The sequence below is a fragment of the Ostrea edulis genome, chromosome 3 (genome assembly GCF_947568905.1).
Source record: "Ostrea edulis chromosome 3, xbOstEdul1.1, whole genome shotgun sequence".
NCBI lineage: Eukaryota > Metazoa > Mollusca > Bivalvia > Ostreida > Ostreidae > Ostrea > Ostrea edulis.
In genome coordinates this window covers 87,593,598-87,665,686 of record NC_079166.1, presented here as the reverse complement: position 1 = coordinate 87,665,686, position 72,089 = coordinate 87,593,598, and the positions used below count along the sequence as shown (strand labels likewise).

Genomic DNA, 72,089 nt, shown 5'->3' with positions numbered 1-72,089 from the left:
CATATCTACACCTATACTAAATGTACTGTATATAAACACTGTACTACATATCTACACCTATATTAAATGTACTGTGTATAAACACTGTACTACATATCTACACCTATACTAAATGTACTGTATATAAACACTGTACTACATATCTACACCTATACTAAATGTACTGTGTATAAACACTGTACTACATATCTACACCTATACTAAATGTACTGTATATAAACACTGTACTACATATCTACATCTATACTAAATGTACTGTATATAAACACTACTACATATCTATACCTATACTAAATGTACTGTATATAAACACTGTACTACATATCTACACCTATACTAAATGTACTGTGTATAAACACTGTACTACATATCTACACCTATACTAAATGTACTGTATATAAACACTGTACTACATATCTACACCTATACTAAATGTACTGTGTATAAACACTGTACTACATATCTACACCTATACTAAATGTACTGTATATAAACACTACTACACATCTACACCTATATTAAATGTACTGTATATAAACACTGTACTACACATCTACACCTATACTAAATGTACTGTATATAAACACTGTACTACATATCTACACCTATACTAAATGTACTGTATATAAACACTACTACATATCTACACCTATACTAAATGTACTGTATATAAACACTGTACTACATATCTACACCTATATTAAATGTACTGTATATAAACACTGTACTACATATCTACACCTATACTAAATGTACTGTGTATAAACACTGTACTACATATCTACACCTATACAAAATGTACTGTGTATAAACACTGTACTACATATCTACACCTATACTAAATGTACTGTATATAAACACTGTACTACATATCTACACCTATACTAAATGTACTGTATATAAACACTACTACACATCTACACCTATATTAAATGTACTGTGTATAAACACTGTACTACATATCTACACCTATACTAAATGTACTGTGTATAAACACTGTACTACATATCTACACCTATACTAAATGTACTGTATATAAACACTGTACTACACATCTACACCTATATTAAATGTACTGTATATAAACACTACTACACATCTACACCTATATTAAATGTACTGTATATAAACACTGTACTACACATCTACACCTATACTAAATGTACTGTATATAAACACTGTACTACATATCTACACCTATACTAAATGTACTGTATATAAACACTACTACATATCTACACCTATACTAAATGTACTGTATATAAACACTGTACTACATATCTTCACCTATATTAAATGTACTGTATATAAACACTGTACTACATATCTACACCTATACTAAATGTACTGTGTATAAACACTGTACTACATATCTACACCTATACTAAATGTACTGTGTATAAACACTGTACTACATATCTACACCTATACTAAATGTACTGTATATAAACACTGTACTACATATCTACACCTATACTAAATGTACTGTATATAAACATTACTACATATCTACACCTATACTAAATGTACTGTGTATAAACACTGTACTACATATCTACACCTATACTAAATGTACTGTATATAAACACTACTACATATCTACACCTATACTAAATGTACTGTATATAAACACTACTACATATCTACACCTATACTAAATGTACTGTATATAAACACTACATATCTACACCTATACTAAATGTACTGTATATAAACACTACATATCTACACCTATACTAAATGTACTGTATATAAACACTACATATCTACACCTATACTAAATGTACTGTATATAAACACTACATATCTACACCTATACTAAATGTACTGTATATAAACACTACATATCTACACCTATACTAAATGTACTGTATATAAACACTACTACATATCTACACCTATACTAAATGTACTGTATATAAACACTACATATCTACACCTATACTAAATGTACTGTGTATAAACACTGTACTACATATCTACACCTATACTAAATGTACTGTATATAAACACTGTACTACATATCTACACCTATACTAAATGTACTGTATATAAACACTACTACATATCTACACCTATACTAAATGTACTGTATATAATCACTACATATCTACACCTATACTAAATGTACTGTGTATAAACACTGTACTACATATCTACATCTATACTAAATGTACTGTATATAAACACTACTACATATCTACACCTATACTAAATGTACTGTATATAAACACTGTACTACATATCTACACCTATACTAAATGTACTGTATATAAACACTACTACATATCTACACCTATACTAAATGTACTGTGTATAAACACTGTATTACATATCTACACCTATACTAAATGTACTGTATATAAACACTGTACTACATATCTACACCTATTCTAAATGTACGGTATATAAACACTACTACATATCTACACCTATACTAAATGTACTGTATATAAACACTACATATCTACACCTATACTAAATGTACTGTATATAAACACTGTACTACATATCTACACCTATACTAAATGTACTGTATATAAACACTATACTACATATCTACACCTATACTAAATGTACTGTATATAAACACTGTACTACATATCTACACCTATACTAAATGTACTGTATATAAACACTACTACATATCTACACCTATACTAAATATACTGTATATAAACACTACTACATATCTACACCTATACTAAATGTACTGTGTATAAACACTGTACTACATATCTACACCTATACTAAATGTACTGTATATAAACACTACTACATATCTACACCTATACTAAATGTACTGTGTATAAACACTGTACTACATATCTACACCTATACTAAATGTACTGTATATAAACACTACTACATATCTACACCTATACTAAATGTACTGTGTATAAACACTGTACTACATATCTACACCTATACTAAATGTACTGTATATAAACACTACTACATATCTACACCTATACTAAATGTACTGTATATAAACACTACTACATATCTACACCTATACTAAATGTACTGTGTATAAACACTGTACTACATATCTACACCTATACTAAATGTACTGTATATAAACACTACTACATATCTACACCTATACTAAATGTACTGTATATAAACACTACTACATATCTACACCTATACTAAATGTACTGTATATAAACACTGTACTACATATCTACACCTATACTAAATGTACTGTATATAAACACTACTACATATCTACACCTATATTAAATGTACTGTGTATAAACACTGTACTACATATCTACACCTATACTAAATGTACTGTATATAAACACTACTACATATCTACACCTATACTAAATGTACTGTATATAAACACTGTACTACATATCTACATCTATACTAAATGTACTGTATATAAACACTGTACTACATATCTACACCTATACTAAATGTACTGTGTATAAACACTGTACTACATATTTACACCTATACTAAATGTACTGTCTATAAACACTGTACTACATATCTACACCTATACTAAATGTACTGTATATAAACACTGTACTACATATCTACATCTATACTAAATGTACTGTATATAAACACTACTACATATCTACACCTATACTAAATGTACTGTATATAAACACTGTACTACATATCTACACCTATACTAAATGTACTGTATATAAACACTACTACATATCTACATCTATACTAAATGTACTGTGTATAAACACTGTACTACATATCTACACCTATACTAAATGTACTGTATATAAACACTGTACTACATATCTACACCTATACTAAATGTACTGTGTATAAACACTGTACTACATATCTACATCTATACTAAATGTACTGTATATAAACACTACTACATATCTACATCTATACTAAATGTACTGTATATAAACACTACTACATATCTACACCTATACTAAATGTACTGTGTATAAACACTGTACTACATATCTACACCTATACTAAATGTACTGTATATAAACATTGTACTACATAACTACACCTATACTAAATGTACTGTATATAAACACTACATATCTACACCTATACTAAATGTACTGTATATAAACACTGTACTACATATCTACACCTATATTAAATGTACTGTGTATAAACACTGTACTACATATCTACACCTATACTAAATGTACTGTATATAAACACTGTACTACATATCTACACCTATACTAAATGTACTGTGTATAAACACTGTACTACATATCTACACCTATACTAAATGTACTGTATATAAACACTGTACTACATATCTACATCTATACTAAATGTACTGTATATAAACACTACTACATATCTATACCTATACTAAATGTACTGTATATAAACACTGTACTACATATCTACACCTATACTAAATGTACTGTGTATAAACACTGTACTACATATCTACACCTATACTAAATGTACTGTATATAAACACTGTACTACATATCTACACCTATACTAAATGTACTGTATATAAACACTACTAGATATCTACGCCTATACTAAATGTACTGTATATAAACACTGTACTACATATCTACACCTATACTAAATGTACTGTATATAAACACTGTACTACATATCTACACCTATACTAAATGTACTGTATATAAACACTACTACATATCTACACCTATACTAAATGTACTGTATATAAACACTGTACTACATATCTACACCTATACTAAATGTACTGTATATAAACACTACTAGATATCTACGCCTATACTAAATGTACTGTATATAAACACTGTACTACATATCTACACCTATACTAAATGTACTGTATATAAACACTGTACTACATATCTACACCTATACTAAATGTACTGTATATAAACACTACTACATATCTACACCTATACTAAATGTACTGTATATAAACACTGTACTACACATCTACACCTATACTAAATGTACTGTATATAAACACTGTACTGCATATCTACACCTATACTAAATGTACTGTCTATAAACACTGTACTACATATCTACACCTATACTAAATGTACTGTATATAAACACTGTACTACATATCTACACCTATACTAAATGTACTGTATATAAACACTGTACTACATATCTACACCTATACTAAATGTACTGTATATAAACACTGTACTACATATCTACACCTATACTAAATGTACTGTATATAAACACTACTACACATCTACACCTATATTAAATGTACTGTATATAAACACTGTACTACATATCTACACCTATACTAAATGTACTGTATATAAACACTGTACTACATATCTACACCTATACTAAATGTACTGTATATAAAAACTGTACTACATATCTACACCTATACTAAATGTACTGTATATAAACACTACTACACATCTACACCTATATTAAATGTACTGTATATAAACACTGTACTACACATCTACACCTATACTAAATGTACTGTATATAAACACTGTACTACATATCTACACCTATACTAAATGTACTGTATATAAACACTACTACATATCTACACCTATACTAAATGTACTGTATATAAACACTGTACTACATATCTACACCTATATTAAATGTACTGTATATAAACACTGTACTACATATCTACACCTATACTAAATGTACTGTGTATAAACACTGTACTACATATCTACACCTATACTAAATGTACTGTGTATAAACACTGTACTACATATCTACACCTATACTAAATGTACTGTATATAAACACTGTACTACATATCTACACCTATACTAAATGTACTGTATATAAACACTACTACACATCTACACCTATATTAAATGTACTGTGTATAAACACTGTACTACATATCTACACCTATACTAAATGTACTGTGTATAAACACTGTACTACATATCTACACCTATACTAAATGTACTGTATATAAACACTGTACTACACATCTACACCTATATTAAATGTACTGTATATAAACACTACTACACATCTACACCTATATTAAATGTACTGTATATAAACACTGTACTACACATCTACACCTATACTAAATGTACTGTATATAAACACTGTACTACATATCTACACCTATACTAAATGTACTGTATATAAACACTACTACATATCTACACCTATACTAAATGTACTGTATATAAACACTGTACTACATATCTTCACCTATATTAAATGTACTGTATATAAACACTGTACTACATATCTACACCTATACTAAATGTACTGTGTATAAACACTGTACTACATATCTACACCTATACTAAATGTACTGTGTATAAACACTGTACTACATATCTACACCTATACTAAATGTACTGTATATAAACACTGTACTACATATCTACACCTATACTAAATGTACTGTATATAAACATTACTACATATCTACACCTATACTAAATGTACTGTGTATAAACACTGTACTACATATCTACACCTATACTAAATGTACTGTATATAAACACTACTACATATCTACACCTATACTAAATGTACTGTATATAAACACTACTACATATCTACACCTATACTAAATGTACTGTATATAAACACTACATATCTACACCTATACTAAATGTACTGTATATAAACACTACATATCTACACCTATACTAAATGTACTGTATATAAACACTACATATCTACACCTATACTAAATGTACTGTATATAAACACTACATATCTACACCTATACTAAATGTACTGTATATAAACACTACTACATATCTACACCTATACTAAATGTACTGTATATAAACACTACATATCTACACCTATACTAAATGTACTGTGTATAAACACTTTACTACATATCTACACCTATACTAAATGTACTGTATATAAACACTGTACTACATATCTACACCTATACTAAATGTACTGTATATAAACACTACTACATATCTACACCTATACTAAATGTACTGTATATAATCACTACATATCTACACCTATACTAAATGTACTGTGTATAAACACTGTACTACATATCTACATCTATACTAAATGTACTGTATATAAACACTACTACATATCTACACCTATACTAAATGTACTGTATATAAACACTGTACTACATATCTACACCTATACTAAATGTACTGTATATAAACACTACTACATATCTACACCTATACTAAATGTACTGTATATAAACACTGTACTACATATCTACACCTATACTAAATGTACTGTATATAAACACTACTACATATCTACACCTATACTAAATGTACTGTATATAAACACTGTACTACATATCTACACCTATACTAAATGTACTGTATATAAACACTATACTACATATCTACACCTGTACTAAATGTACTGTATATAAACACTGTACTACATATCTACACCTGTACTAAATGTACTGTATATAAACACTACTACATATCTACACCTATACTAAATGTACTGTATATAAACACTACTACATATCTACACCTATACTAAATGTACTGTATATAAACACTGTACTACATATCTACACCTATACTAAATGTACTGTATATAAACACTGTACTACATATCTACACCTGTACTAAATGTACTGTATATAAACACTATACTACATATCTACACCTATACTAAATGTACTGTCTATAAACACTGTACTACATATCTACACCTATACTAAATGTACTGTATATAAACACTGTACTACATATCTACACCTATACTAAATGTACTGTATATAAACACTACTACATATCTACACCTATACTAAATGTACTGTGTATAAACACTGTACTACATATCTACACCTATATTAAATGTACTGTATATAAACACTGTACTACATATCTACATCTATACTAAATGTACTGTATATAAACACTACTACATATCTACACCTATACTAAATGTACTGTGTATAAACACTGTACTACATATCTACACCTATACTAAATGTACTGTATATAAACACTGTACTACATATCTACACCTATACTAAATGTACTGTATATAAACATTACTACATATCTACACCTATACTAAATGTACTGTATATAAACACTATACTACATATCTACACCTATACTAAATGTACTGTATATAAACACTGTACTACATATCTACACCTATACTAAATGTACTGTATATAAACACTACTACATATCTACACCTATACTAAATGTACTGTATATAAACACTATACTACATATCTACACCTATACTAAATGTACTGTATATAAACACTGTACTACATATCTACACCTGTACTAAATGTACTGTATATAAACACTGTACTACATATCTACACCTATACTAAATGTACTGTATATAAACACTGTACTACACATCTACACCTATACTAAATGTACTGTATATAAACATTACTACATATCTACACCTATACTAAATGTACTGTATATAAACACTGTACTACATATCTACATCTATACTAAATGTACTGTATATAAACACTGTACTACATATCTACATCTATACTAAATGTACTGTCTATAAACACTGTACTACATATCTACACCTATACTAAATGTACTGTATATAAACACTACATATCTACACCTATACTAAATGTACTGTATATAAACACTACTACATATCTACACCTGTACTAAATGTACTGTATATAAACACTGTACTACATATCTACACCTATACTAAATGTACTGTATATAAACACTGTACTACATATCTACACCTATACTAAATGTACTGTATATAAACACTGTACTACATATCTACACCTATACTAAATGTACTGTGTATAAACACTGTACTACATATCTACACCTATACTAAATGTACTGTATATAAACACTGTACTACACATCTACACCTATACTAAATGTACTGTATATAAACATTACTACATATCTACACCTATACTAAATGTACTGTGTATAAACACTGTACTACATATCTACACCTATACTAAATGTACTGTATATAAACACTATACTACATATCTACACCTATACTAAATGTACTGTATATAAACACTATACTACATATCTACACCTATACTAAATGTACTGTATATAAACACTGTACTACATATCTACACCTATACTAAATGTACTGTATATAAACACTACATATCTACACCTATACTAAATGTACTGTATATAAACACTGTACTACATATCTACACCTATACTAAATGTACTGTATATAAACACTACTACATATCTACACCTATACTAAATGTACTGTATATAAACACTACTACATATCTACACCTATACTAAATGTACTGTATATAAACACTGTACTACATATCTACACCTATACTAAATGTACTGTATATAAACACTACTACATATCTACACCTATACTAAATGTACTGTATATAAACACTGTACTACATATCTACACCTATACTAAATGTACTGTATATAAACACTACTACATATCTACACCTATACTAAATGTACTGTATATAAACACTGTACTACATATCTACACCTATACTAAATGTACTGTGTATAAACACTGTACTACATATCTACACCTATACTAAATGTACTGTATATAAACACTGTACTACATATCTACACCTATACTAAATGTACTGTGTATAAACACTGTACTACATATCTACACCTATATTAAATGTACTGTATATAAACACTGTACTACATATCTACATCTATACTAAATGTACTGTATATAAACACTACTACATATCTACACCTATACTAAATGTACTGTGTATAAACACTGTACTACATATCTACACCTATACTAAATGTACTGTATATAAACACTGTACTACATATCTACACCTATACTAAATGTACTGTATATAAACATTACTACATATCTACACCTATACTAAATGTACTGTATATAAACACTATACTACATATCTACACCTATACTAAATGTACTGTATATAAACACTGTACTACATATCTACACCTATACTAAATGTACTGTATATAAACACTACTACATATCTACACCTATACTAAATGTACTGTATATAAACACTATACTACATATCTACACCTATACTAAATGTACTGTATATAAACACTGTACTACATATCTACACCTGTACTAAATGTACTGTATATAAACACTGTACTACATATCTACACCTATACTAAATGTACTGTATATAAACACTGTACTACACATCTACACCTATACTAAATGTACTGTATATAAACATTACTACATATCTACACCTATACTAAATGTACTGTATATAAACACTGTACTACATATCTACATCTATACTAAATGTACTGTATATAAACACTGTACTACATATCTACATCTATACTAAATGTACTGTCTATAAACACTGTACTACATATCTACACCTATACTAAATGTACTGTATATAAACACTACATATCTACACCTATACTAAATGTACTGTATATAAACACTACTACATATCTACACCTGTACTAAATGTACTGTATATAAACACTGTACTACATATCTACACCTATACTAAATGTACTGTATATAAACACTGTACTACATATCTACACCTATACTAAATGTACTGTATATAAACACTACATATCTACACCTATACTAAATGTACTGTGTATAAACACTGTACTACATATCTACACCTATACTAAATGTACTGTATATAAACACTGTACTACACATCTACACCTATACTAAATGTACTGTATATAAACATTACTACATATCTACACCTATACTAAATGTACTGTGTATAAACACTGTACTACATATCTACACCTATACTAAATGTACTGTATATAAACACTATACTACATATCTACACCTATACTAAATGTACTGTATATAAACACTATACTACATATCTACACCTATACTAAATGTACTGTATATAAACACTGTACTACATATCTACACCTATACTAAATGTACTGTATATAAACACTACATATCTACACCTATACTAAATGTACTGTATATAAACACTGTACTACATATCTACACCTATACTAAATGTACTGTATATAAACACTACTACATATCTACACCTATACTAAATGTACTGTATATAAACACTACTACATATCTACACCTATACTAAATGTACTGTATATAAACACTGTACTACATATCTACACCTATACTAAATGTACTGTATATAAACACTACTACATATCTACACCTATACTAAATGTACTGTATATAAACACTGTACTACATATCTACACCTATACTAAATGTACTGTATATAAACACTACTACATATCTACACCTATACTAAATGTACTGTATATAAACACTGTACTACATATCTACACCTATACTAAATGTACTGTGTATAAACACTGTACTACATATCTACACCTATACTAAATGTACTGTATATAAACACTGTACTACATATCTACACCTATACTAAATGTACTGTCTATAAACACTGTACTACATATCTACACCTATACTAAATGTACTGTATATAAACACTGTACTACATATCTACACCTATACTAAATGTACTGTATATAAACACTACTACATATCTACACCTATACTAAATGTACTGTGTATAAACACTGTACTACATATCTACACCTATACTAAATGTACTGTATATAAACACTGTACTACATATCTACACCTATTCTAAATGTACGGTATATAAACACTACTACATATCTACACCTATACTAAATGTACTGTATATAAACACTACATATCTACACCTATACTAAATGTACTGTATATAAACACTGTACTACATATCTACACCTATACTAAATGTACTGTATATAAACACTATACTACATATCTACACCTATACTAAATGTACTGTATATAAACACTGTACTACATATCTACACCTATACTAAATGTACTGTATATAAACACTACTAGATATCTACGCCTATACTAAATGTACTGTATATAAACACTGTACTACATATCTACATCTATACTAAATGTACTGTGTATAAACATTGTACTACATAACTACACCTATACTAAATGTACTGTATATAAACACTGTACTACGTAACTACACCTATACTAAATGTACTGTGTATAAACACTGTACTACATATCTACACCTATACTAAATGTACTGTATATAAACACTGTACTACATATCTACACCTATACTAAATGTACTGTATATAAACACTACTACATATCTACACCTATACTAAATGTACTGTATATAAACACTACTACATATCTACACCTATACTAAATGTACTGTATATAAACACTGTACTACATATCTACACCTATACTAAATGTACTGTATATAAACACTACTACATATCTACACCTATACTAAATGTAATGTATATAAACACTGTACTACATATCTACACCTATACTAAATGTACTGTATATAAACACTGTACTACATATCTACACCTATACTAAATGTACTGTATATAAACACTACTACATATCTACACCTATACTAAATGTACTGTATATAAACACTGTACTACGTAACTACACCTATACTAAATGTACTGTATATAAACACTGTACTACATATCTACACCTATACTAAATGTACTGTGTATAAACACTGTACTACATATCTACATCTATACTAAATGTACTGTATATAAACACTACTACATATCTACACCTATACTAAATGTACTGTATATAAACACTGTACTACATATCTACACCTATACTAAATGTACTGTATATAAACACTACTACATATCTACACCTATACTAAATGTACTGTATATAAACATTGTACTACATAACTACACCTATACTAAATGTACTGTATATAAACACTACTACATATCTACACCTATACTAAATGTACTGTATATAAACACTGTACTACATATCTACACCTATACTAAATGTACTGTATATAAACACTACTACATATCTACACCTATACTAAATGTACTGTATATAAACACTGTACTACATATCTACATCTATACTAAATGTACTGTATATAAACACTGTACTACATATCTACACCTATACTAAATGTACTGTCTATAAACACTATACTACATATCTACACCTGTACTAAATGTACTGTATATAAACACTACTACATATCTACACCTATACTAAATGTACTGTATATAAACACTGTACTACATATCTACACCTATACTAAATGTACTGTATATAAACACTACTAGATATCTACACCTATACTAAATGTACTGTATATAAACACTGTACTACATATCTACACCTGTACTAAATGTACTGTATATAAACACTGTACTACATATCTACACCTATACTAAATGTACTGTATATAAACACTACTACATATCTACACCTATACTAAATGTACTGTATATAAACACTGTACTACATATCTACATCTATACTAAATGTACTGTATATAAACACTGTACTACATATCTACACCTATACTAAATGTACTGTCTATAAACACTATACTACATATCTACACCTGTACTAAATGTACTGTATATAAACACTACTACATATCTACACCTATACTAAATGTACTGTATATAAACACTGTACTACATATCTACACCTATACTAAATGTACTGTATATAAACACTACTAGATATCTACACCTATACTAAATGTACTGTATATAAACACTGTACTACATATCTACACCTGTACTAAATGTACTGTATATAAACACTATACTACATATCTACACCTATACTAAATGTACTGTCTATAAACACTGTACTACATATCTACACCTATACTAAATGTACTGTATATAAACACTGTACTACATATCTACACCTATACTAAATGTACTGTATATAAACACTGTACTACATATCTACACCTATACTAAATGTACTGTATATAAACACTGTACTACATATCTACACCTATACTAAATGTACTGTATATAAACACTGTACTACATATCTACATCTATACTAAATGTACTGTATATAAACACTACTACATATCTACACCTATACTAAATGTACTGTATATAAACACTGTACTACATATCTACACCTATACTAAATGTACTGTATATAAACACTGTACTACATATCTACACCTATATTAAATGTACTGTGTATAAACACTGTACTACATATCTACACCTATATTAAATGTACTGTGTATAAACACTGTACTACATATCTACACCTATACTAAATGTACTGTATATAAACACTGTACTACATATCTACATCTATACTAAATGTACTGTATATAAACACTGTACTACATATCTACACCAATACTGAGGTGCTTATGAAAGAATACCAAATAGGCAATGTTGCAGCATTAAATTTAATCACCATCATATGACAGATATACAAATATATAGTTCCCTGTCTATAGCAGTAGATAACAAATACACTCTGTATTTAATGATAACTTTAATCGTACATTACACAGGTAAATGTATCAATAAATACAACATCGTTATAATAGTATCAGCAAGAAAAGTGAATCATAGCTTACAGTAGAGTAATTACAGATTAGATTTTTATATGGAGATACAAGTCCATGACCTTGCTTATCATTCTGCCATCAGAGGATAAGAATGTTAACTTACATTGATTTATTTCATTTCTATAATTTTCATAATATGCACAGTGTATATAACACATAGTTACTGGAGGATAGGACAGCAGACTTTCTCAAATCAAAATCTTATGTATGTACAAAACCCCCACATCAAATGAATATCAATGAGGATGAGATAATCATTGCCATATTCATCAGAAAAACTGTTTCACTTTGGTAGTACAAAATACCACCATGTTTTGGAGAAACAAACTTTCAGTAAACAGTTGTAATTTCAGTCACTATGTTGACACAGAGGACATGTCCCCTCGCTATCACCAGTCATCCTCGTCACTTTCATCGTCGCCCCGTCGGAGTGCGGATTCCATTACGTCATGAATTTCTTTCTTGGGCGGTCCTTCTAAATCTGTCTTCAGCACACCTACCTCCGATAACATCCACTCCAGTTCTACAATAGATCAGGCAAGATGTGTTAAAAAAAAACATGGCTGAGAAGAAAGGTCAAATATAGATATACCATTATGTACAGACATTTTTCATTTCATAAAACTAAAGTATACCATAATACTGTACACTGCCTCTAATTACATTCAAGTTTGGTTCTTCTTAAGGCTTCTTTTCTAAATCTATCTTCACAAATTTTAAAATTCATGGTTTTCATGTTATTGATAGGTTTAAATAATCTCATTATAATTTTCATTATATTAATTCCGTATCCGATGAAAATACGTCATCGCAAGCCTGAACTAGATCATACTCTCCTCTCCGGTCTCACAGGAGAGGAACATACATATCAGCCGTGGCTTGTAAATGAGATTTCTATATAAGGTATGAGTTATCGGCACACTGCGAACTTCAAACCAGAACAGGCAGCCTTATTTGCACATCGACGCTACATACAACGTTCAGGAGACATGGGGAAAATCTTGCTATATTCATCATTCGTTACATCCATAGCCATAGTATTATATGTAAAATACTGCAAGATTACATGTTTTCAGAGACTATTATGTTAGCCCTTGTCTAATTTACTGATTTAACATCCCTAATCTATTGAACTCGACCACGTGTCACCGTGAGATAGCCTGGTATATGTAGATACATGTATGTACATCTCATTACATCTGCAATCAATTTTCAATGAGAGGGAGTGATTTTCATTTTGTAATAAGCTGAATTTCATTACAACCAATCTCATAACCTCATTCTAATTACAACATGAGGCCCATGGGTCACATCACTCACCTGAGACATCTTGACCCATATCTAAAGATTTTCCCTATAGGCATGTAAAACTTTAATGCCTATTGTGGTCCCAAACTATCTCGGGGACCATGATTTGAACAAACTTGAATCTGCATTATATCAGGAAACTTTCATTTACATGTAATTTTTCTGGCCCAGTAGTTAAGATGGAACTTCAAGATTTTTAAAGATTTTCCCTATAAATTTTTATGTAAAACCTTGATCCCTCAATTGAGGCCCCATCATTATTCCAGGGGGCATGCTTTTAAGAAACTTGAATCTGCACTACATCAGGAAGCTTTCATGTAAACTTCTCTGGCCCAGTGATTCTTCTGAAGAAGATTTTAAAGATTTCCCTATATATTTTTATGTAAAACTTTGTTCCCCAAATTGAGACCCCACCCTTCTCCCAGGGGGCATGATTTTAAGAAACTTGAATCTGTACTATGTCAGGAAGCTTTCATGTAAATGTAAAACTTTTATCACCCAGTGATTCTTCAGAAGAATATTTTTAAAGATTTTTTCTATATATTTGTGTGTAAAACTTTGATCCTCTATTGTGGCTCCAACCTACCCCTGGGGACCATAATATTTAACAAACTTGAATCTGCATTATGTCAGAAAGCTTTCATGTAAATGTAAACTTCTCTGGCTCAATGGTTCTTAAAACAAAGATTTTTAAAGATTTTCCCTTTATATTTGTGTGTATAACTTTGATCCCCTATTGTGGCCCTATCCTACCCCCGGGGACAATGATTTTAAAAATCTTGAATCTGCACTATGTTAGAAAGCTGCCATGTAAATTTGTACTTTACTGGCCCAGTGGTTCTTGAGAAGAATATTTTCAAAAATTTTACCTATATATTCGCTTGTAAAACTTTGATCCCCTATTGTGGCCCCAACCTACCCCCATGGATTATTGTCATGCAGGAGAGCAATCACTACCTATATTTACGTCTTAGGTTTAACACAGCCATGGTACGAGTGGGGCTTGCATTCATGATCATTAGGTTATGATGCAATTGCTCTAACCACTGGCAAAATCTAGTGACCAGTGTGCATGAAATACAGTGACTGGTGTGAACAACAAAATATAGTGACCGGTGTGAACAACAAAATATAGTGACCGGTGTGAACAACAAAATATAGTGACCAGTGTGAACCACAAATATATTGACCGGTGGGAACCACAAATATATTGACCGGTGGGAACCACAAATATATTGACCGGTGTGAACAAATATATTGACCGGTGGGAACCACAAAATATATTAAACGGTGTGAACCACAAGATATAGTGACCGGTGTGCAAAAAATATAGTGACCGGTGTGTAAGAAATATAGTGACCGATGTAAACCACTAAGCTATTGTGACTGGTGTGAACCCCAAAATATACTGACCAGACGAATGTGTACCACAAAATGTAGTGACCGGTGTGAACTGGTTGTAATTGAAGCCCACTACACTTCAATAACACTAAGGTGAATTGATTAAACAGTTGGGCAAGCTGCCAAAAAGTTTGTTTTGAGGGGGGGGGGGGGGTCTATCTATCAATGGGTGCATTGTCTTGCATCCATTGTTAAATTGCACAACAATTTACAATTTGTGTAAAACATTATTCCTACCATCTTGTTTAAAGTTCATTCCACCAAACACCAGGGGTCCCACATGTTGTTTTTTCAGGTCTCCCTCGTAGTATATAAACATGGTGGGTAGGTTTTTGTCTGGGTAGTTAGGAATGCACACACTGGAAATGCTCTTCAGGAACTTCACATCAGGGAATTTTTGAGCTAATGCCGATAAATGTTGATTGATTAATTTACACAATGGAATTCTGAAAATAAACAAAAATAGGGTAGGTCCGTGATAAATAACAATATTAAACTTTAAAGACTGTACTTGGACGTGCACATTTTGAACTTGTAATGGACAATAGATTGAGTGTACTTACATGTAATATACAGGATCTTGCAAGACCTTCTCATTTTATATTCATGTACGATTGTTTATGATGTACATGTATGAGATCAGTATACATTATGTATATATATAACAGATACATACAATTGTTTGTAGATGTGTTATGTATATATATAACAGATACGATTGTTTGTAGATGTGTTATGTATATATATAATAGATACGATTGTTTGTAGATGTGTTACGTATATATATAATAGATACAATTGTTTGTAGATGTATTACGTATATTTATAACAGATACGATTGTTTGTAGATGTGTTATGTATATATATAACAGATATGATTGTTTGTAGATGTATTATGTATATTTATAACAGATACGATTGTTTGTAGATGTGTTATGTATATATATATATATATATATATACATATATATATATATATATATATATATATATATATAATTATAATTATATATATATTATATATATATAACAGATACATACGATTGTTTGTAGATGTGTAATACAGTACACATTATGTATATATATAACAGATACAGTTTGTACGTACGATTGTTTGTAGATATGTAGTACGACCCAGACACCGTCTCCAGCTTTGTTGACTTCGGTTACGTAGTCTGCCTTCGAGATCTCCTTCACTTCTCCATACCGAGCCCTCCTCTGTGCCTGCTGCATCTCGGCCATTCTCTGTCTCCTAGTGATAATAAACATTAGCTAGGTATCAATGTCAGCCATTTTATGTCTCCTAGTGACAAGTGTAACAGGAAGGGAGAAAATGCAACAGATCAGACCGGGATTGGAACCCAGGCCCCCTGATTCTCTAGTCAGGTGCTCTATCAACTGAGCTATCTGGCCATCAGCAATTGAACTCAGCTGACCGCTATATTCCTCTCTCCTTAAATGTCTTTATCCTAAAAGACACAACACAGATTCTTTTTGCCCCTGACAGGACTTTCACCTGCAAGTCCAAAGGTGGCCAATGGCACCAAATGTAACAGGAAGGGAGAAAATATAATGGACCAGACAGGGATTTGAACCTGGTCCCCCTGATTCTCTAGTCAGGTGCTCTACCAACTGAGCTTTCTGGCCACCAGGGATCGAACCTGGTAGACCGCTACACAAGAAACATTATCTAGGTATCAATGTCAGCCATTCTCTGTCTCCTAGTGATAATAAACATTAGCTAGGTACCAATGTTGGCCATTCCCTGTCTCCTAGTGATAATAACCATTAGCTAGGTATCAATGTCGGCATGCTAAAATCCACCTGACTGTGAGACAGTGGTCGAAAATAACAGGGATGTCATTGTGGTGCCTTACTACATTTACAGGGGTGTGATGCTTAAAATTCCCAACTGAGGCCATGTTTGGATCGTAGCACACCTTCCTCCAACATACATCAACTGACTGGGTCTTACAGTCCTAGGCCTGATAGTGTGAAAGATATGATCTGGCTACGATTTGAATATGTATAGCTATAAAATTCCAAAATGAGGCCACAGTAACCTTTCCCTGAAGATGTATCAGCTGACCAGGGTTGATGTTCCTCACTGTGAGAACTATGATTCCAACACAAAAAGCTAACAGATGGATGGACAGACGATAAATTTCATACCATGACATAGTCAAAAGACAGGCACATAAAAACTTATTCTTTGACTGTAGAATTAAGAATTTGACAAAATCTCAATTACATAATATCCAAATGAATACTGTCCCACAATACTGACCTATAAGCCTCGAAAATTCTCTCTTCCTCCTCATCAATGTCATCTTCTTTCTCGTTTAATTCATCTAATGTCATCTCATCTAATGACTTTTCTAAATGAAATGCAAACAAGATATCAAAAATAATTGCGTAGGATTGAATAATACAAGGCTCTCATTGTATGTACAGTGCACAAATGACTGAGAGACATCTGAGATACAACTAATGGCACCTCTCAATCCACGAAATCAAGAACCACTAAAAACATTTCCACAAACACGTGAACTTTTCTCATGAAAAATAAATGATTCTAAAATCTTTTTAGAATGCATGTTGATTTTAACCTAAGGTTTTGATATTTTGAAATAGTTGATATTGATCTGTGGTTTTGGATCGGATGATATTTAGAAAGTCAAGATATATATCAATATTGACCTGTGATTTTGGATTGGATGATATTTTGAAACGGTCAATATATGTTAATATTAACTTGTGGTTTTGGATTGGATGATATTTTGAAACTGTCAATATATGTTAATATTAACTTGTGGTTTTGGATTGGATGATATTTTGAAACAGTAAATATATGTTAATATTAACCTGTGGTTTTGGATTGGATGGTCGACTCCATGATATTGACGATGTCATCCTCTGAAACTTCCTTCTCTTTGGGAGGGATGATTCCCTTCGCCCGCAGGACGTCATTCCATTCTGTGTCAGCATTAGGATCCTACAAAAGGGAATATGTCATCATATAATACAGAGTGTGTCAGCATTAGGATCCTACAAAAGGGAATATGTCATCATATAATACAGAGTGTGTCAGCAGTAGGATCCTACAAAAGGGAATATGTCATCATATAATACAGAGTGTGTCAGCATAGGATCCTACAAAAGGGAATATGTCATCATATAATACAGAGTGTTATAGCATTAGGATCCTACAAAAGGGAATATGTCATCATATAATACAGAGTGTGTCAGCATTAGGATCCTACAAAAGGGAATATGTCATCATATAATACAGAGTGTGTCAGCATTAGGATCCTACAAAAGGGAATATGTCATCATATAATACAAAGTGTGTCAGCAGTAGGATCCTACAAAAGGGAATATGTCATCATATAATACAAAGTGTGTCAGCATTAGGGGATCCTACAAAAGGGAATATGTCATCATATAATACAGAGTGTTATAGCATTAGGATCCTACAAAAGGGAATATGTCATCATATAATACAGAGTGTGTCAGCAGTAGGATCCTACAAAAGGGAATATGTCATCATATAATACAAAGTGTGTCAGCATTAGGATCCTACAAAAGGGAATATGTCATCATATAATACAGAGTGTGTCAGCATTAGGATCCTACAAAAGGGAATATGTCATCATATAATACAGAGTGTGTCAGCATTAGGATCCTACAAAAGGGAATATGTCATCATATAATACAGAGTGTGTCAGCATTAGGATCCTACAAAAGGGAATATGTCATCATATAATACAGAGTGTGTCAGCATTAGGATCCTACAAAAGGGAATATGTCATCATATGATACAGAGTGTTATAGCATTAGGATATCTTATAAGGGGAAATGTTACCATTATGATACAAAGTGTGCCAGTTTAAACAAACTTCAAGGTCAAATCAAGGGTAACACAGTCCAAATACTCTGACAAAACTGTCAGTGTATAACTTCAGTTTCATCATTCAATGTCTGAAATCTGTTTTCTGTAAATCAGCTTTAGCTTGAATTCACATTTTTGTACATTTTAATAATATCATAGCCTATATAAGTTTATAATTTTGTTCTGTTTTTAGGACATGTATACATTAATTAGATGTTCCCTGAACACATCATAATGAGAGAAAAATTAATTACATAGAACTGTGACCAGTAATTTCAACAGTCTCGTTTAAAGTTAACAATTTGCAAATTCTATGGTCGTTATAATGATCTAATTTGCAAAAAAACCCTTGTCATTAGGGTCAAATGCTGTCTGATGTGACCAGTCAACAGCATCTGACCCCACTTGTAGTGTTTCCAGCCCTGGGTCAGTGTTTGACCACCTATAGTGTTCCCGGCCCTGGATCAGTGTTTGACCACTTATAGTGTTCCCAGCCCTGGGTCAGTGTTTGACCACTTATAGTGTTTCCAGCCCTGGGTCAGTGTTTGACCACTTATAGTGTTTCCAGCCCTGGGTCAGTGTTTGACCACTTATAGTGTTCCCAGCCCTGGGTCAGTGTTTGCCCTTTTCTTGATTTGTATCCTTTAGGGCTGCAACAGGTACCTGAAATAACCGAAAACCGCGGGTAGTGTTATTTGGGTTGGGTTCGGTTCCATTTTTCCGTATTTCAGTTCGGGTCTGGTTTTTAAAATAGAATCATTATGTCGTCAAAATCCTCAAAGGTGGATGTATTTTGATCAATTGTTAAATGATGGCATTGTGGACAAAACTGTAAATAATGACAGTATGTAAGAGATGACAGACGCATTGAAAATATGCCACAGGAGCAACATCGTCAATGACAAAACATTAAAAGCATGGATGGAAACAAGTAGAAATGACAATGCTGTTTCTAGCTCCATGGATGTCGAGTCTAAACCTCAGTCCACGTCCCAGAGTAATTATTGTGACAAAATACAATAACGGCCTTTTCATTTTAACTGTATATTAGATTTTTAAAATAGTTATATAGACCCAAACCGAAATAACCAAACCCGAAGTAAATTTTTTTAGAACTGACCCGACCCAAATTTTTATGGAACCGTGACAGTCCTAGTATCCTTTATTATAGGATTTATGAGATTAATGACTATTTATTATCTTGACTTTTTCTACAGTTTAACAGGAAGGTAAAATGTAAGTCAACGGACCAGATCGTATTCACACATGGGTGTGGTCATTTGTCCTGTTTCATGTCATTGACCAGCCCCTGAAACTGACAGGTGAAAGAACCGTCAAGGGATAGAGATTCTAAGTTATAAATTGTAAAGACATCTGTGACAGTCTGACAAGTTCAATAACCGGTGGCTAGTTCAGTTCGTAGAGCACCTTACAAGATTCAGGGTCCAGGGATCATATTCCTGATTAATTTGTTGCACTTCTTCCTACCAGTTTACAATATGATGGTTTATTAAGCTACTGAATCGCATCTGATACTATCATCATCGGGAATCCATTTCCTATTCTTTGTAGAGAAGAATTGCCTATCCACTTCTCCAAAGTAGTAAAGACTAAAATAGAAAATCCTCCACTCCCACCAATCTTAAATCATCAAAAAACGAGGCGAAACTGATTCTCCGTGCTACAACACCATTTTCGACTCGTAAAATGACTCCGTTAATCTAAATCTATACTGTGTATAAAACTATGAGCAGCTAGCAGCCCTTATATTGTTACCTGCATGTTGGAGGATGCTCTTCACTTCACTTCAGGAATCGGGTAGATCTAGTTGTTACAGTGCGTAGTGAGATTTCGGTGGATGATCTTCAGGGGGTAGTGAGCTGACACTGTTGAATGTCCGTTTTGAGTGTCTGATTGTATATTATTAACTCTTACAATCAATTTATCCTGATATTCTTAGTTTCTTACTCACTACATGTGTTTTAACCGGAAGCGGCTGTTTTGACTGTTTTCATTTCCTTATATGGAAATTTAAGATAAATACGAAACTGTTATGGTCATGATGACTATTTCCGGGAAAAATAATCAAAAATAAAAAAGATATTCCCTATTTTCGTGTTATGCTGGCTTACCAGCATTGATTTCGTCTTTCAATAATTTTTAGAGCCACCTAAATTCACATTTGAGAATTGATTATTATTTGTCCAGTTTCTAAATCCGGAATTTTGTGCTTTGAATTTATTTCCGCTTCCTTAGTTCCTGTTGTGAAATCTATCTGTCTATCTGTCTTCCCTGAGACACACAGGACACGTATGATACATACATGATAACGATTTTCTCTTCATAATGGCATTCTCTAAGATCTCTCACCGTATGCAGTTTCTGTCCATTGAAAATTCTTTCAGATAAATTTGGTAAGTTTGTCAGACATCGAAAGTTTAAAGAGCAATCCAAGGTTTTCAGATAAGTGACAGACGATTCTGTTGCATAATCCAGTTGTATGCATATTTTGGGGGGTTGTTTTTACATTAAATGTTATTCAAAGGCCATAACCTCCAAATACACTTTAGTGATGCTAGAATACTTTTAAATTAGATAGTAAATTAACTGAAGGAGCGGAACTTTAGATTTTTTATTGCTTCAGAAATGTGGTCACCAAACAATTTCAATTCCATGATGATCTTCTCCTTTCTTTTTATCCTCCCATAGAGGCATAGCCTTCATCGATTTCTTTTCACAAGCATTCATGTTTTAATTCTGGAAAACGTGTAATTTGAGTCGAAAGGTCGGTCGAAGCATAAACCGTTACCGACTCTGGCATTTACACGTTTTCCAGAATCAAAACATATGTAACGGTCAGCTGGTTTTGATCGCCGATGGCCAGTTAGCTCAGTTTGTAGAGCACCTGACTAGAGATTCAGGGGGCCCGGGTTCGAATCCCGGTCTGATCCGTTGCATTTTCTCCCTTCCTGTTACATTTAGTGCTGGAGACCAGCCCCTGGAACTGACAGGTGAAAATGCCTGCCAGTGAATAAAGATCCTGGGTTGATGTTTTCAGGTGTGAAGACATTTAAGGAGGGAGGAATGTAGCGGTCAGCCAGGTTCGATCGTCGGTGGCCAGTTAGCTCAGTTGGTAGAGCACCTGACCAGAGATTCAGGGGGCCCGGGTTCGAATCCTGGTCTGGTCCGTTGCATTTTCTCCCTTCCTGTTACACATGAATGCTTGCAAAGAGAAGTCAATGAAGGCTATGCCTCTAGAGAATACCCCTCTGCCCAATAAATTTCCCTCGCTTTTATGTTGTCTACCTCTTAGGACTGTCTCAGTTCAGACATATTTTGATCAATTCAGGAAACAAAATCCCAGTTTTCAATCGATCCCCCCCCTCCATGGTTCGGTTTATTTTGTGTGATGTAATGATATAACTTCATGAAGTTGAGAATAATGAGGATACTGAAGTAATTATTTTTCTGTAGAATGCAATCATCAATTTCTATTAAATAATGCAATTTATTGAACAAAATAAAAATAAGTAAGTAATGTTTAGTTAAGATGACAATACAACAGGCAACAAAAGCCATTAACTATAAACTCTATGTTAGGTACTGCAAATTTAGACCTATGCATGATGCTTATGGTCATAGCAGTAGAGGTTATTGAATGTGTCGACAAAGCCTGTCGTTTTTATGGTCATATCTGAAAGCCCCATGACTCTTACTTCTAAATGCTGGGCCTCTTGCAAAGGAGCAATCACCAGCTATGTTTATGTCATATATTGGAGTGGGGTTCAAATGCATGATTCCCTGGTCATCAAGCAAATGCCCAAACACTGAGCCACCTTAATCCTATTGCACAATGGTACTTAAACATACACTTGCATATTTTTCAGACTGGTTTGTTAAAAACTTCTGACTCTCCATTTCTTAGAAAATTAAATTATTACCACCCTCGTGATTTCTTTTTGCACATGTTGCCATGTTTTGTTTTATTACTACTGATGTTACATATTCCACTGGTCATGTGAACATTGATAAAAATATTGAACCAATCACAGTGTACATAGCAAACAAAATAGGATATCTTAAAAGTGTAAATAAAATGGAACCAAAGTCTGGAAAATATAAACTAAACCGAAACAAGTGTCTGTGACTGTCGGTTAACCATGTGACAGCACTACTGCCCTCACATACATACCAAGACCGTTATCACATCCCTTTTGTATCTATAAGCCACTTACTCATAGAGGATTTTTAAATTATGTTGCATATATTTCATCTTTTTAGGCTCCTCCCTTTACAATATGGCTTGCTGAGATTGAAGTCGACAATGGCTGCCCTGTGCGGGCATCCATTATTCCTACGTGTAGCTGGCATCCAGCATCTCCATAGAAACACAGCAAGCTGACTCAGGGAGCCAGACATATTCATTTATTTGTATAGTGCAATTTCCTGTTGTATTTTCCTTTTCTTAATGAACTATATTTTTAAATTTGGATACTTGAGATATATTTTTAAACAATGCCTATAACTTTTGACCTTGAGTGTGGCCCGAAGTGCCGCTCTAGGAACCACTCCTACGAGTTTGTGGCAGCCATTACTAAGTGCAATCTGAAGGAGATTCAGGCGTACTCCAGGCTCTGTTATACATCAGGACAACACAACGACATGTTTGGTAGATCAGCTCTCCACATGGCCGCCTCATGTGGAAAGGTGGATATTGTGGAATGGCTCCTAGAGGAGAAAGGTGGAGATCTGACACAGAAAGATGCAGAGTCTGGGTGGACTGCCCTCCACAGAGCGATGTTTTACGGACAGCTAGCGGTGGCTAGACTTCTCACACAGGTAGGTGTACCTTTCAAATTCAACATATTGTTTTGTATTGCATGTGAAGCAAAGTGACACTTAGAAGTGACATTGTCATTTGTCTATCTGTCATGTTCCTCTTATGTCACCGGTGACCTCCTAGTTAGACTTTGATCATGACAATGTTAGGTTGTGTCCGTTGTGTGAGGTCGATGTTAGGTTGTGCCCCTTGTGTGAGGTTAATGTAAGGTTGTGTCCCTTGTGTGAGGTTGATGTTAGATCGTGTCCCTTGTGTGAGGTTGATGTTGGGTTGTGTCCCTTGTGTTAGGATGATGTTGGGCTGTGTCCCTTGTGTGAGGGCTATTTGGTATATAATATCACTGATGCTCTCACATGTGAAACAAACACTGTAGATGTAATTTTAAATTGATTAAAACTACTTAGAAGAAAAAACTTATAAATCATTAGATGTATATGCATTCACAGGTTCCCATTCCCAAGTTCATCCATTATTCAGAGGTGTTTACCACTACGGATTTTCCGTATTTTATACGGATTTTAAATGTAAAATACGGACTACGGATTTTTTCACGGAAATACGGTTTCCGATCCGTTTCTGAAATTATTTTTTTTTCCAGTGGAATGCTTGAAAGAGCATTATTAAATGTGCACATTTAAAACGCAGTAGAGATAGCGACTTAAGCGTCTATCGGAATACATCTAAATTGATCGTTCCTGTTACTTGCTTTCAAAGTAGGTATCGAAGGTTTTTGCGGGAAACGTGCAGAAGGAATGAAATGTCGAAACGGGGGAGTCCGCTGGACTCTTCTGATGATGAACACTCTCCAAAGAAACAAAAACGACGACAGACAAGTGATCAGAAATATAAGGAGTCTTATTCAAAACTGTGGCCATGTTTGACGTCTTCCAAACGTGGCGTGTGCATGGTGCGCTGCAACGTGTGTTCTTGTGATTTTTCATGCAGCCATGGAGGAAAGAACGATTGCAAAAGACATGTTGAATCTAAAACTCATAAGGAATTGAACACTATGAAAAACTCTAATATGTCTATGGCATCTTTTGTCTCTCAAAAGTCAGTGGAAAAAGAACATAAACGGTCAGTTACACGGGCTGAGGTTATGATGTGTGAAATAATTGCCGAGATGAACTTGTTCGTTATCCAAGTTTATGCAAATGTGCATTTGTACTTTTATTGTATTAAAATTGGTTAAATTAATTGCAGTTAACTTTATTGTTCAATGTCAAAATGAAAAACTGAAGTTTTGCAAAAGTCACAGAAAAAAATCAACCAAATTTATTATTTTGTTATCTTAAAAATGACTCTTAAAAACTGTCAGAAAGCAGGATTTTGCATCTAATTTTTCAAAAATTTTCTGGGGGGGGTGGGGGGGGCATGCCCCCAGACCCCCCTAGCAGGTTCGCACCGCTATGCGGTGCTCACATCGCATACTACTGAAAAATACTGACAAAATATCATATAATACTGATACTCTTAATTATGGGTAAACACCTCTGCATTATTGGATGATAATAGTTATTATTTTTGATTTTTACTTCTCTCTATATGGGTAGAGTTCAGAGATAAATCAAAGATCTAGATACTTTAAACCATAAACTTATCAATTTCAGAAATTGTTTTACTCAGTAAGAAAAATCAGTGTTGCATTAAATGAAAATCGCATGACTTTCACCTCTACTGTCCAATGTTTCAGTACACCAGCGACCTGTATACCCGGGATCATCTTGGTTTAAGTCCACTGGACATTGCTATGAAGGACCGTCCGGCTCACATCTCATATGACAAAGCAGGTACTGAGTAATTCCTGAGCTTCTGGTACTGAGTAATTCCCGAGTCTCTGGTACTGAGTTATTCCCGAGCTTCTGGTACTGAGTAATTCTTGAGCCTCCAGTACTAAATAATTCCCGAGCTTCCGGTACTGAGTAATTCTCGAGCCTCCAGTACTGAGTAATTCTCGAGCTTCCAGTACTGAGTAATTCCCGAGCTTCTGGTACTGAGTAATTCCCGAGTCTCTGGTACTGAGTAATTCCCGAGTCTCTGGTACTGAGTAATTCCCGAGTCTCTGGTACTGAGTAATTCCCGAGTCTCTGGTACTGAGTAATTCCCGAATCTCTGGTACTGAGTAATTCCCGAGTCTCTGGTACTGAGTAATTCCCAAGTCTCTGGTACTGAGTAATTCCCGAGCTTCTGGTACAGAGTAATTACCGAGCTTCTGCTACTGAGTAATTCCCGAGTCTCTGGTACTGAGTAATTCCCGAGCTTCTGGTACTGAGTAATTCTCGAGCTTCTGGTACTGAATAATTCCCGAGTCTCTGGTACTGAATAATTCCCAAGTCTCTGGTACTGAGTAATTCCCGAGCTTCTGGTACTGAGTAATTCCCGAGTCTCTGATACTGAGTAATTACCGAGTCTCTGGTACTGAGTAATTCCCGAGTCTCTGGTACTGAGTAATTCCCGAGTCTCTGGTACTGAGTAATTCCCGAGTCTCTTGTACTGAGTAATTCCCGAGTCTCTGGTACTGAGTAATTCCCGAGTCTCAGGTACTGAGTAATTCCCAAGTTTCTGGTACTGAGTAATTCCCGAGTCTCTGGTACTGAGTAATTCCCGAGTCTCTGGTACTGAGTAATTCCCGAGTCTCTGGTACTGAGTAATTCCCGAGTCTCTGGTACTGAGTAATTCTCGATTGTCAAGACATGATTCCTGTCCTTAGTTAGTTATACTGTGTTTACTTGATTTACTGACTGTGTGAATTATTTGACTAGTTATGATATAGAAGGACACACATTCTTTGGCAGAATTTTTAGTTGTGTTAAAGGGAGAGAAATGTGTTTATCAGTTTGTGCAACCTTACAGTGTAACCATTGATATATTAGTCTTCACTATATGAGTAGTTACATTATGCTGTGAGTATTTAACATTCTGACTGTTTTAACAGACCTGTCAGATGTTTACACCTGGGGCGATAACACCAATCTCACCCTAGGTCATGGCAAGGAGCAGAGAAGAGGTCACCCAGAGGTTGTGGAAGAGTTCAAGAAGAATGGAATCGGTGTGAAAGAGGTAAAAGTTATTAAACACACAGGAAATTGTGGGAACAATTGCAGGGTTTGTAGGAATAAGGTAAGCTGTTCATAAATAGAAGAATGCAATGTAAACTTAATTTAATAATGTAATGCAGGATTCCAGATAGAGAGTTCTGCAGTACAATTATTCTGTTGTTTTGACTGGCACATTTGTCACAAGAGGTATTGAAGTCAGTAGCTTTTGGGAATTTACAAATTGGCATTTTCTTACTGAATATGATAATAAAACATTGAATTGAAGACTTGACAGTTATATTACAGGTGTTTCTGTTTAGACTTGACCGTTACATTATAGGTGTGAACTTGACCGTTACATTACAGGTGTAGACTTGACCATTACATTACAGGTTGTTCTGTGTAAGTATCACACAGTGTTTCTGACCGTGGATGGACAGGTGTACACGTGTGGACATGGTCAGGGCGGACGACTCGGACACGGGGACGAACACACGTACATGGTGAGTACAGTATAATAGGGTTCTGATATCTGTCTATTGTTTACTGTCTATAATGAATGACTGTCTATAATGAATGACTGCCTGTAATGAATTATTGCTTGTAACAATTTTCATTTCTCATGGTTAGCAACCACACAGACAAGATTATGAAATTTAGGAGTGGATTATGCTTCAAATCAAATTACAATACAAGATGTTCTTTGTAATTCATCATAACAGTGTTTAACAGTCCAGTTACTGTATTCAGAATAAGCCTGACTTGTATCCCAGAAGCAGCTCCTTTTATTTGTTAGGTGCCTAAGCTGGTGGAGACGCTGAGAGGTTTACAGTGCAGTCAGGTTGTAGCGTCAAGGGATCACACCGTATTCCTCATGTCTGAGTAAGGCCATACTGTACACATATTTCATTTAACGGTGTATTTTCATGTCTGAGTAAGACCATACTGTATGTGTGTTTCATTTAACGGTGTATTTTCATGTCTGAGTGAGGCCATACTTTACACATATTTCATTTAATGGTGTATTTTCATGTTTGAGTAAGGCCGTACTGTACACATATTTCATTTAACGGTGTATTTTCATGTCTGAGTAAGACCATACTGTATGTGTGTTTCATTTAATGGTGACTGTATTTTCATGTCTGAGTGAGGCCATACTTTACACATATTTCATTTAATGGTGTATTTTCATGTTTGAGTAAGGCCATACTGTACACATATTTCATTTAACGGTGTATTTTCATGTCTGAGTAAGACCATACTGTATGTGTGTTTCATTTAATGGTGTATTTTCATGTCTGAGTGAGGCCATACTTTACACATATTTCATTTAATGGTGTATTTTTGTCCCCCACCGCAATGCGGAAGGGGACATAGAAATACCGGTGTCCGTCCGTCCGTCCCACTTCACTTTGTGGACGCAACTCCTCAGAAACCGCTGAACGGATTTTGTTCATATTTTGTAGGATTGTTAGTCACCATGTGTAGTTGATCATATTGCACTGCCATTTTGATTCAACAATTTCTACAGGAGTTATGGAACTTTGTTGAATTTGTACATGCTACACTATAGAAACACTTTGTGGACGCAACTTCTTCGAAATTGCTCAGCAGATTTTGTTCAAATTTCATAGGATTGTTAGTCACCATATGAAGTTGATCATATTACACCGCGATTTTGATCCGACAAATTTTAGTACAGGAGTTATGGGACTTTTGTGCTTCAACTTTTTTTGCGGCGGTTGGGGACATGGTTTCGTGTAGCATTCTTGTCATGTCTGAGTAAGGCCATACTGTATGTGTGTTTCATTTAATGGTGTATTTTCATGTTTGAGTAAGGCCGTACTGTACGCAGCCATGTTTTATGTAACAGTGTATTTTCTTTATTGCCTGTGGTGGAAGAGAACTTCTGCTAAATCAATGAGTACAATTGCTAAATGTTCGTTGTTATGGGTTACCAGATTGAATCCTTTATATAATTATTCAATTTTGTCCTAAACAATTTGAAATCGGCCTAATGGTTTCACACTTTGGATGTAACAATTTGAAATAAGCATAATGGTTTCACATTTTGGATATAACATTTTGAAATATGCCTAATGGTTTCACATTTTGGATATACATGTAACAATTTGAAATCAGCCTAATGGTTTCACATTTTGGATTTAAAAATTTAAAATAAGCCTAACGTATTCACATTATCGATGTAACAATTTGAAATCAGCCTGTTGGTTTAACATTTTGGATATAACCAGTGAGATTATTTTCTTCTTTACAGTGGTTCAGTGTTTTCTTGTGGACTGAATGACAGTCACCAGCTTGGACAGCAATCTACAGTTCCTAAATCTCTAATCCCCAAACAGGTAAATCTCTAATCCCCAACAGGTAAATCTCTAATCCCCAAACAGGTAAATCTCCAATCCCCAAACAGGTAAATCTCCAATCCTCAAAACAGGTAAATCTCCAATCCCCAAACAGGTAAATCTCTAATCCCCAAACAGGTAAATCTCCAATCCCCAAGCAGGTAAATCTCTAATCCCCAAAACAGGTAAATCTCTAATCCCCAAACAGGTAAGTCTCTAATCCCCAACAGGTAACTCTCTAATCCCCAAACAGGTAAATCTGTAATCCCCACATAGGTAAATCTGTAATCCCCAAACAGGTAAATCTGTAATCCCAAACAGATAAATATCTAATCCCCAAACAGGTAAATCTCCAATCCCCAACAGGTAAATCTCTAATCCACAAACAGGTAAATCTGTAATCACCAAACAGGTAAATCAGTAATCCCCAAACAGGTAAATCTGTAATCCAAAACAGATAAATATCTAATACCCAAACAGGTAAATCTCTAATCCCAAAACAGGTAAATCTCCAATCCCCAAAACAGATAAATCTCTAATCCCCAAACAGGTAAATCTCTAATCCCCAACAAGTAAATCTCTATTCCCCAAACAGGTAAATCTGTAATCCCCAAACAAGTAAATCTGTAATCCCCAACAGGTAAATATCTAATCCCCAAACAGGTAAATCTGTAATCCCCAAACAGGTAAATCGGTAATCCCCACACAGGTAAATCTCCAATCCCCAAACAGGTAAATCTCTAATCCTCAAACAGGTAAATCTGTAATACCCAAACAGGTTAATCTGTAATCCCCAAACAGGTAAATCTCTAATCCCCAAACAGATAAATATCTAATCCCCAAACAGGTAAACCTCTAATCCCCAACAGGTAAACCTCTAATCCCCAAACAGGTAAATCTGTAATCCCCAAACAGGTAAATCTGTAATCCCCAAACAGGTAAATCTCTAATCCCCAACAGGTAAATCTCTAATCCTCAAACAGGTAAATCTGTAATCCCCAAACAGGTAAATCTCTAATCCTCAAACAGGTAAATCTCTAATACCCAAACAGGTAAATCTGTAATCCCCAAGCAGATAAATATCTAATCCCCAAACAGGTAAATCTCTAATCCCCCAAACAGATAGATATCTAATCTACAAACAGGTAAATCTCTAATCCCCAAACAGGTAAATATCTAATCCCCAAATAGGTAAATCTCTAATCTACAAACACATCAGGTAAATCTTTAATCTACAAACAGGTTAATCTCTAATTTACAAACAGGCAAATCTTTGATCTATAAGCAGGTACATGTAAAATCTCTAATCTTCAAACAGGTAAATCTTTAATCTACAAACAGGTGATCAAACTCATAATCTTTATGACAGATTCAGCTCATAGAAATATTGTTTTTTGCCGAAATTGTTTGTCCTGACATGTTTCTGTAAAATCAAGTACGTTATAGATTATCAACAAGTCCGACATTATTACTATTAATTGAATTACGATGAAATGCACGGTGTGTACCAATGTACATTTTTGTAACTCATCCATGTTAACTGCCATTGAGAATATAAAATACATAGGATAGTTCTTTTAAATCAGTGTGTCACTGTGTAATTATATGTGGAGATTACTTTGCCAATTTTAGATATCTAAAGAAATATAAGATACTAGATGTTAATACACCACAGTGACTGTAAATGTAGATTTAAAAGATTCGAGACAAACTCTCCTTCAAGAAAAAGAAGCAAAGGGTGAAAAAAAATTACATGGAGAAAAATGAAACAAGGATGTTGAAATACAAAGAATGGGGTACATTTTCAAATTGTTGTTGTGAAAATGCAAGGATATTCTGGATTGGGAGTGAATAAATCCGGTCCTCTCAGATGGATTGTGAATTAAATCCGGTCCTCTCAAATGGATTGTGAATTAAATCCGGTCCTCTCAGATGGATTGTGAATCAAATCCGGTCCTCTCAGATGGATTGTGAATTAAATCCGGTCCTCTCAGATGGATTGTGAATTAAATCTGGTCCTGTTGGATGGATTGTGAACTATCTCCAGTCCTCTCGGATGGATTAATCTATGTGGAATACAGCATTTTTTCTTCGTAACGTATTCTTAAAAACTAGTGCTACATATCATGTATCAATAAAAAATCCTCTTATACCAATCTAAAAATAGTGCACATTGAGAGGTAGTTCTCTTGTTGCAGGTAACTGGTAAGAACATCAAAGGGAAGACTATCAAAGGTGTGTGTGTCGGACGATTTCACACTGTGCTGTACACTCGTGAGGCTGTGTACACGTGTGGGCTGAATGCTGGACAATTAGGTACGGCTCTGTGTAAAATTAGGTACTTCTAACCGAACGCTGGACAATTAGGTATGGCTCTGTGTAAAATTAGGTACATCTTACTGATTGCGGGACAATTAGATGTTGCTCTGTTTAAAATTAGGTACATTCAATTGAAAGCTTGGCAATTAGGTACGGCTCTGTGTAAAATTAGTTACATCTAACTGAATGCTGGATAATCATTCTCTACCCAGAGTTCCGTGCGCTCCTCGCACTACACGTGTATGTGTAACACGCCCTCTGGTGAGAGAATGGCTGGATAATTAGATATGGCTATGTGTAAAACTAGGTACATCTAACTGAACCCTGGACAATTATGTATGGGTCTGTGTAAAATTAGGTACATTTACTGTAACTGAATGCTGGACAATTTAGTACAGCCCTGTTTAAAATTAGGTACTTCTAGCTGACTGCTGGACAATCAGATGTTGCTCTGTGTAAAATTAGGTACATCTAACTGAATGCTTTACAATTAGATATGGCTCTGTGTAAAATTAGGTACTTCTAACTGACAAGGTATACTATATGTAAAAGTAGGTACATATGTACATGTACATTTCTGCAATTATTGAAACTAGATATATCAACAACAAAAAAGAAATAGGAACAATAGAATTTGAAAAAAAACATTGATATTTTAAAATGTGTTTTAATACGCATCTTCCGAGATATCGACTCTTTTGGGATGGAAGTACGTTCAATATTCTGTTGAACACTTGGGTGGGTACAAGATGTATACATATATTATAGACTAGCTATGTAAATAAGGATAAAAGTTATAAAAGCGTAAATTTTATTTATATCAGCCATTGGTATACATTAGACTGACCATATCAAGAATAATATTTGTTTGAATAAGGCCATTAAATTAAATATGAAATTATTTTTGATTTCCTCTTCTGCACGAGTGATACTTTAATCAAAGAAGTATGTTTTGCGTCTCACTGTGCGTAAGAGTTCCACAAAGGGAAAGAACTATTGGGCAACTCGGAAATTGCGTATTTCTATATTGCTTTTATTTTATAATACTATTACTTGGTTGTTTTGTTATGTTTAACACCATAAAGAATGTCCTTAAATCAGTGAGATTTGTAAATTGTTCCTATTTGTAGGCCACGCTAAGGGAGCTGAGAAGCAGACCCAGCTACGACAGGTCTCTAACCTCAATCACTCTGACATCAGCATCGTCATGGTGTCGTGCTCCGACGCTGCGACCGTGTGTTTGACAACGCGTGGTGACATCTACGTCCTGCACGAGTACCAGTGCAGGAAGATTGCATCAAAGTATGTACGGACAGACATTTCTACATATGTGTCTGTACAGACTACTCCCAAAAGTCGTGTTTAATCATTTCTACATGTGTGTTCAAACTGCTCATGATTTTTTCATACCAGTTCAGAGTCCATTAAGGTACAGGCACGTCCCAAATTCTGTCAATGGCAGACTTTTCTACATAATTATGTGTATGTATAGACTGCTTCCAAAAGTCTGTTCTACCATTTTTACATACACTGTACATATACAAAAATATGTTCAGACTGCTCACAAATTTTCTACACCTTTATAGAGTCTTTTAATGTACAGGTGCTTCCCAAAATCCTGTCCTACAATGATTAATCATCAAGGACTGAAGTGTAGTCCATTAGAACAACCTGTCTGGTGTTGGTTGTGAATATAATCCGTCTCCCATAACCAATCATGTCTAAAAAGGAGTGGTTTTTTGTGATTTGTGAATTGGTATTTTAATGGCTGAAATCTGCAAGAACAGAAAGTTTATAATGTACAAAGTTTCTGACTAAAAAAAGTGATGGAATGTGAGAAAAACAATTCAGATTTTGATATGCTTAAAGGAAAAATTGAGATTCTGGCATACTATGACAAAAAAATTGTAAGTTAATATTCTGACATACATGTACTATGAAAAAAAAAAGAATTCAGATTGTGATATGTTATGAGGAAAAACATGCAAAAGAATCTATTTTAGATTTTGATGTATTACTCTGAAGAGGAAATTTTAACATTGTGACCATAATAAGGAAACAAGCTGGGTTTTTTTACAGGTGGCAGGACATCCATGAGATTTTTGTCTCGGGAGGAAATCTGGATCACATGTCTGACCTTGATGTACTGAGAGAGAAAGGTGGAACGGAACTACGCATCGTGCTGCTGACCTCAACAGGAAAGGTCAGGGTCAAGTGGCTGTAGAACTTTAACATGGCCAATCAAAAACCTGGATCTATAGATGCACGGGCTGATTAAAAGTCTTCAGATGATGAAATATGAATGTTTGTTTGATTAAATGATGAATAATTGTTAACAATGAAATGTTTGTGCAATTGGATAATTATTGTAAATAGGTCATTATCATGATTAAATTTGCTTCTTAAACATTTTTTTATTGATACAAAAGATGTAAGAAGTCTTTCTTGCATAAGAATTCCATTGATGACTATGTGTAAATGAAGTTGTACAGTGTACCTGTATAATGATATCATTTCATATTGACTTGTAGACATTTGTCTGGCATGCTGCCAGTCCGAGCCTGAAGCGATGTCGCTGGGCGATACGACGTCAGTTAACCGTGGCAGATGTTGCCCTTAGTACCAACAATATTGCCATAGTAACAGACAATGGGGAGGCCTTCGTGGGGAATTTTGTACAAAAGAAAAGTGGAAAGGAAAACACACAGACAACTAAAGGTAAAAGATAAACATGAAGGGAGGAGTAGGTAGAGTGAAAATAACAGCTGATGGTGTTGTTAGATTTCTGGATTACACAGTTATAAATGAACATGAAGGGAGTAGGTACAGTGAAAATAACAGCTGATGGTGTTGTTAGATTTCTGGATTACATATATATAAATAAACATGAAGGGAGGAGTAGGTACGGTGAAAATAACAGCTGATGGTGTTGTTAGATTTTTGGATTACACAGTTATAAATTAACATGAATTACTAATATGTAACTGCTCTTTAAAGTTCAAAATTATGTAACAAGTAGCAAAAAATACATTTTAAAGAACAGAATTAATTACTGTAAACGAATTTTTATTTGCACGTGAAAAAAGTTAAAACTAAGTAAGGGGAAAGAAAGATAACTCTGAAATGAAACATGGTTTTTAGAAATGTGTGGGACTGGTACACACTGCATGGTGATCATGTGAGAAAATGTAATAACTGCAATCTGTTTATATAATCTTTTTCTTATTTGACACTAGAACATGAGAAAAATGACTTTGAGTTACGGCTGATCGACCTCCTACTGAAAGATGAAGCTGAGGATGTCATGCTTCGCCGACTTCCTGAAATCCATCGAGGGACACGGATCTTTATGGACTCCAAGGGACATAACTTCTGTGTGTTACAGTCCATCCCTAACTTGTGGTAAGACTGTGTAATTAGGTCATGTTCAGATCAATGCCTGATGTTTTTATGATCTTGGTGTTTCAGTGATATGTTATGGATGATATTGTAATCAGTTTTTCTCTTGGGAGAACATTTTCTTCCAACATGATACAAAATTCACTAAAAACTGTTTTGATTCCTTTCTGTAGTAAATCCTAGTCAGTCTGTAATTTTTTTTCAATTTTCAGTATAACTGATGTTCCCAGTGTCAGCCAATCAGAAATGCCGTTACATTTCCAGCAGCTGTTAGATGAGGCTGATGAGTTTGATATGATCCATGATATTGTTCTGAAGGTGAGATGATAGGAGCAGCATGCAATGTAATGTCCATGTAGGCAAAAGCTGGTGAAGAAATATGCTTTCCACCTGAGTAGATATGGCATTTTGAAAAAAAAAATTATATGACTGTTTAATTCAAATTAGGTCAAAGGTCGAAGCTGGGCAGCACACAAGTTTATTCTTCTCAGTCGTAGTGACCTTTTCTACAAGCTGATTGCCGAGGTCAAAAGAAAGTCATCAGAGGATCAGACCACCCTGGAAATCCCAGATGTGAACCCCGAGATTTTCCATCAGATGCTGACCTACATATACAGTGACACGTGTGATCTACTCCGGGTCGGGGCTGTGTTTGACTTCAAGCCAGTTCTGACAGAGAGAGACTGTAATGGAAATGACTTTGATGAAGACGGTCTCAGCTCTATGAGAGGAAAATCAGCATATGAAGTGACACAGAAAAAGAAAGGAAAGGAGAAGAAAAACATGAGGACAGTGATGGCCGATAAAGATCCTGTCAAACTCCTACAGGACATGGCCAAGCGATTCGGAGTGAAGGGATTATCCAAAAAGTAACAATTAGTTATTTTTAATTTAAAATCTTAAGGGAAATCCTAAGGAAGAATGCTGCACCAGAGAAATTGATGTTGATAAAAAGTGGAGGATATGTGCAATAATATTTTAGAATTGATCACTTTCAAATTTACTTAATTTAGTGCAGTTTTAGTAGATAGCAATCTGAAAAAAATTTAAAACCCATGCTGGACTCGAACCCATGATCTACAGTTCAGCAATCAATGTACTAACTTACTGAGCTACTCAGCTAGGCAATGATATTTGAAATGAATAGACAAATATTGCTGATATCTATATTTTCATCCATGTTTTAAAAGGAAATCGGCCATTGTGACGATGTAGAGTACCTCCTTAAAAAAGAATTTTTGCACAAAGCATTTGTTTAAGTTTTATCAAATGACTCAAAATGCCATGCAGGGCATGTTGTACTGTATCAGTTGTATAGTATATGTTATACCGTGTATGAATTATTGTACGGGTAGTTCATCTTCTCTATGAATTGTTCCCAGATGTTTTGTAAATCTTTCTCTCTCCTTCAGATTTCAGTAGAATCCTCACATTCTGAAACATGTTAAGCCATGGTTATGATATTTCTTGTTGTATGTTCAAGTAAAGAATTGATATTTCTGTTAACAGACTGGATGGCTTGCAGTACGTGAACGGCCGGATAGACGGGAAATCTAAACAACAGACCAGGGCACCACTCAGACTGGAGCGATCCAAGTTGTAAGTTTTGTCTTCAGCTTGGAAATCTTAAACCTTTCCTTACAAAGGAGACAATTTATTCTTTTTTCTTTTGATGCGCCAGTTAATTTTCTTGTGGCAGAAATTTTGTTTTCTTTCTTTGTTAATGGTGAAGAGGTTACTTGTTACTTTGGTTTCATGATGTTCTTTGACAATGTGTACAACTGTTTGACTTGGAATCTAATCTAACTTCAAATTTAACTTTAATTCTTAATGTTTACATTATGTGCCAAATGAAACGTGAAGATAACAAACAGTGATCAATCTCATAACTCCTATAAGCAATACAAAATATAGAGTTGGGCAAACACGGACCCCTGGACACACCAGGGGTGGGATTAGGTGCCAAAGAGGAGTAAGCATCCCCTGTCGACCGGTCACATATACATTATACACAGAACCTAGAGTAAGGTCGGAGTATTTTTATTCAGTTTCTGTTCTACTTTTACAATTTTTCAGGATGGATCTTTGTGATATCACGATTGCGGGGCAGGATGGAACAGCGGTATGCTGCCACAAGTGTGTGTTGGTGGCAAGACTGGAGTATTTCAACAGCATGCTGAGTAGTGGATGGGTAGAGGTCAGTAGTAGTACTAATTCTGTAGACAGTTGCCTTGCTAAGTTATTGCCAATTGTGTTTTTAGATGAGACCTACATAGATATTATTGATTTTGTCCATTATTTCTGTATACAAGTTCTATGCTTAATTTCGCCTAGTTTTTTTTTTTTTTTTGTAGATGAGAGATTAATTTTGTTCATTATACCAGGCTCTAATGTCCATGGTTGGTTTGGTCCATTAATTCTGGAAACAACTTCTGTTTTTGATTTTGCCCATTATGATTTCTGTATATGAGTTCCATGCTTAATTTTGCCCATTATTGCTTTAGACAAGTTCTATGCTTAAGTTGTCCATTATTTCAGTACCCGTAGATGAGTTTCTTCCTTAATTCTGTCCTTTATTCCTTTAGATGAATGTCATGGTTAACTTGGTCCATTATTTTTGAATTACTCAATCAATTTTTGCCCATTGTTTCTACAGACAAGTATATTGCTTAATTTTGCCCATTATATCTATAGACTCATCCACTTCTGTTTCATACTTAGATATTTTATTGAAAGTAGACATTAACGGCAAACTGACAACTCAACTATATGACAAACGAGATGATTTCAGCTTCTCCATCGTCAACTTCCCATATTTATGTAGCAATATTCCATTATCACCTGCATATAGTGTATATATCTCTCAACTGATTCGATATGCAAGAGCTTGTTCTGCGTATAGTCAGTTTTTAAATCCAGGCAAGCTACTGACAAACAAGTTGATGGTACAGGGGTTTCAACAGTCTCGATTGAAGTCAGTTTTTCGCAAATTCTATGGTTGTTATAACGATCTAGTTTGTCCATACAACCTATCATTGGGTCAAATGCTGTATGACATGTTTCATCCCGATTGTTAAGCCGTTCTTGGCACACTGATTTTAACTACGGATAACTCTGTTTACCTGATCAGGATATAGGGCTCATGGCAGGTGTGACCGGTCGACAGGGAATGCTTACTCCTCCTAGGCACCTGATCCCATCTCTGGTGTGTCCAGGGGTCCGTGTTTGCCCAACTATCTATTTTGTATTGCTTATAGGAGTTACGAGATTGATCACTGTTCGTTATCTTCACCTTTCATGAATTCCTTGCTTATTTTTGCCCATTTTTTTCTGTAGACGAGTTCCACACAGGCCCTGACATTACCTGTCCCTGGTGATTGTCTGAAGATCCTCATAGATTTCCTCTACACAGACGAGGCTCCTGCTGTAACAGGTAAGTTACCTATACCTGTTTAGTGGAATAAAAGTCAGAAATAGAAATCAGACAAGTTACTTATACCTACATAGGGAAATAGAAATTAAGTAACTTATACCTGTATAGGGAAATAGAAATCAGGTAAGTTACCTATACCTGTCTAGGGGAATAAAAGTCAGAAATAGAAATCAGACAAGTTACTTATACCTACATAGGGAAATAGAAATTAAGTAACTTATACCTGTATAGGGAAATAGAAATCAGGTAAGTTACCTATACCTGTCTAGGGGAATACAAGTCAGAAATAGAAATCAGACAAGTTACTTATACCTACATAGGGAAATAGAAATCAAGTAACTTATACCTGTATAGGGAAATAGAAGTAACTTATACTTGTACAAAGAAATAAAAAACAGGTAACTTACACCTGTACAGAGAAATAAAAATCTGGTAACTGACACCTGTACAGAGAAATAGAAAAATAGAAATGAGGTAACTCATACCTGTACAGAGAAGAAATCAGGTAACTTACACCTGTACAGAGAAATAGAAATCAGGTAAGTTACATATACCTGCATGGGGAAATGAAAATGATGATTGATCTTATATTGTATAACATCCCTTTCAAGATTTTTTCACTCAAATCCGCAAAATTTTGTCCTGTGCTCGGCGCTTACAACCTTTGAGCAGGGAGGAATCTTTATCGTACCACACCTACTGTGACACAGGGCCTCAGTATTTGCGATCTCTTCGGAAGGACTACACCATTTATTCATCTCTTACTACAAGCAAGGGGGTACTGAGGACCTATTCTAACATGGATCCCCACGTGAAAATGATACTAACAATCAAAAATTTTGTAACTATTTTGTTGTTTTCTAGCTATGTAATAATACCGGTATGCTTCCTCTGTTAAAAATTGAATTTCAGTTCATTATTGTGCAATTAAAAGTCACGCTATTGCTAGATACATGTAGATAATTTCAATCACACAAAATTGTAATCGTGTAGTGTTGATTTGTAATTTATCTTTATTTTACAGACAGTGAGAATTTAGCATTGATTTGTAATGCTTTTTATTAAGCAGACAGTGAGAATTTATTAGTACTTTGATTATTTTAATGGGAGTGAGAATTTAGAATTGATTTGTAATGTCCTTTATTTTACAGTGAGAATTTATCAGTATTATCTGTACTTTGATTATTTTACAGGGAGTGAGAATTTAGAACTGATTTGTAATGTCCTCGTGATGGCTGACCAGCTTCTGGTGACCCGACTAGTACAGATCTGTGAAGTTACACTGAGTGAGCGTGGTGAGTAATTATATCGCATCTCGTTAACAGTGTCCTAATTTTTTAGCTCATTAGATTTAGTTGAAGTCTGTCCTTAATCATTCTTTCTGTTCAACCTCTTTGTTTAGAATCGCTGAATCAATTTGAACCAAACTTTACACAAAGTTTCCTTAATAGGTGGAAGGCGATTCAAGTCTGTTTAAATGATGGACCACACTTCTGCCAAAATGAGATAATTAAGGTCAAACTTACAAGAAAAAAAATTCTGTAATCTCTGTATTCAAATCTAAAATTGTCAGTGGGGACATGTTCTAGTTATGATTAGGGGTGGGAATTATACAAAGGAAATAAAGGAAAATTTATTTCCTCATAAACACAAGGCATTGATAATGATGTCTTAACCACAGGCAGTTGCATCGCTTGGGGTCGAATTTACTATTCTAAAAGAGTACTCTTTAATAGTAAATTCGACCCCAAGCGATGCAATTGCCTGTGGTCTTAACTTACTCACACTGTGACTACCTGAGCTCAGGTTGGGGTTGAACTTTATATGCACATTAGGGAACACGCAGGTGATCCCTGTGGCCCATGCTACTTTCATTTTAAAATCTGAAGATGGAGTATATGAAAGTATATGAGTATATGAAGTTTGAATTTTGTGATTGTTAGAAGGCTGATATATTCTGATGATAAGGATGCTGATTATTTTATCAGTCACAATGAAGAATGTGGGGGAGCTGTTAGAATTTTCCACTCTGTATAATGCTAATTTATTCTATTAGTAACAATGAAGAATGGGGGGGGAGCTGTTAGAATTTTCGACTCTGTATAATGCTAATTTATTCTATTAGTAACAATGAAGAATGTGGGGGAGCTGTTGGAATTTTCCACTCTGTATAGTGCTAATTTATTCTATTAGTAACAATAAAGAATGGGGGGGGGGGGGGGGGGGGGGGGGAATTTTCGACTCTGTATAATGCTAATTTATTCTATTAGTAACAATGAAGAATGTGGGGTAGCTGTTGGAATTTTCCACTCTGTATAATGCTAATTTATTTTATTAGTAACAATGAAGAATGTGGGGGAGCTGTTGGAATTTTCCACTCTGTATAACGCTGGGCAGCTGAAGGCTGTGTGTCAACAGTACATCGTCATCAACCTCGCGGCCATCATAGAGGGCAGGTGGGTGTGTCATGTATTACAAAATACTCGAGTTCGCTCTGTAATGAGAGAGAGCCATGGTATTTAATCTGTAGCTCCAGACAACAATGTTCAATCTATTAGAAAAGGTAAAGTTCTTAGTTTGTATTGATAAGGATGTTTGATTTTTATCCACATGCAATATTGTTTTAATTTGTTTTTACTGGGAATAATGTCTTATTTGTAAATAAAAAACAACTGTTATGGGAACTGTGTTCAACATTTAATGTAGGCAAAAGTGTTCAACATTTAACATGACCTTAAAAACTGAGGTCCCATGTTGCTGCAGGCATTGGGATGATAAAGAATCCTCACTGCTACGGCCCTGAGCACTAAGCATAGGTCTAAATTTGTGGTACTGCATCTTCAGCTGCTGACGTCTCGATATGAGTGAAAAATTCTCGACGGGACACAAAACAAACAATCAATCAATATTAAACATAGTCAGTAGTGTTTAACTTCAACCATAGGAAACAGTGGTGAATTTATAATTACATATTAAAAGGCAACAGATTTTATCTTATGAAACAGTTAAAATACAATTTAATGACGTGGGGGATGCATTTTCCTAAACATTGTTTTGACATCATGGAAGAATCATGTGTGGTGTCATTGTCAGTGTCATGTGTTCTGTGTAAAGAATTTTATTTAAATTGAAAATTTCAATGGATATACAACATATAAAACTCATTGTACAGTCATGATAAAACAATTCATTTGATATAAACTTGATATTATAAAACATTTTTATACCCCCCGCAACAAGTTGTGGGGGGGGGGGGGGGGGGGGGGTATACTGGAATCGGGTTGTCCGTCTGTCTGTCTGTCCGTCTGTAGACGCAATGGTTTTCGGGCTCTAAAGCATTATCCTTTCCACCTACCGTCGCCATATCATATATATATGGACTACCCATGGCATGAAGATGTTCCCTATCAATTTTGGGGTCAAAAGGTCAAAGGTCAAGCGCACTGGACATTGAAGTAGCAATATGGTTTCCGGGCTGTAAAGCGTTATCCTTTCCACCTACAGTCACCATATCATACATATGGACTACCCATGGGATGAAGATGTTCCCTATGGATTTTGGGGTCAAAAGGTCAAAGGTCACGTGCACTGGACATTAAAGTAGCAATATGGTTTCTGGGCTCTAAAGCGTTATCCTTTCCACCTACAGACACCATATCATACATATGGACTACCCATGGGATGAAGATGTTCCCTATCGATTTTGGGGTCAAAAGGTCAAAGGTCACGTGCACTGGACATCGAAGTAGCAATATGGTTCGGTTTGTCATGCCATTTGTTTTTTACACTCAGAAAAGAGGTAGTTTATACATGTACCTATTACCAACACCCTTTGGGAGATTGGGGTAAACGGGGGGTATTCTTAGTGAGTATTGCTCACAGTACCTCTTGTTAAGATTGTAACTAAAACTTGACTGAAATTAAACTTTACTGAGTTTTGTAACCACAAGAGAAAAATTCATTTTAACATCATATTAAATATCTTTCTTTCTATATAGAATAAAATAAGATGATGATTGATCTTATTCAATACATAGGGTAATTTTAGCATGCTGGAAATGCAGGATGTTTTGAAATATGAACACATTTTGCCAACATTTCTTTTCATAATTATGAATAATGTACACTGTACTTGTTATAATTGAAAGTATACCAAAAAAAATGAAGGACTAATATTTCAAACTACATGTTTTAGAAAATTTCGCTGAATTACACCAAAATTACCCAATGATATACTGTATCTTTCTGACTCGGTGAAATGAATTTGGGAACTGTCATTCATTGTAAAATGTGTTACTTGTAACTGTGTTTTACTGTAACGCAGTTTGTAAATGAAGGTCTCATTTCAGTGGTTGACACATTTCTTTTGTGTTTTAGGTATTGTTATGGGCCAGAATTAATTGTGTGTTAGGCATTTAGACATTACTTTTTTGTGGTAGACATTTAGACAGTTCTTCTGTGTTTTAGGTATTTAGACATGGTCAGTGATGATGTAATGGCTGAGTTGACAAGATACTACCATGACAAGGTAGGAATTTAAAATAATAATGAAAAATTATAGTTATAATATATTAGGTACAAAGATTTTTGCTGTACACATGGAGCTAGACATGTATGTAGCAGGAAATCTCACGTTTGTGTTTTTACAGGTTCCATGTATGAGTCGACGTGTAATTACCCCATTTTCAGATGGTCCCTCTAAGTCTTTCGTGGAGGAGCTGACAGAATCTTCACAGATTAACGAGAGTCTGTCAGGCGATTCCACAGTCAGGAAATCCAAGAACCGGAGGCGACGTAGCAGGATGAAGAGCACGTCGGAGGACGATGGAAGGAGAGACAGCCAGTCAGATGAAGTCAGCAGGAGAGAGAGAAAGATAGATAGACAGATATCTGTCAGTTCAGAGAAGAGTCTTTTTTCAGATGAGGAAGATGAGAAGCCAATCATGGTGAGTCCTTGTGACTAGATCTATGTCAACTGAAAGAGAACTCCTGATAGCCCCAAATAAACTGATAGCTCCATATAAACTTATAGAGAGCTCCATGTAAACTGATAGCTCCATATAAACTGATAGAGAGCTCCATGTAAACTGATAGAGAACTCCATGTAAACTGATGGAGAGCTCCATTTAAACTGATAGAGATCCATGTAAACTGATAGAGAGCTCCAGGTAAACTGATAGAGAGCTCCATATAAACTGATAGAGAGATCCATGTCAACTGATAGAGAGCTCCATGTCAACTGATAGCTCCATATAAACTGATAGAGAGCTCCATATAAACTGATAAAGAGCTCCATGTAAACTGATAGAGAGCTCCATATAAACTGATAGATAGCTTCATGTAAACTGATAGATAGCTCCATGTAAACTGATAGCTCGATATAAACTGATAGAGAGCTCCATATAAACTGATAGAGAGATCCATGTAAACTGATATTTAGCTCCATGTAAACTTGTAGCTAGCTCTTTGAATTGATATTTAGCTCCATGTAGACTTGTAACTAGCTCTTTAAACTGATAGATAGCTCCATGTAAACTTGTAACTAGCTCTTTGAACTGATAGATAGCTCCATGTAAACTTGTAACTAGCTCTTTGAATTGATATTTAGCTCCATGTAAACTTGTAACTAGCTCTTTGAATTGATATTTAGCTCCATGTAAACTTGTAACTAGCTCTTTAAACTGATAGATAGCTCCATGTTGACTGATAGGTATCTCTGTGTAAACTGATGACTAAGTCTTGAAAATTATTCACTAGCACCTTGAAAACTGATAACTAGGTCCCTACAACTGATAACTAGCTAAGGTCCTTTGTAGTTTTCATACAATATTGTCAAAAATTTGGAGGGGGAATTCCAAGATTGATATCATTGACAATGATCTGGAAGAAAAATTCTCTAACAAATGTTGAAACTGAACAGTAACCAAATTTTCAACATAACATCAAATGGTACATTGGAGTCATCATTAAAATTCTTCTTTTTATTATGCTTTAGTAAGAAATGATCAAGAAAATTTTCATTTAGATTAATGTTTGCAAACAGATTTGGGATTGAGAATTTAACTTAAGGCCAATTAAACTTGATTGATAGATTATCATCTCCGCCCGCCCCTAAAAAATCGGCCCGCCCCGAATTTTTTTATTGTGTCGCCTACGTTACGCAGTGGCAACATATAGGGATCACTATCCATCGTCTTGCGTCGTCCTGTGTCGTCGTCTGGCGTCGTCGTCGTCGTCACAAAATATTTCTGTCACAGTTTTCTCAAGAACCACATGGGGCAACTCCCTGATATTTGGCACAGAGCATCAGTGTGGCCAACTGTATTGTGTAAGACATTTTCGAATCTGTCGCTTATCAACTTCCTGTTTGCCGGGACTTAGAATTTTTTACAGCAAAAAAATTTCTGTCACAGTTTTCTCAAGAACCACATGGGGCAACTCCCTGATATTTGGCACAGAGCATCAGTGTGGCCAACTGTATTGTGTAAGACATTTTCGAATCTGTTGCTTATCAACTTCCTGTTTAGTGACAAAAACCATTTCAATAATTTACTTTTTCAACATTATACGTGATATATTACATATAGAATGAACTAACAGGCGACACATGTCTTCCGGGGAAGACTTAATACTGTGTTTTGCAAAACTTGGGATTTCGGAAAATTTTCATGTCCGACTCCGGTATTTACACCTCTTGTTACATTTCCGGTATAGCAACGTGAAAAGCCACGTGAAGAAAATAGAATAGATATTAGATATGGTTTTCTTAATTTCTCACGTTCTTACAGGCGTAAATGAAAGGAAGGGATTAATGTTCTTCATATCTTGAAGAAGTTTCATATGTTTTTGTGTTTGAAATTAAAGCTTAACATTGAATTTGTCTCTGAAATAGTCTCTGAAATAAGCATACATGTAGATCGATATCCATCTGGCATTAACTTATGTTGACAAAAAATCGTTTGTCATTAAAAATAAAAATTAAAAGATAAAATCCTCCCACCCGCCCCATAGTTTTTGGTGACCCTGGATGATAAGCTACTAATTAAGTTGAATTGGCCTAACTGGTAACTATGTCCTTGGAAACTGATAACTTAAGTCCTTGGAAACTAATACCTTGGTTCTCTTAAACTAATGAGATAACTAATTCCTTGTAAAACTGCAGTTCTGCTTGTTGTGTGTTGTTGTCATGTCCTACATAAATTAATTACACAAAGTTTGAAATCATACTTTACCTTCACATTTCAGATCTAAAGCTGTTGGGATGATCTCATAACTTTTTTTTCCATTTAAATCATTACATCAGTAAAATGATAGAAGTAACAAAGTGTCCTTGATAATTGATCGTGTGTATTCATAATATTCCAATCTATCATTATTTGTTATTACAATATAGTTTGTCAATACAACCTGTCATTGGGTCAAATGCTGTGTGATGTGTTTCATATCAATTGTTGGACTGATTTATCTGATCAAGACATAGGGCTCACGATGGATGTGATGCCTACTCCTCCTAGGCACCTGATCCCACCTCTGGTATATCCAGGGTTCTGTGTTTGCATGCCCAACTCTCTATTTTGTATTCCTTATAGGAGTTACAAGATTGATCACTGTTTATCATCTTCACTTCTTATCATTACATATTTTCTCAACTGATATTCTGTTTGTTATATTAGGAAATAATTGATATTACTCAATTGGATATAACTGGTTTTCCTTTACATGCAAAATAAAGAGTAAATTATTACAAGGTGTTAGATGTTGATAAATATTTTTAAAAATGATTTTTAAAAATTAGTAAAAAATAGCATGACTGTCACAAATGGTAAAGATGTGTCTCTTTAATCCTAAACCTTATGCAAACCAAATCCCTATGTATTCAATGGAATATCGAGGGTGGGAATCATTTTTCTTGTCTGTCAGTCTGTCCTGTTCTTTGTAAACATTTTGTCCCTAGTATATCGTTCACCTCGAAGAACAAACTTTATATGCAAGTACATCTTATCTGAATAATGAAGTTTTACACCTGCAGTTTTGATTGATACTGTAGATGCCTTATTTTACTCGAGTACTTATTACCGCGAAACGACTCACGGATGTCAAATCGCAAGAAAATAAATTCGTGAGTGTTCTGCTGATCAAGTGTTTTTGATCGTATTTTAGCAATATAAAAATGAAAGCGAGAAAAATTTTTCGTGTGTGATGTTTCTCGCGATAATGAATTCCTCACGTATATTTAGGAATTTACAGTATGTGTATTTATTCTTCAATGGGCACAAATCCAATATTTTTTACCATCCAATGTGCTCTGTGGGGGTATTAGTCCTGTTTAAGACAGTTGTAGTTTATATACTGTGTTGTGAATAGTAAATTAAGATTCATATTAAATCTTGATTCATTTCAATGATTACTGCAAGATGAAGACTTGAATATGTTGTTGGTTTTGATTTAGGAACCGGCGGCCAAACTACTGTCTGACCCAGTATCTATTCCTTCATCTAAAGAAAGTCTTCCAACCGAGTCACAGCGTGGATCCTGGACAGCGGCACCAAAAACTTTACATGTATCCCCCAGTAGTCTCCCAGAAAAGTCACATGCTGCATCGCCTCCCGGAATGAGTCTCAGAGAGATCATGGAGGAAGAAAAATGTATCCAGCAACCCGAGTTAGTGTCTCTGCACGATGTGTCATGTACAAACAAAAGAAGAAAGCACACTCACTGCAAAATCATGTACAAGCAAACTGAAGAAAAAAGCACACTCACTGCAAAGTCATCTACAAACAAATCAAAGAAAAAAGCACACTCACTGCAAAGTCATCTACAAACAAACCGAAGAAAAAAGCACACTCACTGCAAAGTCATCTACAAACAAACCAAAGAAAAAAGCACACTCACTGCAAAGTCATCTACAAACAACAAAAAAAAAAAGCACACTGCAAATTTATGTTTATCATTCATAATTTTATTTCATGATTTTGTATATAACCTTCTGGCTATGTGTAAATGTAAACAGGTAGGTACATGCAGGTAACAGGATTAAGTAGGAAAGCTATTAATCATGATGTGGAATGTCTTGTATTTTAGAGTTCAGATAAGAAACAAGAAGTTTTCTTGGAAAGATGTCAAGAGACAACAAAATCAGGAGAGGAAATCTCAGAGTAAAGTAAAGGAAGAGGATGAGGGCACCACCCCGCAGTCTGACTCACGGAACACCCCTCAGCTCAACACTAGATCCACACCTCCTAAAGTCCCATGGTACTGAAGTGTTGGTTGTTATTTTTGTCAGAAAAGCTGTCTTTGATGGACTGTTGAACTAGTCTACTGTCTTCTATTTAAATCATGAAATGACCCAGAAAAAATTCTGAAATAAGTAGAATACATTTGTATTTTATTTATGTGATAATCATTTCACATACTGGGAAAACATCAAATTTCATTGAGTAAATTTTTGGAGTAGTACCCTTTCCCATGCATTTTATACTGCGACATTATATGAAATTTATATGATGTTTCAATTTAAAAGACACCATATCCTCATAATTACATTGAAACAATGAAATGAGTTTCATTGACTTCACATACATAAAATATCTAGGAGCACTTTGCTATATTTTATTATTTTCTGTGTTTTGGCCTGCTCCAGACAGTATTCCCTAATTGAGACACAAAAGAAAAATACTTTTTCCTCATATTTAATTCTTTCTGTCAGTAATTAAACTGAAATACTGCCACAGTACATGTAGGAAGTACACATAAGTACCGGTATAGAGTGTATTAGTACATGACTGTGCTACTATTTTGTAGGGGTGGTGTTCATCAGAATGTGACCTCCTTCAGAGACCTAATCACGGAGGACAGGAACCAGAGCTGTCACCCAGAGACAAAGCAGTACCCCACACTAACAACACCACAGAAATCTCACAAACAGGTGTTCAGGTACAGTAGATATAGATATCGCTCAGAGACAAAGCAGTACCCCACACTAACAACACCCCAGAAATCTCACAAACAGGTGTTCAGGTACAGTACCATTACCCCACACTAACAACACCACAGAAATCTCACAAACAGGTGTTCAGGTACAGTAGCATTACTCCGTGCTAACAACACCTCAGAAATCTCACAAACAGGTGTTCAGGTACAGTAGATATAGATATCACTCAGAGACAAAGCATTACCCCACACTAACAATACCACAGAAATCTCACAGACAGGTGTTCAGGTACAGTAGATATAGATATCACTCAGAGACAAAGCATTACCCCACACTAACAATACCACAGAAATCTCACAAACAGGTGTTCAGGTACAGTAGCATTACTCCGTGCTAACAACACCTCAGAAATCTCACAAACAGGTGTTCAGGTACTGTAGATTTAGAAATCACCCAGCGACAAAGCAGTACCCCATGCTAACTCAGAGACAAAGCTACTAGTACCCCATGGTAACAACACCGCAGAAATGTCACAAATATGTGTTCAGGTACAGTAGATTTAGAAATCACTCAGAGACAAAGCAGTACCCCATGGTAACAACACAGAAATCTCACAGACGTGTTCAGGTACAGTAGATTTAGAAATCACATAAGCATGTATACTTTACCACTAATCCACTGCAACGTTCATACAAACACCAGTGGCAATAGTTCAGTGGTAGAGTAATCGCTTATTAACAGGGAGGTCGTGAGTTTAAGCCCTGTAAACACATATAGTGATTGTTCCTTCATCAAATGCTTGGCATTTAGAAGTGAGAATCACTGGTCTTTCGGATATGACCTTTAAAACGGAGGTCCTGTGTTATATCAGGCATTGGCATGTTAAAGAACCCTCACTATATGACCTTCAACACTAAGCATATGTCTAAATCTTGTGGTTCTTCACTTATCATTGGTGACGTCTCAATAAGTGAAAAATTCTGGATGGGATGTAAAACAAACAAAACACGAACATTTCTTGAAACATGCAACTGGTGTATTGTGTGACAGTATTGCAAAATTGTATACACCGTTACTATACATCAGATTTTATTTATATGATGAAAGTAAGACCAGGCTTTCCTTCTACAGTTGGGGACTCCCCCAGACCTCAGGCCCACAGAAACCAACCAGACAACAGTCAGAGGAGGGCGCCCCTGCTACCAGTCCCCAGACAGCAGACAACCCCTGGAGCAGGGCGAGTAGTGTCCAGTCTCCAACAGCGCCCTCTGTTAGCTTCTCGGACATCGTTCATGATGAGATTCAGAAACGAGAGAGTTTAGTGAGAGTGACCAGTAAGCCACTCGGTCTTATACAGGTAACAGTTTGTTATACAGGTAACTGTTTGTTATACAGGTAATGGTTTGTTATACAGGTAACAGTCTGTTATACAGGTAACTGTTTGTTATACAGGTAACTGTTTGTTATACAGGTAACTGTTTGTTATACAGGTAACTGTTTGTTATACAGGTAACAGTCTGTTATACAGGTAACAGTCTGTTATACAGGTAACAGTCTGTTATACAGGTAACTGTTTGTTATACAGGTAACAGTTTGTTATACAGGTAACAGTCTGTTATACAGGTAACAGTCTGTTATACAGGTAACAGTTTGTTGTACAGGTAACAGTCTGCATAGTATTGTCTATACTCTACTAGTATTATAGTAGTTAGTAAAATCATTTTTTTTATTTTTTTTCATTTTATAAAATATGGATGAGTAAATGACTAGGGTGCTTGTATTGTGATATGGATGAGTAAATGACTAGGGTGCTTGTATTGTGATATGGATGAGTAAATGACTAGGGTGCTTGTATTGTGATATGGATGAGTAAATGACTAGGGTGCTTGTATTGTGATATGGATGAGTAAATGACTAGGGTGCTTGTATTGTGGTTTTGTCCATTAAAGAAATCATATTATGCTTTCATTATTTGTATACTCACAAAATACAATTTACCTATTACAATACATTTACTTCTTAATAGAAAAAACATCCTTCAAAAGATGTCATAGAGCGGTACAGGAAGGTGTGTTATATATATATTATGTATTCTACAGATAGAAGAGCTGGCTAGTTATATACATTAATGATTGTTCTACAGATAGAAGAGCTGGCTATACAGGATTTATATATATATTATGTATTGTTTTACAGATAGAAGAGCTGGCTATACAGGATTTATATACATTATTTATTGTTCTACAGATAGAAGAGCTGGCTATACAGGATTTATATATATACATTAATGATTGTTCTACAGATAGAAGAGCTGGCTATACAGGATTTATATATATATTATGTATTGTTTTACAGATAGAAGAGCTGGCTATACAGGATATATATATATATATATATATATATATATATATATATATATTATGTATTGTTTTACAGATAGAAGAGCTGGCTATACAGGATTTATATATATATATATATATATATTATGTATTGTTTTACAGATAGAAGAGCTGGCTATACAGGATTTATATACATTATTTATTGTTTTACAGATAGAAGAGCTGGCTATTCAGGAGTTACTGCAGCATTACAGGGCCCGGGACAACGTAGACGAACACATCACAGTGGAGAGGGTGCCCCGGCAAATGGCAACGCCTCTATGGACCTCCAAATCCAAATCTGTCACGCTTCATTGATTTCTAAAATAACCACACCTCCAAATCTGTCTCGCTTCATTGATTACTGATATACATACATCTCTCTGGATCTTCAGATTGAAATCCAGAAAACTCCATTGTTTCAAGAAATTGCTACGCCTTTACAGATAATTGGCTCTTTCACACTCTAACAATGTAAGAAATGGTACTGTTACTGTCCACATTCAACATACAAATCATTATGAAAATAATTGATGTATCAGAGTCTGTAGACTTCCATATCCAAATCTGCAATGCTCCAATGATTACAGTAAAGATGGCCGTGCCTCTCGAGACCTCCAAACACTCAATTGATTACAAAACTTTTTAGCCATTAAGTTGTGAAATTGATACTAATTTAGTATTTGCCGTGTTACAGTGCTGGAATGGTTCTGTATAATTTACAGACCATGTGTTATTTGTCTTGATATTCAATGGTTCTGTATAATTTACAGACCATGTGTTATTTGTCTTGATATTAAACACGTTTGAAAAACATGTGTTCTGGTTGAGGTGTTTGTTACAACGCTTCAGGCTGCCTTTAGCAGGATTGCTAACTTAACTTTTACCAATACGAGTCTCAGTTGGTCCTTTTGAGTGTATGTGGCTACTAGTTAGAACCCTAATCTGTAGGAGTGTGTGTGACTACTAGTTAGAACCTAATCTGTACGAATGTATGGCTACTAATGATAGCCTGAGTATGTACAAGTATGTGTGGCTACCGGTGAGAACTTCAGTCTGTGTGAGTGCGTATGTGGCTACCAGTGCGTGCCTCGGTCTGTACGAGCGTGGCGCCGACTATCTTGACACAATTCTCTTCATACAGGGTCTGGTGGACTACAGTATTGTCTACCTATGCTGAACAAAATGTTGTAGGATTATGATGTCGTATATCGTATCTTCTGATATAATCTTTATACCTTCCGCAATGATACTTTTTACGACGTTTCAACAGCAGGTACATAAGGGAATCGTCAGGTGCTCGTAGTTAAGTACAACATGCTTAAGCAATACATGTAAAAGCTGTATCCCGCCATGTTACATTGTAGCTAGACTTGTTTGTGAAACATACGAGGGCTGTTCGATTTGTAATGTGTATTGTACCACAGCACAATAACGCTTTTCACGATTTCGTGGATGATGGTACTCTTGAATAGCTCTATCTAATACCTTCCAACGGTATAAACAAGAGCTTTCAGCTCCACATAGTTTTAAACTTATAGTCATTTCAATAGAGCCAGTCGTTGACCATTGTTGTAAAATGGTTGGGAATATTGAAGAAATTAGAGCTAATATAAAAGTTCGCACAAACTCGGTTATTCGGTATTGCATATTTTCACTGAATTGGGGTAAGTTTATGGGTCTGATAAGGTATCTTATGAGACAGTTCGTAGGTGGAGAAAGAAATTTCTGACTGGATGGCATAGGGTCCGTAAAAGATGCAGCAAATTCTGGTCGACCTGTGGCTGTAACAGCCAAGGCATAAGTCGGGGAAATAATTGAAAGTGATGGCAGATACACGATTCGTGATATTGCCAAAGCTGTTGGCTTATCGCTATCGCGGGTGCATTTCATTTTGAAAGTGCGAACGATTTCTGCCAGATGGATACCGCAATCGCATATATTGACAGATGACCAAAAACGGGTACGAGTACATTACTTAAATGTTTCCCAAATTCATTCAAAGACAATTTGCAAACATTATTACTGGTGACGAAACATAGGCTCATTATTTCGAACCAGTAAGAGAAATTGGAAACAAAATATGGCTAACTAAACACGGTAGAAGACCCGTAGTTGCCAAAAGAACCATAAGCACAAAGAAGGTTCTTTGTTGCATATTCTTCTCATGTGATGGTAAAGCCGTACAAATTCCGGTGCCTAAGGGCAAAAGTGTTACAGGTTGGTATTACCAAGATGTTATACTACAAAGCTCAAGAAATGTTATCATAAACGACACCCTGTGTCAAGATTTAGGCATGTTCGTCTACTTCATGATAATGCTCCATCACATACATCTGAGCTTGTGAAGCAAGTTTTGAAATCGGAGAAGGTTACCGTCTTGCCTCACCTACCATACTCTCCAGATCTAGCTCCATGCGACTTTTTTCAAAAAGTTCTTATCTGGTTGTCACTTCAAGTCCCGACAAGCCCTTGGCTCAGCCATCAGTCAGTGCCTCAGAGATCTACCTAAATCAGCGTACCGTGACGTATTTCAGAAATGGATTCAGCGATTGAAATTATACATTTAAAACCGCGGAGAATACTTTGAAGGGATGAAATGTTCATTTCACTATTTGAGTCAAATGCTTTTGAGATATCGTACAATACAAATTACATATCGAACAGCTCTCGTAATGCGAGTTTTATTGAGATATCGTACAATACACATTACATATCGAACAGCTCTCGAACTCTTTGCCTTCGAACGTGGTCACATATAATTTTCGCTAGTTTTACCGTGATGAATGACCTTGTCCTACAGATAATACATAATATACATTGCCATTTTTACCTATCAGTTCAGTAAGTGTTACAAGCTACGCCATTTACTTTTGGTTGAAATTGCAAACAAACACAAACAATACATTGACATACCAAAAACAATACAGCTCCGATTTCGTGGACATATAAAGTAAACGCTAACACGTCTAGATATTGGCAGCGGGATAAAGATGAAAAGGTCGCGGCGAGTGTGTGCTTCGGAACGGAACTGACCTCATTCTGAATGCAGTGTGCACGTGATTCAAGGACAGATATTTATAGATATAGGTCTTCCAAAATGACACGTCATATGCTATCAACCTACAGTGATGTGCTCCACAAGTTTGGTATAAACTTTAAACATGATGTATCGACGACGTTTTATCTATTAACAATAATCATTTTCAGTCGTACAGTGTAGGTCGATACGACACACCCCAGTGAATTTGGTATAAAAGACCGACATAGTGTTTCATGTCTGCCTCATTCTTGGATATTTTATTGAAAATATGTGTTAACGGCAACTTTATGACAAACGAGTGACGTCAGCTTCTCTTTCGTCAACTTCCCATATTTATGTAGCAATATTCCATTATCACATGCATATGGTGTTTGTCTCTCCACTGATTTGATGTGCAAGTTAGAGCTTGTTCTGCGTATTATTTTTTTTAATCGAGACGGGTTGCTATGAACTTTCACGCTTTACACTCATGAAGGCCTAACACTCTGGTTAGAAAATTATCTGTGCGTGACGTAGCGTGACGCATGGGGAACGGTATGCGTGGTCTATAAAGGGTCGCATTTGAAATAGGATACGTCATACCATGAAATACTTGATGCCATCGACACCGCATCTTCACAGTACCATTAGTGTGTGGAATTTCGGTAATGAATGTACACGTAGGAAACGCTGCATGCATGTATGTTCTGAATGCGGAAGAATAAATTGTCTTTCTGACTTCGATGGGCAGAAAGCCGGAAGCAGACATTACGTTCTAAAATTCGAACAAAGTATTCCAGATTTGATACAAAATTGGCCTCGACGGGAGAAAAATTTGGATAGGTGATGCAACAAATTATTAGGTAAATGATAATCCACAAAATTTCTCCAGACTTTTTATTCATTGTTGATGTAAAATTTAGCTCCTGTTGTGGTGGAGGTTGAGGCTATTGGACAGGATACCATGAAGTTACCGCCATTATCCCATGTTGTGGGGTCTAACTCGGACACCATAAAACTGGCCGTGTTGTTTTGGTAAATGTGTCCGAAAGCGATAAACCGGACATACCGCCAGGAAAGAGGAATAATCGCCGTCATGGAGGAAGAGAAACTTATAGAACCGTTCTGATGAATTTTGAAATCTGGAAAATATTTATTAAAATCTAATTTGTTTATAGCGCATTTTTTTCTTCTGTTAAATCCTTTCACTTTGATTAACACTTGTGTTTCCATGGCTTCAATAATCTCTCTCTCTCTCATTCTGCTTGAAACGTCAAAATACAAAATAATATTTAGCTGCCGAACGAAAGTTTAGAAACTGGCAGAATTTAACAGTTACCTCTTACAGTGTCTCCAAATGACCCTTCCTGACATTTACCGGAATCTGGCGAACATTTACAGCCTCCTAAATTCACCACCCACCGAATGTCTTCACCGGAAGTCAGCATGGTCTGAATATCACTGAATGACGTCAGCTGCTTTTGTTCCGAATGTTGTTTTACCCATATACTGTGGAAGAATAGAAAGGATAAACAATCTTTAAAATGATACGTGTATTTTTTGTACACCCGAGCTCTAATGAAGCATAATCAAGTTCCGATAAAAATAAATCAACGCCAATAGCTTTATATCCTGTGTATCCTTTCTTATCTTAATTCTGTAATAGAGATATAAATAACAACTGCGCATGCGTATATTATTGGTTTATGGGAAGTTATTAGAGTGTAGCGTCTGTCCTTACTTCCCCTCTCCTCTTGTCCAGTTACAAAATATCCCATCTACGCCATCAGTATTGTTTACAAAGAAGCCAGGTTTTCCCCAGAATATCTCGGCCACGTCATTGGTAATCCACATCGACTGTATTTCTTCGTTTAAATCTAATAAAAAACACACCTATACAAAGTAACAGGGGAGTTATCAATACCATTATAACAAACATTGCAAATATTATGTTATTCGATAATGTAAGTATATACATATACCCTTGGGATTCTCGTCTATGTATCGTACATGGCTGAAAAATGTTACTCCCGTGCCTTGTCCGGTGTCTTTGATGACGCCAAACAAACTGACCGTGCCACCAAACACCGGGTTGTCTCCCCTTGACCTCACAGTATGTGGCGCGCAACCGGAAGTGTCAAAGAAATACCGGACGTCTGATCCGTTGGCGAGATGGGAAATCAGGGAATCGTAGGAATGGAGTTTAATCGATCTAATGAAAATTCAAAACGATGTAATAAAATTAAAGCAAAGACATTTCACCTGAAAGTGCACGTCTTGGAAAGAATGTGGGAAGGGTTTATCTGCTTTAAAGAATGAAAGTCACAAAATCTACCAGAGATTCAATATTGTATTGAATATTACAATTTTGTAAAAGTGTATAGGAAAATGGTATACATCTTTTTCTGCAGAACATCTAGCGACAATATTGTAAACCAACTACTGTATATATTGCCAGTTTTTGGCGGGACACATGGATCTATAAAAAAAAAAAAAAAAAAAAAAAAAAAAAAAAAAAAAAAAATACAATTTACTTTGGTGGATAAAATTTCGATGAGTTCAGTTTTATTTCATTTGAATACGATGTGTGTACATATATATACTGATTTACTTCAATTTAGCGATTTTTCTTTTGGGGAATCCTTGGACATCGTCAAATCATACTACCGCCAAAAACAAAAAACATAAAAAAAAAACCCACCGGCATGTGAGATATATTCAACCTACTGTGTATAAAGTATCGGATTAAGTCTCGTACAACGAAATGAAAGCTAAAATAAAACTGTTTACAGAGTTGTTTACAGCATTGATCACAGACTTATATACCACGTTTCTATAGGATTATTTATACAGCATTATTTACAGCATTGATTCTAAAGCATTATTTACCAACTGTTTGTACATCGGTATTTACGGGATTGCTTATACACAATTATTCATATGCTTGCACATAATCATTAACGAGATTGTTTATAGGACGGTAGAAAAGCTTATGTTCGGTGGTATCAAGTCTGTGAGATACATTATATGAAAAAGTGAAAATGACGAACAGTCACTGTTATCGATCTATAAATTCCATAGAGAACACAAAAGAGAAAGTAGGTCAAACGCGGACTCACGGAAACAGCCGAAGTGAGATTAAGGTGTATAAAGAGTAAGCATCCTATGTTAACCAATTACACACGACTTGATCAGGTAAACTGAACAATGAAATGTGAAGATAACGAACAGCGAGCAATCTCATCAATCCCAGAAAATATACAAAATATAGGCTCACATGAAAAGATCTTACAGTTTCATTTAAATCATTAAATTAAACATATATTTCGGGTGCAAATTGTAGCCATGAAATGTACCATAATCATCTCGAAAAATAAAGAATACAAAAAAAAAAAAAAATCAAAAAAAAATCTCGAATTGTAATTTTGCCCACCTTGTAAATTCCGGAAACGTCATTGGAATTTAAACGTGTATTAAATCATTACCATGTTTAAAATACAACTCACTTTTGACAATCCACAATGAGAAACGATGACGCACAGCATAGATATATCAAGTAAGCTATCGCCATTGTCACTAAATTAAAAAAACAATCAGCGGCCACAAACTGAAGATAATGCCGGGCGTCCCGGTCTTAAAGTCTTACCATGATATAATCTTTGTATGTCAGGTCAAGATTGCTATGTAAACCTGCACTCACGTGACAGTGTCTCTTCTGGTTTACTAGTCACTGCTGAGGTAATACAAAACCGTGTGTTAGGCTGTATTATATGATATGAATTATTGTGATGAAATCTGATTTGCTTGAAGCATGTTGGGATATACACGTGACGGTTCCCTCGAATCCCGATAGGAGATAATAGACATTTACCCCCCCCCCCTCCCTCATCATTTATACCTACAAACAATTGATGAGCATTTGTGTTTTCATGAATACAACGTTAAGTCCAAAGTAGATAAGCTACCAACTAATTATGTAGCTAGAGTCTCATCGCTTTCTTATAGTGTAGATCAGCAAACTACATGCATGTACATTGGTATAAGTCGTGTTACTCAAGAAGTTAACTGACTATAGGCACTCATCAAAACAGTTAGTTTGAGATAGCCTTACCGTCAATGTTAACATACATGTTCAATGAAATATTCAAATGTAGAGCAGCTGTTTAAGGTTATGGTGTCTTTTATTTCGAGTTCAATGGAATGTAATGATTACACATACAACATTTGTCACTGTTCGGTATCGTCGCTTTTTCATGAATGGATATGAGTATTGTTACTAGACGTCGTCAACATATCCAAATATCGAGTTGAAGATACAATATATTTTTTCTTCGTATGTAGAAGCTTGTAAATAAATCCTGCCCCCCTAAGAATACAAAATAAGTAAATAAACAGAGTATACGATTTAATGGATTTTGAGGAGCGTTGGAATGTCATGAAAGGCGAAGATAACGAACAGTGATCAATCACATAACTTCTACAAGCAATATAAAATAAATTGTTGGACAAACACGTACACCTGGACACAACAGAGGTGGGATCAGCTGCCTAGGAGGAGTAAGCATCCCCTGTCGACCGGTCACACCCGCCGCGAGCCCCACATCCTGATCAGGTAAACGGAGTTATCCGTAGTCAAAATCAGTGTGTCAAGAACGGCCTAACAATTGGTATGAAACACAGCAGACAGCATTTGACCCAATGATAGGTTGTATTGACGAACTAGATCGTTATAACGACCATATAATTTGCGAAATGCTGACTTCAATCGAGACTGTTGAAACACCTGTACCATCAACTTGTTTTTCAGTAGCTTGCCTCGATTTAAACCTGACTATACGCAGAAGAAGCTCTTGTGTATCGAATCAGTTGAGATAATATATACACCACATGTGGGTGATAATGGAATATTGCTACATAAATATGGGGAGTTGCCAGTCTGCCGTTAATGTCTACTTTCAATAAAATATCTAAGTATTAAGTATGAAGCAGAAGTGGACTTCAGATCGTCATTTTCAGCTATTTTACTATTACGAGTAATGACCTGTCCAGAAAGAAGATAAAGAACAAAAGCACGTAGGTGGGTTATGTATAAGATGGTCTATACCTAGGCACTGTAGAGTGTGTTTGCTAACAGAAAGTTTGGATGCAATAGTACAAGTGTACTTACAGGGTGAACACTTGAAATATGCTGCAATACAAAACCGCACTTTTTTATGACGAAGAATGTTGCTTATGTTAACGGCATATATAATTAAAGTCTAAGGAATCAATGCAGCTACTGATTTAAAGGGTCTTTAATGGGCAGTTGACAGGACCTATAGTGCGAAAGTGCCCCTGCTACCTTGTTTCGCGTAAGAGTATATGTACGACTTACTTAAGTCATACGAACGACTTTGGTATGCCATACTTAGGTAGCAGGGGACAGTTTCGGACTATAGGCCCGGTCAACTTTTTCAAAAAATGGAATTACCCTGTATTTGAAGTGATATTACATGTGTAAAAATGTATACAATAATTTTAGGATGCATGTCAAATGTAGCTGAGTGCTTAGTAAAAATGTTGATTTACAACATGTAGGTGTCACCATGATTCCTAGCATATAGATGGGTGCAAATACGAAACTAAGACACGTGGTCAGTTGCTGAAGAAATTCCGGTGAAAACATGCAGGGTCTAGCAAAAGGTCTGTAGCTGTGAGGGAAGGTGGATGGCCCCATATGAGAGGTAGATTTTTGAGAAGGGCAGATAGGGTTCTTGATTGTGCACAGTGTCTAAATCCCCATGTTTGGTACTGTGATGGTGTGGGGGTGGTGCGGATTAGCCCAAATGAGGGAAAATCAAAGCAAAAAAGGGGAACCTGCTCAGAGCATGTTTTGTGCACCAGCACCAGTATTTATAGATTACATGTAATTTAGGGTCATAATTTATTAACTACACTAATATGAAATACAAGTATTGACATAAAAGGGAAATATCATTTTTCATTAGTCTGTCATAATCTGACTTAGGTGTATACCCCCTATCCACATGTTTCAAAACCAAAGAAACTGTCCCCTGCCACCTTACCAGGTTATGACTAGATGGTATCCCTCAAAAGCAGGTGACCCACGAGTTACTTGCCCCTGATCATAGATAGAAAGATAAGTCGTACGTCGAATAATTTCGTAAAGAAATGTGTTTACGACAAAGAAGGCAAAGAAAATTGTTGGGATTTTTTTTCCTAATTAAGATTACTAATTAAACCCTAATTAGCTGAACTATTAAAAATGTAAGAAATAAATAAAGCAATGAACGCAATATGGAGAGAAATACGATTTGATAGAAAGTATACAGAGTATTATTTAATTAACATAATTAATCAAACCCTAATTCTCTCAGATGTTAAAAACAGTAAGAAATTTGATATAAAAAACTGTAAGGGGCGAGATCAACAGATTGATTTCGGATAAAAATCTAAATTCAAATAGTTAGGGGGAGGAGGGGGGGGGGGGTGTTAAAACTTCTGTAAGTTTCTCTCATCCGACATCGATTACACATTAGTCGAAAAAGGAGAAAGACAAGTGACTGTTAAAACTACATGACGATATTACATTTTAATGAACATTTGATAGTTTTAATCTACACCTTCATTTGTGAATAAACAGAAGATAGGGTATACAGAGTTATTTATACTCGTTTGTTCTTACTTGTTAATCGATTATAGTTTAAACACTCATCATATCTAGTTTAGGGGGTCGTTGTGGGGGCGGATAGGGGGGGGGGGACGTAAAAACTATGTGAATTTAGTTTTTTTGTCAGACATTGAACTTTCGATCTCGCCCCTAGGAAGTAGATAAAACAGCGAATGCAACATGGAAAAAAATAATATTTAATAAGAAGTCTTATTAAAAGCAAAACTGATGATATCTAGCGGTGGTCAAAGTAACATATCTTTAGAAATTATTTTTGAAAGTACAGAAGGGTATTTTTGATCAAAAGTTAATCATAGAAATTATTTTAATTACCCCCCCCCCCTCATTCAGTACACAAAATCAACTCAAAACTTTCATTCAACATTATAATTCACTAAAAAGACCATTCCTCAAAACCTGCTTTTGGATATCGAGTTAATTATTAAGACCAAACTAACTCAAGATCCAGGGCGATGTAAACACCTACTTTTGAGGGATACCAGATAAGCTTTGCCACCCAGCGAAGCCTATGCTAGCCCTGCCTTTCAGGGATACCAAGTTACTTAATAAGGCTCAACTAGCCCAGGTTCCCGGGAGATCTAAACACCTACTTTTGAGGGATACCAGATAAGCTTTGCCACCCAGCGAGCCCTATGCTAGACCTGCCTTTCAGGGATACCGAGTTAATTATCAAGGCTCAACTAGCCCGGGTTCCCGGGCCCTAAAGTCACCTACTTTTGAGAGATATCAGATAAGCTTTACCACCCAGCGAGCCCTATGCTAGACTTGCCTTTCAGGGATACCGAGTTAATTATCAAGGCTCAACTAGCCCGGGTAACCGGGCGATCTAAACACCTACTTTTGAGGGATACCAGATAAGTTTTACCACCCTGCGAGCCCTATGCTAGACCTGCCTTTCAGGGATACCGAGTTAATTATCAAGGCTCAACTAGCCCGGGTAACCGGGCGATCTAAACACCTACTTTTGAGGGATACCAGATAAGCTTTACCACCCAGCGAGCCCTATGCTAGACCTGCCTTTCAGGGATACCGAGTTAATTATCAAGGCTCAACTAGCCCGGGTAACCGGGCGATCTAAACACCTACTTTTGAGCGATACCAGATAAGCTTTACCACCCTGCGAGCCCTATGCTAGACCTGCCTTTCAGGGATACCGAGTTAATTATCAAGGCTCAACTAGCCCGGGTAACCGGGCGATCTAAACACCTACTTTTGAGCGATACCAGATAAGCTTTACCACCCTGCGAGCCCTATGCTAGACCTGCCTTTCAGGGATACCGAGTTAATTATCAAGGCTCAACTAGCCCGGGTAACCGGGCGATCTAAACACCTACTTTTGAGGGATACCAGATAAGCTTTACCACCCAGCGAGCCCTATGCTAGACCTGCCTTTCAGGGATACCGAGTTAATTATCAAGGCTCAACTAGCCCGGGTTCCCGGGCCCTAAAGTCACCTACTTTTGAGAGATATCAGATAAGCTTTACCACCCAGCGAGCCCTATGCTAGACTTGCCTTTCAGGGATACCGAGTTAATTATCAAGGCTCAACTAGCCCGGGTAACCGGGCGATCTAAACACCTACTTTTGAGGGATACCAGATAAGTTTTACCACCCTGCGAGCCCTATGCTAGACCTGCCTTTCAGGGATACCGAGTTAATTATCAAGGCTCAACTAGCCCGGGTAACCGGGCGATCTAAACACCTACTTTTGAGGGATACCAGATAAGCTTTACCACCCAGCGAGCCCTATGCTAGACCTGCCTTTCAGGGATACCGAGTTAATTATCAAGGCTCAACTAGCCCGGGTAACCGGGCGATCTAAACACCTACTTTTGAGCGATACCAGATAAGCTTTACCACCCTGCGAGCCCTATGCTAGACCTGCCTTTCAGGGATACCGAGTTAATTATCAAGGCTCAACTAGCCCGGGTAACCGGGCGATCTAAACACTTACTTTTGAGGGATACCAGATAAGCTTTACCACCCTGCGAGCCCTATGCTAGACCTGCCTTTCAGGGATACCGAGTTAATTATCAAGGCTCAACTAGCCCGGGTAACCGGGCGATCTAAACACTTACTTTTGAGGGATACCAGATAAGCTTTACCACCCAGCGAACCCTATGCTAGACCTGCCTTTCAGGGATACCGAGTTAATTATCAAGGCTCAACTAGCCCAGGTAACCGGGCCCTAAAGTCACCTACTTTTGAGGGATACCAGATAAGCTTTACCACCCAGCGAGCGCTATGCTAGACCTGCCTTTCAGGGATACCGAGTTAATTATCAAGGCTCAACTAGCCCGGGTAACCGGGCGATCTAAACACCTACTTTTGAGGGATACCAGATAAGCTTTACCACCCAGCGAGCCCTATGCTAGACCTGCCTTTCAGGGATACCGAGTTAATTATCAAGGCTCAACTAGCCCGGGTAACAGGGCGATCTAAACACTTACTTTTGAGGGATACCAGATAAGCTTTACCACCCAGCGAGCCCTATGCTAGACCTGCCTTTCAGGGATACCGAGTTAATTATCAAGGCTCAACTAGCCCGGGTTCCCGGGCCCTAAAGTCACCTACTTTTGAGGGATACCAGATAAGCTTTACCACCCTGCGAGCCCTATGCTAGACCTGCCTTTCAGGGATACCAAGTTAATTATCAAGGCTCAACTAGCCCGGGTAACCGGGCGATCTAAACACCTACTTTTGAGGGATACCAGATAAGCTTTACCACCCAGCGAGCCCTATGCTAGACCTGCCTTTCAGGGATACCAAGTTAATTATCAAGGCTCAACTAGCCCGGGTAACCGGGCGATCTAAACACCTACTTTTGAGGGATACCAGATAAGCTTTACCACCCAGCGAGACCTATGCTAGACCTGCCTTTCAGGGATACCAAGTTAATTATCAAGGCTCAACTAGCCCGGGTTCCCGGGCCCTAAAGTCACCTACTTTTGAGGGATACCAGATAAGCTTTACCACCCAGCGAGCCCTATGCTAGACCTGCCTTTCAGGGATACCGAGTTAATTATCAAGGCTCAACTAGCCCGGGTAACCGGGCGATTTAAACACCTACTTTTGAGGGATACCAGATAAGCTTTACCACCCAGCGAGACCTATGCTAGACCTGCCTTTCAGGGATACCAAGTTAATTATCAAGGCTCAACTAGCCCGGGTTCCCGGGCCCTAAAGTCACCTACTTTTGAGGGATACCAGATAAGCTTTACCACCCAGCGAGCCCTATGCTAGACCTGCCTTTCAGGGATACCGAGTTAATTATCAAGGCTCAACTAGCCCGGGTAACCAGGCCTTAAGTCACCTACTTTTGAGGGATACCAGATAAGCTTTACCACCCAGCGAGACCTATGCTAAACCTGCCTTTCAGGGATACCAAGTTAATTATCAAGGCTCAACTAGCCCGGGTAACCGGGCGATTTAAACACCTAATTTTGAGGGATACCAGATAAGCTTTACCACCCAGCGAGACCTATGCTAGACCTGCCTTTCAGGGATACCAAGTTAATTATCAAGGATCAACTAGCCCGGGTTCCTGAGCCCTAAAATCACCTACTTTTGAGGGATATCAGATAAGCTTTACCACCCAGCGAGCCCTATGCTAGACCTGCCTTTCAGGGATACCGAGTTAATTATCAAGGCTCAACTAGCCCGGGTAACCGGGCGATCTAAACACCTACTTTTGAGGGATACCAGATAAGTTTTACCACCCTGCAAGCCCTATGCTAGACCTGCCATTCAGGGATACCGAGTTAATTATCAAGGCTCAACTAGCCCGGGTAACCGGGCGATCTAAACACCTACTTTTGAGGGATACCAGATAAGCTTTACCACCCAGCAAGCCCTATGCTAGACCTGCCTTTCAGGGATACCGAGTTAATTATCAAGGCTCAACTAGCCCAGGTTCCCTGGTGATTTAAACACCTACTTTTGAGGGATACCAGATAAGCTTTACCACACAGCGAGCCCTATGCTAGACCTGCCTTTCAGGGATACCGAGTTAATTATCAAGGCTCAACTAGCCCGGGTTCCCGGGCCCTAAAGTCACCTACTTTTGAGGGATACCAGATAAGCTTTACCACCCAGCGAGCCCTATGCTAGACCTGCCTTTCAGGGATACCGAGTTAATTATCAAGGCTCAACTAGCCCGGGTTCCCGGGCGATCTAAACACCTACTTTTGAGGGATACCAGATAAGCTTTACCACCCAATGAGCCTTATGCCAGACCTGCCTTTCAGGGATACTAAGTTCATTAATAGGGCTCATCTAGCCCAGGTTCCCGGGCGACCTAAACACCTACTTTTGAGGGATACCAGATAAGCTTTACCACCCTGCGAGCCCTATGCTAGACCTGCCTTTCAAGGATACCAAGTTAATTATCAAGGCTCAACTAGCCCGGGTTACTGGGCCCTAAAATCACCTACTTTTGAGGGATACCAGATAAGCTTTACCACCCAGCGAGACCTATGCTAGAGCTGCCTTTCAGGGATTCCGAGTTAATTATCAAGACTCACCTAGACCGGGTTCCTGAGCCCTAAAATCACCTACTTTTGAGGGATACCAGATAAGCTTTACCACCCAGCGAGCCCTATGCTAGACCTGCCTTTCAGGGATACCAAGTTAATTATCAAGGCTCAACTAGCCCGGGTAACCAGGCCTTAAAGTGACCTACTTTTGAGGGATACCAGATAAGCTTTACCACCCAGCGAGACCTATGCTACACCTGCCTTTCAGGGATACCAAGTTAATTATCAAGGCTCAACTAGCCCGGGTAACCGGGCAATTTAAACACCTAATTTTGAGGGATACCAGATAAGCTTTACCACCCAGCGAGACCTATGCTAGACCTGCCTTTCAGGGATACCAAGTTAATTATCAAGGATCAACTAGCCCGGGTTCCTGAGCCCTAAAATCAACTACTTTTGAGGGATATCAGATAAGCTTTACCACCCAGCGAGCCCTATGCTAGACCTGCCTTTCAGGGATACCGAGTTAATTATCAAGGCTCAACTAGCCCGGGTAACCGGGCGATCTAAACACCTACTTTTGAGGGATACCAGATAAGTTTTACCACCCTGCAAGCCCTATGCTAGACCTGCCATTCAGGGATACCGAGTTAATTATCAAGGCTCAACTAGCCCGGGTAACCGGGCGATCTAAACACCTACTTTTGAGGGATACCAGATAAGCTTTACCACCCAGCAAGCCCTATGCTAGACCTGCCTTTCAGGGATACCGAGTTAATTATCAAGGCTCAACTAGCCCAGGTTCCCTGGTGATTTAAACACCTACTTTTGAGGGATACCAGATAAGCTTTACCACACAGCGAGCCCTATGCTAGACCTGCCTTTCAGGGATACCGAGTTAATTATCAAGGCTCAACTAGCCCGGGTTCCCGGGCCCTAAAGTCACCTACTTTTGAGGGATACCAGATAAGCTTTACCACCCAGCGAGCCCTATGCTAGACCTGCCTTTCAGGGATACCGAGTTAATTATCAAGGCTCAACTAGCCCGGGTTCCCGGGCGATCTAAACACCTACTTTTGAGGGATACCAGATAAGCTTTACCACCCAGTGAGCCTTATGCCAGACCTGCCTCTCAGGGATACTAAGTTCATTAATAGGGCTCAACTAGCCCAGGTTCCCGGGCGATCTAAACACCTACTTTTGAGGGATACCAGATAAGCTTTACCACCCTGCGAGCCCTATGCTAGACCTGCCTTTCAAGGATACCAAGTTAATTATCAAGGCTCAACTAGCCCGGGTTACTGGGCCCTAAAATCACCTACTTTTGAGGGATACCAGATAAGCTTTACCACCCAGCGAGCCCTATGCTAGAGCTGCCTTTCAGGGATTCCGAGTTAATTATCCAGACTCAACTAGACCGGGTTCCTGAACCCTAAAATCACCTACTTTTGAGGGATACCAGATAAGCTTTACCACCCAGCGAGCCCTATGCTAGACCTGCCTTTCAGGGATACCGAGTTAATTATCAAGGCTCAACTAGCCCGGGTAACCAGGCCTTAAAGTCACCTACTTTTGAGGGATACCAGATAAGCTTTACCACCCAGCGAGACCTATGCTACACCTGCCTTTCAGGGATACCAAGTTAATTATCAAGGCTCAACTAGCCCGGGTAACCGGGCGATTTAAACACCTAATTTTGAGGGATACCAGATAAGCTTTACCACCCAGCGAGACCTATGCTAGACCTGCCTTTCAGGGATACCGAGTTAATTATCAAGGCTCAACTAGCCCGGGTAACCGGGCGATCTAAACACCTACTTTTGAGGGATACCAGATAAGTTTTACCACCCTGCGAGCCCTATGCTAGACCTGCCTTTCAGGGATACCGAGTTAATTATCAAGGCTCAACTAGCCCGGGTAACCGGGCGATCTAAACACCTACTTTTGAGGGATACCAGATAAGCTTTACCACCCAGCGAGCCCTATGCTAGACCTGCCTTTCAGGGATACCGAGTTAATTATCAAGGCTCAACTAGCCCGGGTAACCGGGCGATCTAAACACCTACTTTTGAGCGATACCAGATAAGCTTTACCACCCTGCGAGCCCTATGCTAGACCTGCCTTTCAGGGATACCGAGTTAATTATCAAGGCTCAACTAGCCCGGGTAACCGGGCGATCTAAACACTTACTTTTGAGGGATACCAGATAAGCTTTACCACCCTGCGAGCCCTATGCTAGACCTGCCTTTCAGGGATACCGAGTTAATTATCAAGGCTCAACTAGCCCGGGTAACCGGGCGATCTAAACACTTACTTTTGAGGGATACCAGATAAGCTTTACCACCCAGCGAACCCTATGCTAGACCTGCCTTTCAGGGATACCGAGTTAATTATCAAGGCTCAACTAGCCCAGGTAACCGGGCCCTAAAGTCACCTACTTTTGAGGGATACCAGATAAGCTTTACCACCCAGCGAGCGCTATGCTAGACCTGCCTTTCAGGGATACCGAGTTAATTATCAAGGCTCAACTAGCCCGGGTAACCGGGCGATCTAAACACCTACTTTTGAGGGATACCAGATAAGCTTTACCACCCAGCGAGCCCTATGCTAGACATGCCTTTCAGGGATACCGAGTTAATTATCAAGGCTCAACTAGCCCGGGTAACAGGGCGATCTAAACACTTACTTTTGAGGGATACCAGATAAGCTTTACCACCCAGCGAGCCCTATGCTAGACCTGCCTTTCAGGGATACCGAGTTAATTATCAAGGCTCAACTAGCCCGGGTTCCCGGGCCCTAAAGTCACCTACTTTTGAGGGATACCAGATAAGCTTTACCACCCTGCGAGCCCTATGCTAGACCTGCCTTTCAGGGATACCAAGTTAATTATCAAGGCTCAACTAGCCTGGGTAACCGGGCGATCTAAACACCTACTTTTGAGGGATACCAGATAAGCTTTACCACCCAGCGAGCCCTATGCTAGACCTGCCTTTCAGGGATACCAAGTTAATTATCAAGGCTCAACTAGCCCGGGTAACCGGGCGATCTAAACACCTACTTTTGAGGGATACCAGATAAGCTTTACCACCCAGCGAGACCTATGCTAGACCTGCCTTTCAGGGATACCAAGTTAATTATCAAGGCTCAACTAGCCCGGGTTCCCGGGCCCTAAAGTCACCTACTTTTGAGGGATACCAGATAAGCTTTACCACCCAGCGAGCCCTATGCTAGACCTGCCTTTCAGGGATACCGAGTTAATTATCAAGGCTCAACTAGCCCGGGTAACCGGGCGATTTAAACACCTACTTTTGAGGGATACCAGATAAGCTTTACCACCCAGCGAGACCTATGCTAGACCTGCCTTTCAGGGATACCAAGTTAATTATCAAGGCTCAACTAGCCCGGGTTCCCGGGCCCTAAAGTCACCTACTTTTGAGGGATACCAGATAAGCTTTACCACCCAGCGAGCCCTATGCTAGACCTGCCTTTCAGGGATACCGAGTTAATTATCAAGGCTCAACTAGCCCGGGTAACCAGGCCTTAAGTCACCTACTTTTGAGGGATACCAGATAAGCTTTACCACCCAGCGAGACCTATGCTAAACCTGCCTTTCAGGGATACCAAGTTAATTATCAAGGCTCAACTAGCCCGGGTAACCGGGCGATTTAAACACCTAATTTTGAGGGATACCAGATAAGCTTTACCACCCAGCGAGACCTATGCTAGACCTGCCTTTCAGGGATACCAAGTTAATTATCAAGGATCAACTAGCCCGGGTTCCTGAGCCCTAAAATCACCTACTTTTGAGGGATATCAGATAAGCTTTACCACCCAGCGAGCCCTATGCTAGACCTGCCTTTCAGGGATACCGAGTTAATTATCAAGGCTCAACTAGCCCGGGTAACCGGGCGATCTAAACACCTACTTTTGAGGGATACCAGATAAGTTTTACCACCCTGCAAGCCCTATGCTAGACCTGCCATTCAGGGATACCGAGTTAATTATCAAGGCTCAACTAGCCCGGGTAACCGGGCGATCTAAACACCTACTTTTGAGGGATACCAGATAAGCTTTACCACCCAGCAAGCCCTATGCTAGACCTGCCTTTCAGGGATACCGAGTTAATTATCAAGGCTCAACTAGCCCAGGTTCCCTGGTGATTTAAACACCTACTTTTGAGGGATACCAGATAAGCTTTACCACACAGCGAGCCCTATGCTAGACCTGCCTTTCAGGGATACCGAGTTAATTATCAAGGCTCAACTAGCCCGGGTTCCCGGGCCCTAAAGTCACCTACTTTTGAGGGATACCAGATAAGCTTTACCACCCAGCGAGCCCTATGCTAGACCTGCCTTTCAGGGATACCGAGTTAATTATCAAGGCTCAACTAGCCCGGGTTCCCGGGCGATCTAAACACCTACTTTTGAGGGATACCAGATAAGCTTTACCACCCAATGAGCCTCATGCCAGACCTGCCTTTCAGGGATACTAAGTTCATTAATAGGGCTCATCTAGCCCAGGTTCCCGGGCGATCTAAACACCTACTTTTGAGGGATACCAGATAAGCTTTACCACCCTGCGAGCCCTATGCTAGACCTGCCTTTCAAGGATACCAAGTTAATTATCAAGGCTCAACTAGCCCGGGTTACTGGGCCCTAAAATCACCTACTTTTGAGGGATACCAGATAAGCTTTACCACCCAGCGAGACCTATGCTAGAGCTGCCTTTCAGGGATTCCGAGTTAATTATCAAGACTCACCTAGACCGGGTTCCTGAGCCCTAAAATCACCTACTTTTGAGGGATACCAGATAAGCTTTACCACCCAGCGAGCCCTATGCTAGACCTGCCTTTCAGGGATACCAAGTTAATTATCAAGGCTCAACTAGCCCGGGTAACCAGGCCTTAAAGTGACCTACTTTTGAGGGATACCAGATAAGCTTTACCACCCAGCGAGACCTATGCTACACCTGCCTTTCAGGGATACCAAGTTAATTATCAAGGCTCAACTAGCCCGGGTAACCGGGCAATTTAAACACCTAATTTTGAGGGATACCAGATAAGCTTTACCACCCAGCGAGACCTATGCTAGACCTGCCTTTCAGGGATACCAAGTTAATTATCAAGGATCAACTAGCCCGGGTTCCTGAGCCCTAAAATCAACTACTTTTGAGGGATATCAGATAAGCTTTACCACCCAGCGAGCCCTATGCTAGACCTGCCTTTCAGGGATACCGAGTTAATTATCAAG

The 72,089-nt window shown here is 36.7% G+C and overlaps 3 protein-coding genes and 1 long non-coding RNA gene across 5 annotated transcripts; 1 reads left to right on the top strand and 3 right to left on the bottom strand.

The window, feature by feature from the left end:
* Window positions 1-14,169: 14,169 nt before the first annotated feature.
* LOC125673653 (phosducin-like protein 3) lies at window positions 14,170-22,984 on the bottom strand. Its single transcript, XM_048910327.2, has 6 exons — window positions 22,728-22,984; window positions 19,925-20,054; window positions 19,347-19,437; window positions 18,168-18,311; window positions 17,297-17,505; window positions 14,170-14,873 (listed from the first exon to the last, which is right to left on the bottom strand). The coding sequence occupies exons 1-6, from the start codon at window positions 22,731-22,733 to the stop codon at window positions 14,740-14,742; spliced, it is 714 nt and encodes a 237-aa protein (XP_048766284.1). The 5' UTR covers window positions 22,734-22,984; the 3' UTR covers window positions 14,170-14,739.
* A 224-nt stretch (window positions 22,985-23,208) lies between these two features.
* Window positions 23,209-53,470, top strand: LOC125673650 (inhibitor of Bruton tyrosine kinase-like). Of its 2 annotated transcripts, none has more exons than XM_056159315.1 (26): window positions 23,209-23,365; window positions 25,233-25,790; window positions 27,485-27,581; window positions 28,727-28,851; window positions 29,222-29,332; window positions 29,626-29,711; window positions 31,108-31,192; window positions 33,391-33,508; window positions 34,642-34,813; window positions 35,591-35,714; window positions 36,043-36,229; window positions 36,748-36,913; window positions 37,123-37,228; window positions 37,358-37,779; window positions 38,420-38,509; window positions 38,987-39,107; window positions 40,247-40,343; window positions 41,537-41,638; window positions 42,682-42,799; window positions 44,811-44,871; window positions 44,993-45,289; window positions 48,793-49,004; window positions 49,425-49,595; window positions 50,145-50,276; window positions 51,406-51,631; window positions 52,827-53,470. In XM_056159315.1, exons 2-26 carry the CDS (start codon window positions 25,467-25,469, stop codon window positions 52,968-52,970), a joined length of 3,894 nt encoding a protein of 1,297 aa, XP_056015290.1. In that variant the 5' UTR covers window positions 23,209-23,365; window positions 25,233-25,466; the 3' UTR covers window positions 52,971-53,470. The 2 variants fall into 2 exon arrangements, with proteins under 2 accessions (XP_056015290.1, XP_056015291.1); XM_056159316.1 differs by lacking the exon at window positions 52,827-53,470 and adding an exon at window positions 52,374-52,703.
* Window positions 51,954-52,380, bottom strand: LOC130052968 (uncharacterized). The gene is made up of 2 exons (XR_008801379.1): window positions 52,116-52,380; window positions 51,954-52,040 (listed from the first exon to the last, which is right to left on the bottom strand). It is a non-coding gene; the product is annotated as an uncharacterized LOC130052968 (long non-coding RNA).
* Window positions 53,471-56,556: 3,086 nt separating the features above from the next.
* LOC125673071 (uncharacterized) lies at window positions 56,557-59,330 on the bottom strand. The gene is made up of 5 exons (XM_048909340.2): window positions 59,181-59,330; window positions 57,657-57,886; window positions 57,416-57,551; window positions 57,014-57,183; window positions 56,557-56,816 (listed from the first exon to the last, which is right to left on the bottom strand). The coding sequence occupies exons 1-5, from the start codon at window positions 59,243-59,245 to the stop codon at window positions 56,572-56,574; spliced, it is 846 nt and encodes a 281-aa protein (XP_048765297.1). The 5' UTR covers window positions 59,246-59,330; the 3' UTR covers window positions 56,557-56,571.
* Between the last annotated feature and the right edge of the window lie 12,759 nt (window positions 59,331-72,089).

Excerpts from the sequence above, each read along its gene's own strand:
- LOC125673653 (XM_048910327.2), bottom strand. Across the intron at positions 19,438-19,924 it reads CATCCAATCCAAAACCACAG|AAAAGTCATTAGATGAGATG; the intron begins GTTAATATTAAC and ends CATTTCATTTAG. Across the intron at positions 17,506-18,167 it reads CTACATATCTACAAACAATC|AATTCCATTGTGTAAATTAA; the intron begins GTACGTACAAAC and ends GTTTATTTTCAG.
- LOC125673071 (XM_048909340.2), bottom strand. The coding sequence starts at position 59,245 with ATGGCGATAGCTTACTTGATATATCTATGCTGTGCGTCATCGTTTCTC. Across the intron at positions 57,184-57,415 it reads TGGACAAGAGGAGAGGGGAA|TATATGGGTAAAACAACATT; the intron begins GTAAGGACAGAC and ends ATTCTTCCACAG. Across the intron at positions 56,817-57,013 it reads ATTTGGAGACACTGTAAGAG|ATTTCAAAATTCATCAGAAC; the intron begins GTAACTGTTAAA and ends AATATTTTCCAG.
- LOC125673650 (XM_056159315.1), top strand. The coding sequence starts at position 25,467 with ATGCCTATAACTTTTGACCTTGAGTGTGGCCCGAAGTGCCGCTCTAGG. Across the intron at positions 27,582-28,726 it reads CATCTCATATGACAAAGCAG|ACCTGTCAGATGTTTACACC; the intron begins GTACTGAGTAAT and ends CTGTTTTAACAG. Across the intron at positions 41,639-42,681 it reads AGTTACACTGAGTGAGCGTG|TAACAATGAAGAATGTGGGG; the intron begins GTGAGTAATTAT and ends TTATTTTATTAG.